Raw genomic sequence first — 72089 nt, forward strand, 5'->3', positions numbered from 1 at the left:
AGTTGTATTCCCCCTGTTGGATTCTACCATCATGAACTGTCCATCAACCCCAGCACATACGTGTGTGATCAAACAGGTTCTATGGCCCAGGCCTAAAGGCTAATGACTAACAAGTCACAGGTGGGTAACACTTAGCTGACAGCTAAACACACAAGCCCAGATCAGATCTCACAGATAGGCAGCAACACCACAATGATCCCTGGAGATTAGCCCCAATCAAGCACCAATTGCCAGAGGGACACATGCATTCCCATAGAGTTGGATACCACATGTAGCTAGGTACACTCAGCCAATGAGGACACAGCACACACAGCACACTCAGTGACCACGTGCCCCTCAGGCTGGACATCTGGACATGTACTCGCCTGCCCACATGGTGTCCATGCCAGATCAAGGCCCACCTGCATTCCTTTTCTGGAAATTGTATCTGTGACTTCTTGTCAATAGTTTACATATTTTACCAGGGGAAGAACATTTATGTGTTTATTACCCTCAAAGAGATGTATGAAGCATGGGTTATTTTGATGTTCTGTGGGAGACAGTCCTTAGACCCTGGTGATGTAAATGTTCTCCCAGCTGTAATGTATAAGTTAAAAAAAAGTTTCCTATTTGCCAGACTCCTCTTGTCTCTTGTTTTTTAGGTAAAGTCTCATTCAAGCAATAGCTGTTTGGGAGGAATACAGAAATGCCTACTATAAACTACACCTATTTGACCCAAGAAACAGGCTGCAGACACCAAATGGTTAGGACAAGTAAATACCAACTTTCTAAAGTTGCATTTTAAGAATTATGACTCAAAATCTGGCTTTATCATTAAAGGGGGTTTTACATTACAATTACCTAGACACCAAACATGTTTTTACCTGCTTCCAAACAACATTTATCACTGAATAAATGTAATAAATGTAATAAGGTAGCCCAATGTTATCCTATGGGAGAAGTACACCTCACAGTAGTGAAAAATGAACTTGTGATATTTTGTCTAGCACTAGCTAGGAGTTCTAAGGCCAACACAAACAAATTCAGGAACTAGGAGGAGAGAAGGCAAACATTATAGGGTAAGATCACCCTAAGACTGAGATGCCTGACAGGTATGGACTGGATCAAATAGCATTATGATTACTGATACTCTCAATAAGTAGCATCAACTTGTGCTTTCCAAGCTGATGAGAAAACACCACAAAGGAGTATGTGAAAACAAAAATATGTGGCTTGATAATGACTGTTATGTTGCACGTAAGCATTTGGGGAAGTCCTAAGGCAACCAATTAGTTTCCAAATGCACTCCTACATTTTCAAAAGGTTGTGAATGTAAAATATTCCAACTTGCTGAGCTTGTGTGACCTCTTTGCAAGGTCACATGAGTAACTCTTTGAATGCTATAATGGCTATCAATTTAGTTCCAGATTGCACGTTAAAAAGAGGGCAAAGAGCCCTGAAGACAATTGAAAACTCTTGCAGATGTATTTTCCTTCAAAACCTTTTTCTTTCAAAGGGAAATCATTTTAGTGATATTTCAATAGTATCTGTTATGTATTCAACAATCAAGAAGGTTATTCAATCTTTTAACAAAACAAATCTGAATGCATTTCGGACTTGGGGCCTGATTACAACTTTGGCGAAGGGGGTTAATCCGTCCCAAATGGAACTCATAATGCGGTGGGCGGGATATCCGTCACATTTGGTAAGGATGAACTGCCTCCGCCAAAGTTGTAATCAGGCCCTTGGTGTCCTTCATCAGGGAAATATCCAGTGCTTAGTTTGTGCTGGCTTTTTCCAGTGCTTAGCACCGTCACTTATTAGTAAACACATGTATTTATGAGAAACCACCATTTGGTAGTGTGGAGTGTGTTGTTTTAAGTAGCATTCAATACTGAAGCACTACACTATTTGGTATGTGCAAAAAACATGGAAAAGCTTTAACTTAACATGCAGTGAAATGGTGTTTGCAAGCTGCAGTGGACCAGTAAGTAATACCATAAACCCTGGCACCTAATCTTCTACAAATTAAGCACTGGGAATATCTACAATGTAAAGATATATATACTGATGACCTGAAACCTCGAAGAAGCAAATTGTTAAAACTCAAACATCTATCAGGTAGGATATGTGAAGAAAATAAATTACATTTATGATACAAATAAATAAAGGTATAATTCCACATGCCAAACATAAAAGTTGTGTCATCAGCATATATGTGAAATTGCTACAAGAAAAAAAGATTTCAGTTCACCATAATGTGTTTTTTGCTGTTGGTCAATCATGGTAACCTTGCACCATTGTTTCCCCAGGCATGCATGGCATACACAACTAAAGGTCAAACAAATGTATAACTTCTAAAAACTGCTTTAATGTAATCAAAACTCACTCCTGTCAACTGGTATCAGTTTAAAATCCTTTTCACTGTAACGCTGCTTTCCCCATCCCAAAAGACACCACGTGACTTCAGTATTTCTAAAAACAATCATGTAGTGCATGGATATGGTTAGTAATGATCCTAGCAAAATTAAACTAAAAATAATCATACTAAAATATGCTTGCGCCAATTAAAATTTGAATTCAAATTAAATTAAACTGTGAAACCCAAAAAAGTGAGAACATGAAACTTCAACACAACAAGAACAGCAAAGGAGTTATTTCAAAACATTAACAATATCATTGTAATCATGACACAGTCTTGCGAACTTTAAAAATAATGACCATAATAAGCCAACTTCTGTAGAAAGAGTAAAGAAACAATGCAAGTAATCACAGTAAATACATCAGAATCACCCTAATGTATTTACTACAATTAGTCAACTGGGGGTAACAGTCCATAGTGGACTAATAACGGTTCACTGTATAGTGTACTCAATCATGCTTTTTGTTTAGTTTTATTTTGTTTGGATCATTACTAACCATACTAAGCATGCACCACTGGATTGTTTTGCTAAGATTCTGTCAATGAAGTCTACTTGTCACAATAGCTTACGTGTTCAAAAAGATTTAGAAAGCGGAAGCTATGGTTTGCCTTGAAGAATTTCAATGGACTACGTTGAATGGACATTTTCTGTGAACTTGGAATCGGAGTTGTGGAAATCATGACATTTAAGGTTTCACCTCCATGATTTTTTCAGTATTGACCATTTTGGTGGGAAGTTTAGGGCTGCAGTGAGTTGACTTGCTTGGTATATCTGACCTTGTAGAGTAATCGCTAGCAACAGTTTCCATTCTTATTCAGTTGAAGATCTTTGAACTCAAGCAAGATTTCCAAGTCCAGATATAATTTGTTTTTAGCTTGACTGACCACCAATTTTAAATCAAACAATTATAGAGGGCACATAGGGGCCAGATGTAGGTACATTCCGAATTGCGACCCGCAAATTGCAAGTCAGAGCGACTCGCAATTTGTGAGTCGCAATTCGGAAAGTTGGATGGTGTCCCTGACACCATATGCGACTCGCAAGGGGGTCGCAAAGGCCCACCTCATGAAAAATCATGAGGTGGGTCGCAATTTGCGACCCCCTTGCGAGTGGCAGCCCTCACAGGGATGGTGGCCTGCTGCAGACATCAGACCACCATATCTGTGACTGCTTTTTAATAAAGCAGTTTTTTTTTTGTAATGCAGCCCGTTTTTCTTAAAGGAAAACGAGATGCAATACAAAAACGAAAAATCAGAGCAGGCAGTGGTCCATTGGACCACTGCCTGCTCTGAAAAAATGTTTGCAGTGCCATTCACAACGGGGAAGGGGTTCCATGGGGACCCCTTCCCTTTTGCGAATGGGTTACCACCCATTACAAAAGGGTGCAAACTGTGATTGGTTTGCGACCGCGTTCACAAAGCAATCCTGCATTGCACTGAGACTCGCAATTAGGAAGGTTACTGAATCGCAAAACGGGGTTTGTGCATTGCAAAGTGCTTTTTGCACGTCGCAAACAGTGAAATTCGCTGTTTGCGAAGTGCAAAAAGCTTTGTACATCTGGTCCATAGTTCCTAGTCAACCTCATTGAGTTCACCTTCACCCATTTTATTGTATTTTCCATTAGATAATACTGGACAACTGTTAGCAGTGCTTCCGCTGGTGTATTTTTTGGCTTTCCTAATATCTCTTGATTTCTACATCTTAATTTCTTGGTGTTTGTGCCATTTTAATTATTACGTTCTTTCCGTATTGTAGTGCCATGAGACTAGGGGCTCTACAGCCTTTGTGGTTCTGAGCAGACTTAATTGACATAACTTGCTGGGAGGTGTTCAGGTATGGTTATTAGCAGTTGTGATGTAATCAGAGTGCAGTGTGTGATCATATGTGGAGGAATAAAGACGCTAACCTAGAGCTGCATGTGTGCTGTGTTTTTTAATGTTCCCATGCTGGGGAGGACATACAACTGGTGATGAGGATGGGATAGGTTTCTCAAAGAAACAAGGCTGTGAATTTGCAACGACACAGCAAACTGCTTGTGTGTGCCAAATGCACTCAATTTGATGAGATACAGGTCGAAGTTGGCATATGTAGAATCAAAGCCCCACCCTGGCCCCTGTGTGGCCCTTGAAGAAGTTGAAGGCCCTTTGGTGGAGAGCATTCAAAAGGTCCACTAGAATCCATTGGTAAGCCTGAAAGAAGAAAGTCTATGTAGTGCCATCGCACAGAATCATTGATACAAAACAAAATGCTAAAGGAAGTGGCAGACCAAAAAACTGAACGCAACAGCAATCAAGTGCGATAAACTAAATTATTACTCTCCATCAAGAAAGAGGACGATGATCTACAACCACAGTTCAAGCGGGACAACCCAAATGTGAGCATGCGGCATGTGCTTGCAGAAGTTGCAACTCCTAGTGAACACCAGCCACCACCTGAACAGCATGTACTTTCAGTGGCTGTAGAAATAAGCACAAAGTGCAATGCAGCTGTGTTTCTGAAGCCACCACTGCCAGTCAGCACTGCCAAGAGACAGAATATTGGCACCAGAAGGATCGCATAGACCGAGATGCTAGATGAATTCATTGATGTTCTAAAAGAAGTAGATGATAAGAATATCATTACATATTAAAATGATCTTGCTGATGTCAGAGTTAAAGAAGTATTGAAGAAAATCTTACAGATTGATGTGCTATCGTACTGCCAGATCAAAGAAGCAAGTTCAAACTGATGCTGAATGTCGACAATGAAAGGTACATTTCTAATAAAGTGAGACAGCAAGCTGGTGAAACGATGGGTGAGTTTGTTGAAAGACTTTATGTGTTCATCAAATGCGGTAAGTTTAGTGAATTTAACAATGAAGAAGCTATAAGCTTTAGAGTCATTAATGGCTGTCTATCAGCCTTTTTCAGAAGATGCTTGTTGAGAGAGACACTTAATTTAGAAAGAATACTAATGGCTGCAAGAGCCGATGAAAGAGCTGACAGACAAGCTGAGATGAAAGCTGGAACCGCGAAAAATGAATCAGCGTTGGTCATGAAAAATAAACACATGTACCAGGTGCATGCAAGTTGACATCTTCAAAGAAGGAAAAGTTGTGTTTCCGATGAGGATTTTCATATCCACACCAAGGTAAATGTCCAGCCATGGTACAGAAATGCGAAGGCTGCAGAAAAGAAAACCACTTTATAATTGTTTGCAAAGCAAAGGAGAAACCAAATATGTCACACTGAGAAGAGAAAATGGATGCCAGAAAGTTCCAGAAGCATTCTCGCCATGCCCCCAAGACTAAATGCAACACCAGTTACGACAAGGAACCAGACCAAGTAAATCATTGTCAAGCTCGCCCAACAAAGGCTCTTCATTCTCAATAAACAAGCACCGGTGAAGAAGATGGATAAGGGATGATGAGATCATCCAAAGTATGCCAGGCACATGTTGGTTTAGCTGTGCTCAAGGAAGAACAAAAGACAAAGATAGATCATCAAACAAAACAAAAAGGTTCATTTGGACACTGCCCCAAGATTACAATAAAAGTTAACTGTCGTCCCATATCCTTCATCATAGACATTGGTGCGTTGATTAACATGCAAGTCTCCTGTGCCATGTCTCAACCCATCAAACATAAATGTTTACATGTGGGCTGCTTTTAAACCATTGCAAAGCCAAGGGTCCTCCACTGCAACCATGTTATACAAGTAGTATATGTGCGAGCGCCAGTTCACATACTTCAAGGAACTTCATCCAATGCATGCCTGTTCAGTTTTGCCACTGTTGCTGACATGGGACTAATCTCTCTCAATTAAAATCTACACACTCAGTTTGAGATCATGATTCAGTTTCTCTCATTGTTTTATGGCCTTGGAAGACTCAAAACAATGAAAGTGCAACTTCACATTAATGAGGACATTCGCCCTGTTGCCCAGCGCCACCTCAGAATTGTCTTTCATTTGTAAGAAGCTGTTGAGAAAGAACCTTAAAATGTTGTTGAAGCATAAAGTCATTGAGCACTCCACCGGTACTGCGCCATGTGTTTTGCCCATAGTGGTGATGCCAAAAAAGGACAGTTGAAGTGCAGTGCGCATCAGTGTTGATATGCACCAGGCCAGCAAAGAAAGTAAGAGAGAAAGCCAACCTGGTCAACACATAGCGAACATAGGGGGTCATTATGACCCTGGCGGAAGGCGGAGAACCGGCGGTAAGACCGCCAACAGGCTGGCGGTCTTACTTTGTGGAATTATGACCATGGCGGTTACCGCCATGGCCATCCGCCGGTTCTCCGTTCTGCCCGCCAGGCTGGAGACCTGGGTCTCCAGCCCGGCGGCCGTCACTATACCGCCGGCGGTATTTGGACCCGCCTTACCGCTGTGGATTTCCAGCGGTTTGAACCGCCATGAAATCCATGGTGGTAGGCACTATCAGTGTCAGGGAATTCCTTCCCTGGCACTGATAGGGGTCTCCCCCACCCCCTACCCCACCCCGACTCCCTCCCCTACCCCCCACCACCACCCCTGCCACCCCCCAAAGGTGGCAGGGCCCCCTCCCCACCCCGACCCCCAACATCACTTCACCCATACCCACACGACACGCACGCAGGCACCACCTACATTCTTACACGCACACACGCCGACATACATGCCTATATCCACACACACAGTCATACATGCACACCCACATTCAAACATACACGCACACATCCATACAGACATACCCACAGACATACACGCACTCATTCCCATACACACAACACTCCCGCAGGCATACACGCACTCACACACCCCCTCTACATACACAGACGCACACCCCCATGCACCCACACAACACACAACACCCCCCCCCCTACCGGACGATCGACTTACCTTGTCCGACGATCCTCCGGGAGGGGATGGGAGCCATGGGGGCAGCTCTGCCGACACCACACCGCCAACAGAACACCGCCACGGCGAATAACAGGACGTGATTCGCTGGGCGGTGTTCTGTTGCCGTGGCGGTGGAGGTGGAGCTACCTCCACTTCCCCGCCTCCCGCCAGTATGGCTGTTGGCGGCTCTCCGTCCGTAAAAGGACGGAGAGCTGCCAACGGTCATAATAGGCCGAGCGGCAAACCGCCACCACTGGCGGCCTTCCGCACGGCAGTCTCTCGGCGGTCTTTAAAAAAGACCGCTGAGGTCAAAATGACCCCCATAATCATGCAACTCAATGGTGCTAAAGTTCTCTCTTGTCTTGACCTAAACAAGGGAAACCACTAACTCGAGTTGAAAGAGGACTGCAAGTACATCACTACTTTTTTAACTCATGTCGGTTTGTTCAGCTTTAAAAGGTTGAGTTTTGGAGTGTCATCAGCTACTGAAGTATTTCAGGATGTCATCCGTCATATGATCCAGCCTATAACACATGCTTTTAACTACAGTGATGAGATACTTTTGTTTGGAGCAAGACGACAGGAGCATGACAAAGTTGTTACTCAAGTATGTCAATTGCTTGCTGATTCAGGTCTCACTCTGAGTGCAGGAAAGTGTGAGTTTTACAAGAACAATCTTAAATTCTTTGAGCACATATTCTCTGATTGGACAATGACTCCTGACCCAGATAAATAGCAAGCATTGTAAGCTACATGCCCCCACAAAATGTCACCATGCTGTGATCCTTCTTTGGCATGGCCTGTTATTGCTCAAGGTACCTTTGTGACTTTGCTACGGTGAGTCCACCATTGAGGGAGTGGAGGAAATGAAATGTCCCCTTTCAGTGGTCTCCTGAATGTGATCAGAGTTAAAAAAAAAAATGTTGTGATTGAAATTGTGACAGAGATGGCCTATTTTGATACTAAGTCACATACTGAGATCACTATGGATTTGAGCCTGGTGGGACTGGGGGCAATTCTTTCTCAGCATAATGGTCATCCAATGCTCAGAGACACATTGAGGCCTGTGCGTATTGAAGCCTGTCTAAAACAGAACATGCCTATTCCCAGCCAGAGAATCTGGTTGTAGTGTGGTGCTGCAAATATTTTCACGTTTCTATAAAGGAATGGTTTCCCTATCATTACAGACCTCTGAGTGCTACTCACTATTTTAGGGAACTAAAAAGCCAAGATGACCTCTTACAATGAAACGTGGGGATTGCAACTGCAACAATATGACTATATGACTGTACACAAGCTGGGTAAAGACCAGAACCCTTCTAATTGATTTTTATGAGTACCTCTGCACAGACACAGTTAAAAATCCAAAACAGATGAAGAGTTCACCAATTTCATTATGAGGTCCAGCATACCAGCAGCCTTATCCATCGAACAGATTATTGCTGCAACTAACTCTATTAGGAACATGCTTATTCTTAAAGACATAATTTCAACTCAACCGTGGAAGAATAGTGTTTGACCTCTCGCTGACAATATTGAATTTCAGAATTTCAAAACTATACAGGGTGAACTGTGACCAAAGAAGGCATTGTGTCAAGAGGCTTGAGAATAGTCATACCTGAAGGCCTAAGACAGCAAGTCATTGAACTAGACCATGAAGGACATTGCAGCATCCAAGCCACCAAGGAAGCCCAAAGGGACCAAGTGTGGTTCTCGTGCCCAGACAAGTGAGCTGAGAAGGAACTAAAAGAGTGCCATATTTGCAACTGCCTTTACCCTAAAGTGACACAACACTCACTGACAATGTCTGACCTTCCCACTCAAGCTTGGGAAAGAGTTGCAGTTGATTTCTTTGGACCCTTAGGAAATGGACAGCAATTCATGGTAGTAATTTATGAGTATTCACACTTCCCTTTAGTGGAGGGATTGCCATCAACCACCCATGACAAGTTCATCGAGTGACTGGATGATATTGTTGCAGAGTGGGGTATCCCCACAATTCTCAAATCTGACAATTGCATGCCATTTAGTAGCCAAGAATTCAAGGAGTTTCTCGTCAAACTAAATGTCAAGCATCAAAAGAATACACCTCTTTGGCCCCAAGCCAATAGCGTTGTTGAACGATTCATGAGTACCCTCAAGAGGGTAATTCAATGAGCATGGATGGAGTAAAAATCGAGCTGAGTCAAGCCCTGAGTCAAGACCTCCATGGTTTTCGCTCTACTCCTCACTCCACAACTGGTGAGAATCCTGCCTCATTGCTATTTAGGAGTGTCATCAGAACCAAATTGCTACACTGGACTGATCCTGAAATGCTGATAAGGTTTGTGTACTGGAGACTTCTTAAAAAAATGCAAGATGAAAACATGTCAATCGGCATCGACACAAGCTAAAGACGGACACTTAGGCCCTCATGTCAACATTGGCGGTAAAAGCCGCCTACCGCCACTGCGGCTACCATCCATTTGCCAAATTATTACCACAGCCGGATTTCTGTCACAAGAAGGGCGTGTTCGGGGGGTGGGCGAGACTCCTACCAGTGACAGGGAAGGCATTCTCTATCACTGGTAGGGCCTACTACCCTGGTTTTTGTGGCACTGCGAATGGCGGTATGTACTGCCAGCCTGTTGATGGTACTACTGCCAGATTATCACCTACCGCCGGTGTCATAATGACCCCCCTTCGTTTTCTGTTGATCCTCTGAGGGTGGGGAGGTTCAAGGGACACATGGTGAAAGCACATTGCCCCAGAAAGTCCATCACATTTTAAGCACCTACCTCAGCTTTGATCAGCTCCTGTAATTATGAATGAGGTGACAGTTCAGAGCAAGAATCAGAACCTGTACACCACCAGAGTCCATCTTAAATGCCTCATCCCACTCGATCTGGCCAACTAGTGCGAGGGCCTCAAAGACTTATTGAAGAGATATAACTCTTGCTTTTAACTTTTTATTTAACAAGAGGGTAGATGTAGTGCTGTGAGACTACAGGTGCTAGTACCCTTGCAGCTCTGGGTGTACTTAAGACAGTACGTAACTTACTGGGAGGTGTTAGGGTGTGGTTATTAACGGGTATGACGTAATATGTGCAGTATGTGATAGTATGCAGAGGAATAAAGACATCTGATCTAGAGCTCCACGTGTGGTGTGTTCTTTTTCACACTCCCGAGCTCAGGGGGGTTGCTACACCTATTACCTGTTTTGTAGCATGGTTTATCTTTGCATATGCTGCATTAATTTTCTCTGAAGAAGGATTTCCTGTTTCTGCCAGGCTATAAAGAGTGATTCAGGGATTGCTAAAAGAATCTGTTTAACAACTGTTGATCAAATTGGCTCAGTCACATCTCACATAAAGACTCTGGTCTCACTTACTACCACAAATTCTTATCCCCTACATTTGGTTGTCTAAGCCAGATCTGAACATACCTCTCACAATTACTTATTGAAGGCTCAGACTCTCAAATGGACCTTCAGGTGGGGGATCTAGGCCTTGGGCCAAATTCATAATTGTTTTGTGAGCAGGGCTAAATACAAAGCAAGTTATCTGTACAGAGAAATAAATCAAACCGTTCACCCTTTGTTTTGGACCTCCTTGTATCTCCTTTGTAGCTGCTGATCTATGTGAAATTTCTTTTTGCTCACCCACGCGATGCACCAATAACACATACGTGCTCTACTTCAGAGGGTCAAGTAAAAGTGGCACTACAGCATACGATAAGCACTTCAGTAAAGTTTTGTAGTTATCCAGAGTGTCTCACACGACTGAAAGAAAAAGACTGAAAATTTTTAATTCTTAAAACAATCTGCTATAAAATTTTGAGTAGCCACAATCCGTGCTGGACCTGTATACGGTTTTTATTTTAATCTCCTCAGAGAAAAATGGGTTCAGAATTGCATAGTATAATTTTAAATAAACTATGTTTACCATAGCTTAGTTAAAACTATTGTGTACTCTGTCATTCAAGCAGCTAATGTAGCACAACAGAATGCCTGGAATTAAGCGCCACACATTGAGGATGCATTTCGCAAAATAGAGCCGAAATGATTCCAGTTGCCATACCAACAAATACATATTTGTTTTCTGATGATGTTCTTCAGTATACCAATTTAGTGCTACAACACATAATCTTCTGAGTGTGATTGCTCGGATAGCAGCTCCCAAATGTATTCATCTAGTTTTAAAGCATGTGCCTCATTATTATATCTAGGCAGTTGTATATTAAAAGTCATGGAAAGTGCACTGACATCCTGAAGAGTGAAAATGGTTTCCTTGTGTTTTTGTTTAGTGTTTGAATTTAACAGGCAGCATACTCTGAAGTAGGAAGAAAGGGTTATCACCGCTGGGTCCTCCATAAAAAATAAACATGGTTCTGTTGATTTTATTCTTACCTTTCAAGTTAAAGGTTTCAGCCCTAGAAACCAACTACAAAGGATTTTTCTTCTAAGCTGTGAAAGGTTAGTGGTCGTGTTTGCGAAGTATTACACATGAAAGCACACTTCCTATTGAAGTGTTTATCACTGATTGTGTAAAATAACACTGCAGCACATCTTTGTCACTTCTGAAAATTCGCAATTTCTTTATTTTGCTTCACATCACAGCCTTATTCTTTAGCAACTGCATTTGTGTCATAGTTCTCTAATTCTCGTGTCTTAATATTTCACATAGTTTTGAGACACATGATAACGTGCATAATAAGATAACAGCACGTACTGACATTTCAACTACACAAATAGAAATAGTGCCAAAGTATGGGCCAATTTACTTTTACTTTCTTTTGTTTATACATAACTATTTTAGGCCTGGCCTGGCAGCACATCTGTCACAATAGGTTATAATTAACCTAAAAAAGTATTTAAGAAGCACTACGAGATGAGGTGTTTAGTTTCACCCACATGTTGGTAGCCAGAAGAAAGTTTTGATTGAAAGATATTATGTGCATCCACAAAATTTGCTTTGCCCCCCACACAGCTGTGATCATTTTGTGATAATTGTTGGTGTTTTTCTCTAGCAACAGCCCATGTGGGAGGGTGCAGACATTAATTTATACCTAAGGGTGTAGGTTTGTGTTTGAGAGCCCAGGGATGCACTAACCTACATGCATTTTTAAGTCCAGCTTGACAGCGGAACTGTCTCCTGACTTTAGTTGATCAACAAAAAAAGAGCCCTTCAGAGTCTTATGAGTTCAGTAAGTGGTGGGGCTGAATGAGTATGCTTCCACTAAAGAGACTGCTTGTTTTGCACTTTTTGGCTTGTGGCAAAGTTTATATCTGATACAGCAGGACTGAGCTGGTTATGGTGCAAGCCAATAATCAGGGCTAAAGGCCTAACCTGGTTATAGACACTCTACAGACAGGGATTTTGTTGTATGTAATCACACAGATTGCAGTAATAGGCAAGGTTGTTTCGCATTAGCCAACCACTCTGACATACCCCAAAGGTTTTCCTTGTGATGATTCTTATTATGTCCTGTTGTGAGGTTTTGTATTTTGTTTAGCAAATTGTATTTGTTTTAGATATTTGCAATTTTATAGTTGCATGCATGATGTTTGCCAGTTTATGTTCACTTGAAGAGGCTGGTGTTGGGAAAAATATGAAGCCGATGTTAAAGCCTCAAGGCATAATCTGCTCATTGAGAAAAGTCATGCCAGATTTCATAGGTTTGATCTATTTATCATAAATTTGGATGACAAAACCAGTTGACCTCATCTACATAGCTGGAAAAACCTGTGTTTAAACAATAGACTTTTCAAAGATAAATTGTTATCTCTCTGTTCTAGTGCCTGGAGCCAGGAATTTTGTTACACGGAATTTCACAGATTACCATAGTAGGCAAGGGTTTTTGGTGTTGGGTGATCTGCCTGAACAAACTGTGAGAATAGAAGATATACACTACAAAATTTCTCCTTATGCTGTCTTAGAAGAGATAAGACTTTGTTGTGCTAACTCTAATTTTTTATGCATTTGTACTTTTATGACTGTATGCTAGATGGTTATCTTGTGGAAAGCTTACGGTCAGTACAATGAGCATGAGTTGGTGATGGTGGCAAACCAATGATAAAAGCTATATGCCTGACTGTTTATTATGAAATGCAATCAAGGGAGCAGGGTTTACATATTGACTGTGAAAAGCATATATTAAAGTTAATAGGTATTTCTGGGTGGATTATTATTAATCTAAATTAAAGCATACAGATAGGTGTTTTGGTATATGTGGCCGTATTACAGTAAGTGCCCTAGGGCACAACAGGCATGTGTGCCCCTGGGGCACTTTGGTATTATAGGAGGGGCCGCAGACACTTGTGCGGCCTGTTCTGTAATACAGATAATGCTGGTGCACATGTAGCGTCAGCGCTATCTCAAGAAAGTTTTCTTTCATTTGCATAGGGGCGTGGCATATGCAAATGATGGGATCTCTTTAACTCTGCGCCTGAACCATATTATGGACACGGGCACAAAGGCAAACAAGCTGTCAGGTGGTGCAAATATGTCAGTGCGTTCCCTAATGGCATCCCTCTGGAGGTGGGGTCAAGGTGGTTGTACTGCCATTTGATGGAGTTTGTTTTGACCAATGACTTTGTGTTTCACCACTGCGCATATTAGTTGCTCAATGTTCACCAGTAGCACATGGTATGTTTTGTTCAGTTTAGCCGCCTATTGGCTTTGACATTGCATTAGCCATTACATTCTGTATTCTACCTATTGGCTTTGACATGCTGTATCCAGTCTAGCCGCCTATTGGCTTTGACATTGCATGCCTATTGACTTTGACATGATGTATTCAGTTTAGCTGCCTATTGACTTTGACATGCTATTAGATATTCTGCCTATTGGCTTTGACATGATATCACATATTACATTTTGTATTCAGCTCCGCTGCCTATTGGCTTTGACATGATATTATACATTGCATTTTGTATTCAGCTCAGCTGCCTATGGGCTTTGACATGATATTATACATTGCATTTTGTATTCAGCTTAGATGCCTATTGGCTTTGACATGACACTAGACATTGCATTTGATATTTAGGTTAGCTGCCTATTGCCTTTAACATGACATTGCATTTGATATTTAGGTTAGCTGCCCATTGCCTTTAACGTGGAGTTAGACATTGCAGTTGAGAATCCAAGCTGTATTTTTCCAAGCTGTGTTTTTGAACCAAGATGTTTTGTTCTCACAGTAGACTAGACATGATAAGAGAGAGTACATGGGTGTTGTTCTCTCTGCTTGAGCTTGGGAACAGGAGTAGTCTTGGAGACCTGGCCAGTCTCCAAAAGGCTTGCTCAGTTTCCCAGGTCTGAGAGGAGGGGGCACACCTTTGTAACGAATGTAACAGGCTGCAGAGGGTCAGATTCGAATCTGCCGGACCTCGTGCTGGAGCTTGGCGCAGGCTGCCAGCAATCCCGTGTGGGTAGATGAATCTCTCTTTCTCGCGGCTGACAGGGGTCATCAGCTTGCAGACCTTAGAAAGATGAAGCTGTAGATAGTTCCCACACGGTGAAGTATTTGTTTTGCTTTGCATTCAATATCTTATAAATATAACCTGCTGTGTATATTGCAAACTGATATATTTTGTTTGATTAACGCGGACTTGAAAGCTACTAATTCGTCATTCATAAATATTGTGGTTGGGGAAGAATTAACAACAATAAAAGTCTTCTTTGACCTCAGAAGTGCATTTCTGTTGTGTTATGTTAGTGCTTTAGAAACTAGATAAGAGGAAAGCACTACAATTGGTACCAGAAGTGGGGTCGGTCATTAAGAGGTGATTAAGAGGGTGTTGACGAGTTGGTAGATTTCTAAGTGCACACTTTAAAAGTGTAATTGTTTTTGTTGTTTGGAGAATTACAGAAATTGTTTTCTGTTTGGGGAATCACAGTAGCACGGCAGACCATGTCTGAGAATGCATGTATTGGTAAACTGCCTGATGGTGCTACGAAAAACTGTGAATTGTTTTCTGTTTGGGGAATTACAGAAGAAAATGCATGTGTAGCTAAAAGGCCTGATAATGCTTTGAGAAATAATTCCTGTTGTACATATGTAGAAAACGTGTCTTTTGGAAGTAATGATGACAGAAAGGTCTGGATACCTTTATCTGCTTACAGAGAAATGCAGGAGAAATGTAGGAAGTTGGAACATGAAAATAGGAATTTACGTGAGCAAATTAGCCCGACTGAAAGTTATAAAAGGGCTGTTTTTGAAGAATCTTTCTTGTCCCATTCCAGTAATGAGGGGGTTAAGACAGCTCCGAGCTGCACTGAGTTTCCGTGTGAGCCAGGGTTTTTGGCAGCCAAAATGCATTCCTTAACTGATAACACGGACGAGAGAGACCAGAATGTGATTTACGAGTTACCGTTGCAAAATGCACAAGTAAAACGAAAGATTTTAGAGCAAGAGCCGACTTTCATTAGCTTGTTTGATTTTTGGAAAAAGAATAGCCTTCATTTGAGTGAAATCCTAACACTTTTGTATATGGTCACTGTGAAAAATTATATGCAGCTGCGCGCTTGTGATTTGGCAAATGAAATAATGCAGACTTTAGGTTTTTGCGCAGTGCAAGAAGGAAATACTTATGTACATGTAATTCAAGAACAAGGGAAGAAAATAGTGCCCCTAGCTAGAATCATACAATGGATCTGGTACTTGCAAGACAGGGCTAGAGTACCACAGGTAAAAGAATTACCGGTGTAATTGTGTGCACCATTTGAATTCGTGTCCACTGAAGATAAAAAGCATGTTTGTTTTACTAATGATTCATTGACTGAAATGTTGTTTTCTGGCACCGTAGAAGGAACAGCGTTGTATAATGTGTGTCAGATTTTAAAGCAAGAGCTACGTGAGATGTGTCATTTTTATGCTGATTTTTGGTTCTTTGATAATGTTTTAGCCACATGGCTTGTACCTAACTGGTTCAATTACCTTGCAGATGTTAATGAGAAAAATTCAGAGAGAGAAGTGTTCACCCAGAATTTTGCCTTAGTGGGGATGGCTAAGTGGGTGCCCCAGAAATGTGAACAGCTGAGAGAAAAAGCCACTTACAGGTGGGCAGAGATGAGAGAGATGCACATTCCCCTAGATTTGATAAAAACTGTGCAGCACGCACAAAAGCAATCTGTCATGCAAGCAGTCACAGAGCAGTTGGGGAGAGGAAAGTTACCAGGACAGGAATGGCAAAGTGATCAGGTTTTAGGGAGAGTGATTGCTGCAAACTACCAAGGAAAAATCGAAATTATGCTGATACCTAGAAAAGAATCTGATTCATTGATACAAATTGGAGACAGAATGGCCCAAATTGACAAAAGTGCAGTGAATGGAGGTTTGTTAAAGAAGGAGTCTGCCCCAGCCCTTCTGACAGTGCAAGAAAAGGGAAGCTGTGGCGCAGCAGATAAAAACCTCAGTACTGATGTGTGGGCTGAAGCCCCAAGTGATCCTCCAGAACCTGCAGTGAATATAACAAAGGGCCTCAAAAACGTCCTGCTGATTATAAAACAGGGAAAGAAAGAGGAAGGGTGCAGTTTAAATGAAAAATGTTATTTGCAAGAAAAGTCATACTTGTTTCTTTTGCAGATCCTACCATGTTTCGCCACTGTCCCTGAGTGTGCTGTGTGGTCCCCCTTCCGGTGTGTGCGTGTGGGGTCGGGGAAGGGTCCGAATCCCCAACCTGAACCTGGCTGAGTAAAGTGCCAGCACCATGGATCCATTTTGCGCAAACTGCGCCTTCAGTTCAAGTTCAACTTGTTTGATTGCATTCTTCCACTGGAACTAAGCTGTGTTTTTTTTTTTTTTTCCCTTCTCGTATGGAACTCTGACTTTTGCTTATCTTCCAGCAAACCTTTCAGGTGGACCGTGCACCTTTACATGAGCAGAACTCATGCTACATCAAATTGCTAACACTGTTGAATTAGAGACTCATTCAGAGTATAAAAATTGCCCAGTCTTTTCTATGTAGATGTATCTGATGTGAAAGGTTATGAAATCAATGTGTTAATTCACTTCTATTGCTTTACAGGGATTGTTTTGATCATTCAAATCTGATGTTTTTTTTTTTTTTGTTTTTTTTTTAAACAAGAGATATGTGAAACAAAAATTCATTGGTCAAAGGGCGGAATGTACTGCCATTTGATGGAGTTTGTTTTGACCAATGACTTTGTGTTTCACCACTGCGCATATTAGTTGCTCAATGTTCACCAGTAGCACATGGTATGTTTTGTTCAGTTTAGCCGCCTATTGGCTTTGACATTGCATTAGCCATTACATTCTGTATTCTACCTATTGGCTTTGACATGCTGTATCCAGTCTAGCCGCCTATTGGCTTTGACATTGCATGCCTATTGACTTTGACATGATGTATTCAGTTTAGCTGCCTATTGACTTTGACATGCTATTAGATATTCTGCCTATTGGCTTTGACATGATATCACATATTACATTTTGTATTCAGCTCCGCTGCCTATTGGCTTTGACATGATATTATACATTGCATTTTGTATTCAGCTCAGCTGCCTATGGGCTTTGACATGATATTATACATTGCATTTTGTATTCAGCTTAGATGCCTATTGGCTTTGACATGACACTAGACATTGCATTTGATATTTAGGTTAGCTGCCTATTGCCTTTAACATGACATTGCATTTGATATTTAGGTTAGCTGCCCATTGCCTTTAACGTGGAGTTAGACATTGCAGTTGAGAATCCAAGCTGTATTTTTCCAAGCTGTGTTTTTGAACTAAGATGTTTTGTTCTCACAGTAGACTAGACATGATAAGAGAGAGTACATGGGTGTTGTTCTCTCTGCTTGAGCTTGGGAACAGGAGTAGTCTTGGAGACCTGGCCAGTCTCCAAAAGGCTTGCTCAGTTTCTCAGGTCTGAGAGGAGGGGGCACACCTTTGTAACGAATGTAACAGGCTGCAGAGGGTCAGATTCGAATCTGCCGGACCTCGTGCTGGAGCTTGGCGCAGGCTGCCAGCAATCCCGTGTGGGTAGATGAATCTCTCTTTCTCGCGGCTGACAGGGGTCATCAGCTTGCAGACCTTAGAAAGATGAAGCTGTAGATAGTTCCCACACGGTGAAGTATTTGTTTTGCTTTGCATTCAATATCTTATAAATATAACCTGCTGTGTATATTGCAAACTGATATATTTTGTTTGATTAACGCGGACTTGAAAGCTACTAATTCGTCATTCATAAATATTGTGGTTGGGGAAGAATTAACAACAATAAAAGTCTTCTTTGACCTCAGAAGTGCATTTCTGTTGTGTTATGTTAGTGCTTTAGAAACTAGATAAGAGGAAAGCACTACAGTGGTCCTCTGGACCACCAAGACATCCCCTTACAGGTGGTTGTAGCCACTCACTAACAATGTCTGATGGTTGCCTTGTGCTAAAGTTTTTGCTCAGTACGGTAGGCCTGAGTGGTTATGTTTCCAAGCAAATGATAACAGTTGTAGGCTTGACTGGTACGCAGTAAAATCTTGTACCTGATGCCATAGGTTTGGACTGCTGATTAGGAAAGGTTATTACAAAGGCAGTAGGCCTGTCTCATTTATTATGAAAAGTATATGGTAAAGCTGGTAGGCCTCTAACAGTGGATTATTATCACATTATGTGACAGACTGCAACACTGTGGCCCTCATTAGGACCTTGGTGGTGTATACCGCCTACCGCCATGGTGACGGATGTCAAAAGACCATCGCCGCGGCTACCAGCCATCAGCCGTATCATGACCACAGCCGGATTTCAGCCAGAAGAATGAGGCCATGCTGACGGATGGCGGTAAGGTGGCACAGCGCCACACCAGTAGACCACCACCGGCCTTATTCTGAGAATTAATACGGCCTGCCGGTGTTCTGCTGGTGGACGCAGCTGCTGGCAGCAGCGCCTCGTCCTGTCTCCTGCTGGAGGGCCCCCTGGATCCAGGTAACTGGGTGTTCCGACAGGGGGGGGGTGGGGGTGTTGTGTGTGGGTGTGTGTGTGTATGTGCATGCATGTATGTGGGTGTGTGTTGCGTGTTGTTTGTGTGTGCATGTTTGGGGGTGTGAGTGCATGTATGTTGAGTTGTGGGAATGCGTGTCTGCGTGTATGTATGTAAGTTTGTGTGGATGTGTGTGTGAATGGATGTAGGAATGTGTGGATGAATGTTGTAATGGGTGTGTATGTGTGTGAGCGTGTGTGAAGGGAGGGGTGTGTATGAAGGGGGGTCTGGAGAGGAAGGGGTGGGGGGATATCTGGGGAGGACGAGGAGGGTGGGGAAGACACCTATCAGTGCCAGAGAAGGGATTCCCTATCACTGATAGTGCCTACTGCCATGGTTTTAGTGGCAGTAAGGATGCCACAAAAACCATGCTGGTAGGCGGGGTCATAACCCCGAAGGCGGGCAAGTGACGATTGCTGGGCTGGAGATTGAAATCTCCAGCCCGCGGTCGTTACCGCCCTGGCAGTTGTTACCGCGTGGCAGTCAGTGTGGTACATTGGAGGTGTGCCTTCAGCCAAACCGCCAATGTCATAATATGGAGGAAAGTACCGCCAGCCTGTTGGCAGTACTTTCCTCCATATTACCGCTGAACGCCAGGGTCATAATGACCCCCAGTATTTGGTTACATGTAATCTCACAGATGCAATGTAGCTACCATACCACCTTGTTAGGTCCTATTGAGATGGATTGCATGGTGTTGTGCCATCTGTAACTTTGTGCTTATTCGTAATTTTATAAATGCGTGTCCGATGGTTTCCTGTTTAAGTGCACCTCAGCAGGCCTGGGCTCTAAGTAGCATGAAAACATTGGTAACGTATTGAGGCCTTATCCATTCAATGTGAAAGTTATGTCAGATCCTTTAGGTGTGATCTGTTTAAATTGAAATGTTACGACAAAAACATGAGTGGATTCTTATTACAATGTTCTAAATCCTGTAGCAGTATTTTAATACATGGAATCTCTGAGATTATTGTAGTAGGCAAGGGTTTGGTGTTGGTGGCCCACATAAAAAAAAACACTGGGATAGACGATTTGCACTATGATAATCATTTTTGGGCTCTATTAGCAGGGATTTTATGTTTTTTTGACAACTGTGTTTTGCAAATATTTCAATGTCGTTACAGACTAGCTGATGGTTGCTTTCCCGAAAAGTGTATAATCCACACAGTCGTTCTTAGTTGGTTATGGTGCAAGACAACAAACCAGAATGTTTATAATGAAAAGTTATGATAAAGGCTGCAAGGCCTGACACATTGATAAGGAAATGCATATGTTAAAGTCAAATGGCATTTAAGGGTAGATTGTTAGTACTCTGTACTAAAGCTACAAATAGATATTTTATTACATGGAAAATCACAGTTTACCATAGTAGGAAAACATTTTGTTGTTGCTTACTCTGTCTGGCAAACCATGGGTATAGAAAATGTGTACTGTCAGAACCCTTGTAAGTTCCACCTAGGAGTGATAGGGTTTTGCTTTACCAACTGTAATTTTGGATACTATTTAATTGTAAGACTATGTGACTGATATTTGCCTTGTGGGAAAGCTTACTCTCAATACAGGTGGCCTCAGATAGATATGGTGATAAGACATTGATAACAGTTACAGGCCTGATTGGTTGTTTAGGAAAATATTTCTGTTTACTATGAAAAGTGTTGATAATAGTATTAGGTCTCAAATATTGTTTGGGAAAAGTATCAGTAGATATTGAAGGGTGGATTGTTATTTTTGTATGTCAAGGCCTACAGAAAGGAATTTTGTTACATGAAATGTTACAGACATTTGTAAAGAATGATTTTGGTGCTTGGTACTGCCTCTAACAAACTTTAGGAGGAGAAGAGTTCCACTGTAATAATTTTTACTAGATATTACGCTTTGGATTAATTGATAGCATATACACTCAGCACAATTCCTGCTTATCTTGCTCTCAATAAGACTTTTATGGGTGAGTATAATTCTGATTTTATTACTTTGCTGACTGCTGATAAACTTGTAGTTCTTCTCATAGAGTTCACCATCAGTCTCATAAATATATATATATATACATATACATATATATATGTCTATATCTATCTATATATATATATGCATATATATATATATAACCTAGTGGTGGTCGCAGGTAGGAAGTTATAGTTAGGACCTAGTTTCCATAGACAGAGCATTTTTGTTTTGCCAGTAACTTTGGCGCCACTTGACGTATCTTCCCGTCAGTTTAGCTGCTGTTTTGAAAGTTTTGGGGTGATTCATCAAACGGGGGCCGAGAAAAAGGGGGGGTCCCAAAATTAATTTTTTAACATTTATTTTTCCATTGGTTCTTTTGACATGCCTATGCCTACAGCCAGGATGCTAGATGCTGTTCCGCAGATTACGCTTTCAGCCATTTGTTGTAAATTCGTTCAGTAGTTTTGAAGATATTCTTGAAAAATATAGAAATCTAGGGATGCAGATCCTCCGCTGATCCAACTGTCCCAGTGCTGATTGGCTGCCAACACTTCAACCAGGAAGTGTCACGGTTTTCAATGGGCTTACCGTCGAAGTTGAGGAGGGTTGGGGAACGACCCCGTTTCCGGCAGGTTCTGCTCTGGCCGAGGTAGGGGCGACCCCTTCCGGTACCCACTGTGCTGTTTGACAATAGCAAGCCACTACAGTCCGTGCCCTCCAGAAGGAGCCCCAGAGGAAAAACCCCAATAGGGTAAAAAACCTCCAATAGGAACTCCCTGAAACAGAAGGAGGACACCAAGGCGTTAGAGCTGAAGATCCGGGGTACAGGAAGACTGGAAACGAAGACAGGTCAGGAAATACTGGATTCACAGGAAGAAACCAGCCAGAGCGTGACTACTACCAAAGGAGTGTTGCAACGCAATGAACAAGCAGCTGAATTCCCCTTATATACCTCTAGACAGGAAGTAGGAAACAGGAAGTAGAAACACCACCATCTTGGATTGGGGAAAAGAGTATAATAGTGAATAAGGTACATGCGTCCAAACAAAGAGAAACAATGCATGCTGGGAAGAGAGGAAGTGGGCAGCATGCTGGGAAAGGGAAAAGGCAGGCATAAAAACACCACCGTGTGCAAGTATTCGGCTTTTGCCTGTAGACATTGGTAAGTGGTGAGCAGATGTTTAATTCATTTAGACTGAAATGTAAAGCGCACTAAATGCGCTATGCGCGGTCAGTCCTGAAACCCACTGGGGGTCTCAAGCCCTGCTGCGTCTGCCTTTGCGGAAGAACTTAAAGAAGGGGGCGCGGCGAGTGCCGCGACCCCTGACCAGGCTTCTTAATCTTCCCGCGGCTTGCGCAGGCCGTGGCATGAAAAGAATGCCGCGCTGCGGTGACCCGAGCCCGCGGCCGCCGTAGGGGCATCGGCGGCCGCGGCGTGACAGTATGCCCCCCCGAGGCCCCAGGTTTGTGAGGGAAGAGTCGAAAAAAGCGACGGACCAAAAGAGGGGCATGAACTGAAGGGGCATCCTCCCAGGAACACTCCCTCATAGGGTAACCTTTCCAATGAATAAGATATTGGAGGCGCCCATGGAAAAACCGAGAGTCACAGATTTCCTGGACCTCGTACTCGGGCACATTATCAACCAACAGAGGAGGGGGACAGGAGAATTGTCTGTGAAAAGGATCAGGAAGGTAAGGTTTAAGTTGAGAGACATGGAATACAGGGTGAATCTTCCACGTCCGGGGCAGGCGAAGACGCACAGACACTGGGTTAATCTTTTTGAGAATTAGGAAGGGACCATAAAAGCGGGGTTTTAATTTGTTCTGAGTGAGTCGGAGAGGTAGGAATCTAGAGGAGAGCCAGACTTTATCATGGACCTGATATGTAGGAGCCGCACAGCGTCTCCTATCTGCTATCCTTTTCATGCGGGAATTAGTGGCCACAAGGTTGGAATGGATAACACGTTGGACACCCCGTAGCTGTCGAACATAGGAGGAAATGGCAGGAAGATTGGAATTATCTCTCAGGGGAGTTGGAAAGGCCTTGGGATGGAAACCGTAGGAGCCATAGAAGGGAGAGACCTTCGAGGCGCTGTGTATGGAGTTGTTATAGGAGAATTCTGCAAGCGGTAAATAGGTAGCCCAATTACTCTGCGTAGCATTGCAGAAGCTACGTAAATATTGTTCGAGTCCTTGATTGAGTCGTTCCGTCTGTCCGTTGGTTTGAGGATGGAACCCAGATGATAAGGCCACTTTGATTCCCAATGTCTTACAGAATTGATTCCAGAATCGGGAGATATATTGAGGACCTCTATCCGATATAATGACCTGAGGTAATCCATGAAGCCGAAAGATTTCTTGTGTAAAGATTTGACCCAATTCTTTTGCCGTTGGTAACTTTCTTAAGGCCGTGAAGTGAGCCATCTTGGTGAAGGAGTCCACGGTTACCATTATTACGTGATTTCCCATTGAAGAGGGTAATGCGCACATGAAATCTGTGGAGATAGTGTGCCATGGACCTGGGGGAACTGGTAGTGGGCGAAGTAATCCTACTGGTTTGGTACGGGGTGTCTTGGCTTGAGCACATATAGGACAAGATGATACATATTCCTCAGTATCTGTCTTGAGAGTTGGCCACCAGAAGGAGCGAAGCAGAAGTTCTTGGGTAGCTTTCATTCCTCGATGACCTGCAATGGGGGAATCATGGCACATACGTAAGGCTTCAGTCTGTACTATTTTAGTGGGTAAAAACAGGGCCTTATCATGATAATAATAGCCTTGATCTATATGCAGTTGCGGACGCAACTTATTCAGCTCTGTCTCTTCTAGACGGGCATATTCGGACTTGACTTGGTCTAAAAAAGTCTGTACTACCCCAATGATCTTGTTATTGTCAAATAGGTTCTGTACAGTAGAATCGCTGCACTCAGGGTAACGTCGGGACAAGGCATCCGCCAGGATGTTCTGAGAACCAGGGATGTAAGTGATATAGAAGTCATATTGGCTGAAAAAGAAAGCCCATCGAGCCTGCCGGCTATTTTGACACTGAAAGTTTCTTAAGCACTGTAGATTTCTGTGGTCTGTCCGGGCTTCAAAAGGTTCCTTTGAGCCCATCAAAAAGTGTATCCATTCTGTGCATGCGGTCTTTAAGGCGAGTAATTCACGTTCTAACACGGAATAGTTCCGCTCTGAATCAGATAAAATATGTGACAGGTAGAATACAGGGTGTTCTAAATCATCATCGTCTTGTCTTTGCAGTAAGGCAGCCCCAATGGCTCTTTCTGAGGCATCTGCGACAACAATGAATTGTTTGCTGGTGTCTGGGTGTCGTAGAATAGGGGCTTGAATAAAGGCTTTCTTTAAATCCTGAAAGGCTAACTCTGCGTCTTGTGTCCAACAAAAGCCCTTCTTTAGATGATCTTTTTTAAGGGTTAGAGTAATGTAGCTGGTTCTCTGGGCAAAGTCTGCTATGAATTGTCGATAGAAGTTGGCTAATCCCAAAAAACACTGAGTCTCCTTGATGGAAGAAGGAGATGGCCAATTCAATATAGCTTGCACCTTGTCTGAATCCATGGCGACTCCAGTTTGGTTAATGCAATATCCCAAGTATTTTACTTCCGTCTGATCAAACTCGCACTTTTCAGGTTTGCAGAATAAATGGTGTTGTCGGAGTCTCTCTAAAACTTGGCGAACATGCTTAGAGTGTTCCTCTGGATGAACAGAAAAGATTAAAATGTCATCGAGATACACCACCACTGTTTGTTGCAAAAGATCAGAAAAGATAGAATCCATGAACTTTTGAAAAATGGAAGGGGCATTGGTGAGTCCGAATGGCATTACTCAATATTCGTAGTGACCAAAGGGTGTTCTAAAAGCGGTCTTCCACTCATCACCCTTTTTAATTTTTAGAAGATGGTAGGCTCCTCTGAGATCCAGCTTGGTGAATCACTTTGCCCCTCTGACTGCTTCTAGGATGTCCTTAATGAGGGGTAACGGGTACCGATCTTTAATAGTGATCTTGTTTAATCCTCTGAAATCAATACAGGGACGCAAATCTTTAGTCTTCTTAGGCACAAAGAAGAGAGGAGCCCCTGCAGGTGAAGAAGAGGGAGCAATCAACCCGCTTTGTAGGTTCTCATCAAGGTATTCTTTAAGAATCTGCTTCTCAGGTTCTGTGAGAGAGTACATTCGCCCGAAAGGAACCACTGTATCTGGTTCTAAAGGAATGGCGCAATCGTATTCTCTATGGGGTGGCAGTTCATGTTTTTCTGGCTTCTGGAATACATCGGCATATTCCTGATAATGCCTGGGAACTCCCTGTAGGACGTTAATAGAGCATCCCACCTTAGGGGGTGCTGCTAAGAGACCTTTTGGGGACCAATAATCCCCTGCGAGATAGCAGTGGTGTTGGCAAAAGTGAGAGGATAAAGAAATAGTTCTTGTTTCCCAGTTGATGTAAGGGTTGTGCCGTGTGAGCCATGGAATTCCCAGGATCATGACGTGGTGTGGTGATGAAATGAAATCAAACGAAAGATTTTCTTGGTGTTTCCCAAACTGTAGACAGAAGGTAGGGGTGGTATATTGTACAGGTCCTGAGGCCAAGAGTGATCCATCCACCGTGTGTACCTGTTCTGGTACTTCCTTAGGTATTTGTGCTATCTGTCGTTCTTTGGCCCAGGCTTCATCTAAATAGATGCCACTGGCTCCGCAGTCCAATAAGGCCAAGGTTCTTTCTTCCCGGCCATCAGTTAAATGAAGGATAACTGGTAAAAGAAAAAGAGCAGTTCCTTCCTCCCTGGAAGAACAAATGGAAGGTATTTCACGATATCCCGTCCTCACCCTTCTCACTGAGGACAGGAGTTGGTGTTTCCCAAAGACTTGGTTGGACGAATGGGGCAGGTACGAATTAGGTGACCAACTGCACCACAATATAGACAAAGCCCCTTCCTTCGTCTATGTTCTCTTTCACTAGCTGATAAAGGTCCTCGAGCCGTGTCAATTTGCATTGGCTCTTCCTCGGTAGTCCCCTTAGGTTCAGGACGGACTTCCTCGGTACGATGAGAGAAGGTGCGAGACGTCACTGAGTGAGATGGCAAATGACTCTTCTTTTTCTCCATTCTTCGTTCGTTCAACCGATATTCTATCGTCAGAGTCTGATCCATCAATCCTTTAAGGTTCTCTATTCTAGCAGAGTGCACCAGTTCGTCCTTAATGTCCTGAGACCTCTGCGGAACAGTGTCACCAAGGTATGTTCCACCCAGGATGTTTCTGCTGCTAATTGTCTGAAACGGGTGATGTATTGTAATACATCTTGATTCCCTTGTTGGATTTCGCAAAGTGCTTCTTCTGCTGAAGCCTCGAGTCCAGGGCGCTCAAACATCTGTTTAAAAGTAGTGATAAAGGTGGAATAATTAGATAGGCAAGGATCATTTCTTGTCACTAAAGGAGTGGCCCAAGCCAATGCTGGCCCCGATAAGGCGCTAATCAAATACCCCACCTTGGTCTTGTCTTGTACAAATAGCGAGGGGCGAAAGGCAAAATAAACCGTCAAGGCATCCAGGAATTCTTTTAATTTGTTGGGATCCCCGGAGAAACGAGGTGTAGTGGCAGCTACTGAGGGTACATCTGTGGTCCTGGATGCAAAGGCTTGTCGATAGACGGTATTTTCAGTACGTAGCTGTTGGAGTTCTTGAGCCTGTTGTTGTATCGTCATGAGCAGGGTCTGGCTCGTGGGTTCTGTATTTGCCTCTGGATTATCCATGGTTCCGGACTGCAACTGGATTTTTGGGTGTTGCAATCTGTCACGGTTTTCAATGGGCTTACCGTCGAAGTTGAGGAGGGTTGGGGAACGACCCCGGTTCCGGCAGGTTCTGCTCTGGCCGAGGTAGGGGCGACCCCTTCCGGTAGCCACGGTGCTGTTTGACAATAGCAAGCCACTACAGTCCGTGCCCTCCAGAAGGAGTCCGAGAGGAAAAACCCCAATAGGGTAAAAAACCTCCAACAGGAGGACACCAAGGCGTTAGAGCTGAAGATCCGGGGTACAGGAAGACTGGAAACGAAGACAGGTCAGGAAATACTGGATTCACAGGAAGAAACCAGCCAGAGCGTGACTACCACCAAAGGAGTGTTGCAACGCAATGAACAAGCAGCTGAATTCCCCTTATATACCTCTAGACAGGAAGTAGGAAACAGGAAGTAGAAACACCACCATCTTGGATTGGGGAAAAGAGTATAATAGTGAATAAGGTACATGCGTCCAAACAAAGAGAAACAATGCATGCTGGGAAGAGAGGAAGTGGGCAGCATGCTGGGAAAGGGAAAAGGCAGGCATAAAAACACCACCGTGTGCAAGTATTCGGCTTTTGCCTGTAGACATTGGTAAGTGGTGAGCAGATGTTTAATTCATTTAGACTGAAATGTAAAGCGCACTAAATGCGCAATGCGCGGTCAGGCCTGAAACCCACTCGGGGTCTCAAGCCCTGCTGCGTCGTCCTTTGCGGAAGAACTTAAAGAAGGGGGTGCGGCGAGTGCCGCGACCCCTGACCAGGCTTTTTGATCTTTCCGCGTCCTCTCCCGTGGCTCGCACACAGGCCGCGGCATGAAAAGAATGCTGCGCTGCGGCGACCCGAGCCCGCGGCCGCCGTAGGAGCAGCGGCGGGCGCGGCGTGACAGGAAGTGTAGGCAGCCATCTTGGGACTCGGCTTCAGCCAAGTCCCAGAAAAAAAGTAAAAAAATAAGAACAGGGGCCAGGGTAGAGTCACCTTGACCCCTTAGCTCTGGTACTGGCATCCCTGAGGGACCCTGCCAGGGTTAAAAGGCAATTAAAAAAAACACATCTTGGAAAAGTCCGTGGACCTGAATCTGCAGTTTTTTCCAAGATCTTTTTTAATAAAAGGTTGGTCTCCCGTCCCTTTTTTTTTATCAGCCCCCAGGTGGGCCAGGTCCCAGGAGCACTAGGGATGCACAGGGTCCCTATCCTAGGGCTACCATTAGCCCGGGGAGCCATGAGGGCAATGAGTAATTAGAATACAGGGGGGCTGCATGGCCACCTTGTGTCCCGGCGACTACCACCTGTAGAAGGGTGGGCCACTATGTAGTGTGCAAAGCTAGGCAGACTGTGCAGGGGGTCCACGCAACAGCATGTTGGTTCACAGGGGTAAAGACTAGATCACCTGATGCTCTAATTTTTAAGATACCTTTGTCAAGCGGTTAGGCCAGTCTTGGAGAAGTGCAAAGCATTTGTTGTACTCATGTATCAGTCTTGCAACTCACACACTCAAAGGAATAACTCAAGACCAATTAATACTTCAGATTTCTATAGAATTTTTAAGACCAAGATTATCAAAATTGGTTAAGTACTTTTTGCAATATCGATTTTAGAAGTTTAAAAAAATTGCCTTTTTGTGTGTAATTACGCACCAAAGGAATCAATGGAAAGTCAGCTTTAAAAATACATATAAAATCATATATTTGGTTTACTAAGTTCTTCTTGTGCAGGTTGGTTGAGGTCATCAGTGGGCACACTGTGCCAGCTGGAGAAGTTTGGGTGACTTCCGGTTCTGGAAGGAGCAATGGTGAAAGGTCTCTGGAGCTGATTCAATGCCACTGCGAGAGACCACTTTGAAAAGGACTGCACAGGTATGTTTAGAGGTGGTTCCTAGGGGTCCCCTTAGAGTGACGGGGTTGCAAGGGGTGAGGGACCCTCAGGACACTGCAGGTTCTTCATTGCAGGACGGAGGGTGGCAAGGTGCAGAGTGAATAGGTGAGCCAGAAGCTGTGCGCAAAAATGCCCTTCAGACAACCACCTCCCTAGGGCAAATTCCATTGTTTGTGTGGGGGAGGCCGACGACCTCCACTACAGCTCTGGGAACCATCACCTCCCCAGGCCATTTCTTGCTCTGAATGCAGGGGGGGGCAAGAGGCCCCCCTGTGGCCCCAGGGACTGCCACCTCCCTGGGGCACTTTTGTAAATTAAATGCAAGGGGGCCCATGGCCCCCTGTAGCCCAGGGACTGCCACCTTTCCGGGCAGTTTTCTAATTGAGTGTGGCGGGGGCTCTACCTTGCTGTGAGCAGAGGTTTCCTCTGTCTCCCTGCCCGCGGAGAGGCAGGCAGGTAGACAGAGGAAGCAATTGCGCTGACAGAGAGGGAGCTGTTTTAGCTTCTGTGACAGCGATGCTGGCTCTGGCAGAAGGTGGGGAAATAGTTGGGACTGTGGGGACCTTCAGGCTCCCCCAATGGTCCCCAACATTGTGACTGGGTGTCCTGGGGGGCTCCCAGGTCATAAGGCTAAGCCCTAGGGGATTGGGTCCCCGGGGCTTAGATCGGGCTGGGAAGGGAGGGCCTCCTGACATCCCCTTTACAAAAAGAAATAATAATAATTAGGACGTGCCCCAGGGGATGGGATCCCTGGGGCCAAGATAGGCCTGGGGAAGGGGGCCATGGGACCCCCCTTCACCCTTCGAAAAGTTTCATACTTTGGCTAGGGCCCAGGGATGGGGTCCCTGGGGCCAAGGCTGGCCTGGTGAGGGAGTCACCCCTTCCACAAAAAAATTAAATGTTTAGGGCAGGCTCCAGGGAATGGAGTCCCCAGGGCCGAGATTGGCCCATGTGACCTTTGAAGGCCCCTGGGACCACCACCTCCACAGGTTTTGCCTAGGAAATAAGAAGGGGGCTGTGCAGATTGCCCCAGGGACTCTACTTCCCCGGGGCACAGTTTTTCTAAAAGAAGGAGGGCCTCCAGGGCCACAGTCAGTCCCAAGGGCAAACACCTCCCCGGGTCACGGCTAATATATAAGTGGGAGGCGGCCGCGAAATGTGATTCGCAGGGCGTTTTTGTGGACCATCACCTCCTGGGGCTGGCCCTATGCAAAATGAAGGAGGGGGCTGTTCTTACCCCCTCCTGGAGCCATTAATGGCCACCACCCCCAAGGACCACCACCTCCCCCTCCTGGAGCTATTAATGGCCACCACCCCCAAGGACCACCACCTCCCAGGGCCTGCTCCCTATGTCCCAATGTGCCCACTTTCTAGTCATAGTAGTATGTTGTCACTTGGCGCGAACTATCACATCTCCCACCAATCGAGGGCAAACTGTAAGTCTTCTTCCAGTAGGCGGGAGTAGGTAAATTGCTCCCACTTGCTGGGAGTGGACTTTTCATCTGTTTTGAAAAACAGATGAAAGGGTTGCTCCCACATGCATTAAGCAGCATTTTTTGCTTCTCCCTGCGAGCAGGAGTAATGTTGGCTCCCGCTGGAGGTGGGGAGCCGGCAGGTACCGTAGGGTATCAAGGTAACTATAACTCATGCCCTTGTCATGCACAACAAATCAGCCTACATAATCCACCACTGATGACATCTTCTATAGTATAATTGATATTATCACTGCCACATTTGCAATTAAATTATTGATGAGAAAACTGTGCATGGGGGGGATGAGGTTATGGTTACCTTGGGGCATGAGTTGTAGTTACTTGAAATAACTCTAACTATAACAATTGATTTTCTATTGTTTTGTATGTGTAAATTCAGAACCTAACTAAAAAGTCCCTCTAAACTTTGTTTTTTCAGTGAATTATATATCACCAGTAGGTAGAGATAGTTATAGTTAGGACCTAGGCACCTAGTTTCCATAGGAAAAGCATTTTTGACTTGTCTATAACTTTGCTGCCTTTTGGCGAATATTCACAAAAGTTTCCCCAGAAAGTGTTCACTGTGTCTTATTATGCATGGTAGGTTTTGGGGTGAGTCGTGAAGCTGGGGCTGAGAAAAAAGGGGGTCAAAAAAGTGTGTTCCCCATGTTAATTCCCATAGGGCTTTTAGTCACAACTAGAGCCCCAACTGCTGAAACGAATTACACCAAATTTAGCAGGAAGCTGCATCTTGGACCCCGGATTCTGCTATTTGTTATTTGCATAAATCCGTTCAGCAGTTTTGGAGTTATTAAACGAAAAATAAAAATAGCTATCTGGGCAGATACTAACCATGATTGGCTGTCAGCACTTCAACTGGGAAGTGCTGGCAGCCGTCTTGAGCCCAAAATACCTGATAGTACCCCATTGAAATGCACTGTGTTGGGTGTGATGTTGGGTGTGCTGGGTACTCAGGGGGCATATTGAGCATATTCGGCTGAGCTGCCACCAAAATCATCTTTGTCATCATTGGCATCACTGCCTGCCTTCGTTGACTCAAGACAGTTGCTTTAATGCTGCATTAACTTACTTTCACAACCTGTCAAGGCCCCCTACAGCCCTGTCACCTGTTTTTCGAGTGCTACGGACTCTACTGCGACCCCCATGAACTCTTGTGCTTTTGCATGCTGGTGCTGAGAGGCGCTTTTTATTCAGTGTTTGGAGCTCGGAGTGTGATTTGTGACCTGTGATCTGTAACTGGTACAGCCGCAAAAGTGATGTACAAAAGGAAAAAAAGGGGAAAAGACAACTGAATTACCCCTGGCTATTCAGAAAGTATCTTGAACTTGCAATGAGGCCGGGAAAAGTAAGGAAGGAACCTGTTGCAGCCAGGAGGCTTAGTAACAGCAGCAGGTGAGGCCAGGGTGGAGTCCCAGCACCAAGTGCCGTAGCTCCTGTAGAGGTGTCATATATCCATCACCCCATCATGGCAACACCACCAGGATATAACTGCCACATTGCCACAATGCAGTACACTGAAATGACGTAACCCTCGCTGTTGGAGTACTTTAAAAAGAAACCTCTTGTAGAGGTGACGGAGGGCTGTGTGACGGGCAGCCATTCCCCCGACCTTGGACACTGGGGAGAACTCAGCGGAGAAGGCATCATCGGTGCCCTGCTTGTTGTAAATACGTGCTATAGTCCATAGCCCCAGGCGGCCCTACACCTCTGACAGCCCCGATTGTCCTGCAGCCCCATTGAGGTGGGATTAGGGGTAGAAGCAGTCTTGTGTAAACAGTCAACTATTGATCATTAAAATGGCGAATCACTACCAACAGCAATCCCTTGTTACAGTTTTTCAGACGCTATGGACTGGGACGCTCTGCCAGGCAGCTTGATTGGAAAATCAGGGCAGGGGCAGGGCTTACCTAGTTTGGTTTATTCATTGGATCAAGATCAGGCCTCCGGCTGCCCAATGGACTCAAAGTCCAACCGGTAATAATATTCCTATGCATCCCTTGAAACCACTGAGTGGGCTTGGTAGTGACAGATCCTGGGGGTGGATTGTAAAAGACAAGAGCTCAGTGATCAATCACTCCTGGATCTCTCCTGCCTTCATTCAAATGTTCTGGAAGATGTGAAAATTCAACCTAATCCATCCTTCTCCCCGCCAGTTGCCACTTGTAGCCCAGCTTGGTAGCAGCTCCTTCAAGCCTTTCAGTTCACAGTTTTGCCCCTGAACCACCACGCAAACAAGATGGATGATCAAGTTGACTTGTTGAACACATTAGCCACCTACGTAGTGGGGATCGACCATAAACTTGATTCCCTAAATCAGTTAATCGTTGGAGCACAATCAAGCTCCAATGCAGCTCAGGTAGTCTGTTGTTGTTCCCCAATGAATGACAGTTTGTCACCCCTACATTTTTGGCTACAGCTGTGATGGAGATCAAGAGGGTCTCGGAGAGGACAGTACCCCCTGCTAACCCTTCGAATTTTAGGCCTGTTGTAAAGGAAACTGGTTATAAAACCAAACACAAAATTATTGATGGCTAGTTTGCTGTGGCAACAACCAAGCCTGCCAGACGACTCTAAGGCTCCTGAGCGGATCAACCTGGAGGCCTTGGTTCAATCAATGACTGATTTGGCAAGTGCGGGCTATATCCCCCGGTTCGATCACAGATCTATGCCTATGAGTGAGACAGCAAAAGTATCATGTCCTGATATGGGTCCAGGGGTTTACCATGTTTTGAGCAAAAGGGAAAAATATTGCTTTGTAAGCAACAAAATAAAAGGAGGAGCGCTCAGTCCATTGTTCTAGCAGTTAAAAGGCATCAATCATCGCAACAAGACCTGTGTGAGTCACCTGCTATGAGTACTGTGATCTCCCTGCCTGGGGTCACCTGGGCTATGTCAGTCGGCTGCACTGAGATGTGCGAGCACGCTCAAGCAGTACAGGCAACTGTTCATGGGGAGAAGGATGGAGTGTCCCCTTAGGATCCAAAGGGGTCGGACAAGGAAGGATCAACAGCACCCCGGCCCGGCAATGATGTTCTGTACCTGGAGGATGCTGATTTTTTTTGAGTTGTAAGTGACTGATCCATTAGGCTTTTCCCACAGAGCATGGGTCGTCATCAAATGGCCATGTCAACACATAGTCAAAATCAAATAGTTGAGGCACGGGGATGAAGCAAGAATCAATAATGATCTCCCCTGGTCTGGGTGCCAACTCTTACTCAAAACTCCCCACTTGTTCTCCAAGAGGGATACCTGATCACACCTTTACAAAATTGCGCCTAATACCTGAATACCAATCAAAGGGTTTGCATGATATCTTAATTAGAGGAAATATCTTAAAACATTTTAAGGCTATTCCAGAATTGAATGCTATTGGTTCTGGGGATATTATATCAATCCAGTGTTTACCATAGATGGGTATGTGGTTGGGGGAGCTACCCTGATGACATTGACCACAGCTGACTTGCCACAGATAAAAAGGATGTCTTCAATTTCTGCGGCATTACAATCTCTCTGTATAGTTCTCCTGGCTATCCTGTGTTTCTGTCGGATGCCTCTAGCCCCAAATCAACAATAGCGTGGAAGCTGTTTTCAATTTTAAAGGGAGCCCAGAGCTCCTCCAGCTCCCCAAATATTGTAGGGATTTCTGATCTGTCACAAAGGCCAGTCGCATGAACATTCACGAGGGAGTGCCGCAGGGGGTGGGAGTAAAGGGCGGTCTCTGTGCTCCTGGAACAGCAACGGGTCGGCACATAAACTTGTATCCATGGATTTAATATATTTTTTCAATGATCATGACATTATTACCTTTCAGGAAAATTGGGCAGAGAACGAGAACCCACTGTTGGGGTTCCAGGATTTCTGGATATCCGCTCAATGTGAAAAGAAAAGTGGCAGAGCTAAGGGAGGGGTCTAACTATTTATGTTGCTGTCAAGCTTCTAGGGTACATTACGTAGCTGGGATGGGAGAAGAACTGGGTTTAGGGGATTAAGATTAACAAGGGGAATTTAATGCAAATATTTAGCATGATTAATGTTTACATAGCTCCGGGGGCAAGGGAGAAAAGAGGGAAGCTGACCCAGCTAATTCAGTTGATGGGTGACTTAGCAGGCGATTATCCACATGCCAATTTTTTGGTCATGGGGGACTTTAATACAAACTTATTTCAGGACCTGTCAGAAGCCCTGGAAGGGCCCCATCTTTGGGATAATTATTGTCTCTTGGATCAGATAAGACCTAGGGACTGTCCATACAGTGCCCTGGGAGAAAATATTGTCACACTCTTGAACAGCATGGGGGTCAAAGCCCCAAATGGCCCATTCCAGCAAGATGTACCACTGGGGTGGACGTGGTCAGATGGGCATTCTTACTTATAGCTAGATAGTAGTTATGAGATCAAGCTTTGACCGACTCACTAAGATACAGTGGGTGGGAGGCTGGGTGTGTTATGAGACCCTGAAGCGTGTTCGATGGAGCTCGTCTTTAGGAGCAATCATAAAGGAGGAGTGTGCCAATTTTTTTGCCCCGGATGATGATGACCATCGATCTTTTGTTGAGCAGTGGGACAAGTTTATTCTTTTTTTATCCTATAAATATCAGCGAGGCGTGCGCAATCCTGTTTACCATCCCTCCACTGTGACCCTTGAGGGGTCGTTTAATTTAAAGAAAGCTTGGAACAGAGGTGCCAGGGCACTCAGGAAGCAACTCTATTCTGAGGTACTGACTACTAAACTTAGAGGGGCTCAGAAAGAGTACAAGAAGGCAATTTTTTTAGAAAAACAGAGGTGTTCAAATGTGTTCTGGGAAAAACTTCTTAGTGTCTTAGTGCAAGCAAAGATTAGAAAACACTGAAGTTTTAGAGCCTAGTAAACGACCTGACAGGGATTCAGCAGACATCTGGCTTTGCCAACATTGAAGAGAAAGATTGGGTTATTTTCTTGACAAACCATTTTGCTGCTAGTGACCTGGAATGCACTGAGCAGGTTAGAGGTTGCAATAGGTCGGTTGTACCTCAGGATAACCAGTATTTGCAGGTGGTTGCCCATGAAGCCCCTGCCCTGGCTGTTTATTTTTTTTTCCCGACGGGTCTTTACCATATTATTGATAGGGCAACACGGGACCATGGACCCAATGGTATTCCCCAGGCAGTGTTCAAACAGGACGCCCCTTTTTGGGCGGACCATTTTGCAAGCTTGTTTGATCAATGTTTTTTTTCTTCAAGGATTCCCAATTAGTGGCGAGGTGCCATTATCCATCCAATTTATGAATGCGGCTCAAGGTCATATTCAGCCAACTTTAGGTTAAAAGCTATCCTCAATAATGATGCCAAGTATGACACTAGCCATATTCTAGAGGATCTTCAATCCTGGGCTGACAGAACGGTAAAATTCCCATTTCCCAAACAGTGTTTTTGTCCACTAGTGGTACGAATATCGACCTTGGTGATACATTGCTGCTTTGTTGATTTTAGGGCAGCATTTGATCGGGTACCCAGACACGCTCTTTGGACAAAACTGCAATTTTCGGGTATGCTTCCCTTGCTTTTGGAAGCTATTATTGAACTGCATACCACCACCTGTATTCGCATCATGCTAGGAGGCGGTTGTTCCGTCTCTAGGAAAATTCCAACATTTCGGAGGGTAAAGGAGGGTTGAGCCCTCGCTCCCTTACTGTTTAATTTATATATGTCTGACCTGTCATCTGCCCTCGATTCGGTCAATTCACACTCCCCCAAATTTGGGGGCCTTCGATTAAGCCATCTGCTGTATGCAGACGACCTGGCAATGCTTAGTTATAAAAGGGTTGGCCTTCAACGACTGCACAATAAACTGGCCTCGTATACAGCTGAGAATCACCTTGAGGTAAATCTGCTTAATACAAAAGTAGTCTCATTTGGCAGAAGAAGACAGTCAAGCATCAGTTGGTTTTAAAAGGCTAATAATCTGACCACTGACTCGTCATATAAATATCTGGGAGTGTACCTTGATGCCAGAGGCAGCTTTCTTGTCCAAAGGAAGGAGATGTAAGCTTGCCTTGCAGGTTGCCTTTGTTAAGTTATCTAGAACCTTGAGGGGGCCTACCTTGCTCCCCCTTTTGAAGGTTATGAGTGTAAAGATTATCCCCTCACTGTTTTATGGTCGAGAAGCAATGATGGATATTGGCACTGGGCTATTTAATTAGCTGGTCACTAGGATCTATAAGAGGGTCCTCCACCTACCGCAAATTGCATCGCTTGCGCAGGTGAGGTTGGAACTCGGGCTTTTGAACCAGCAAGCTGTGGGTACCGGAGTTTTCTTGAAACTCTGTCATAAATTGGGCAGGTGAAAGGCTGGCAGTTTAGAGTCAGCATTATGGTGGGAATTAAGTGTGCAGGAGAGTAAAGGATCATATCACCACTTTTTGGGTGGACTCTGGGCTCCCAATCTTCCACCGGCAGCATTTAAGCTGGGGATGAAAAAGAGTGTTCAACTCTGGTCTTATCATAGTGACAAGCTCTTTTAGCTAATCGGAAGTATGCCTGGTCAGTGATTAACTCATTCTGCCCAAGTCCTCCACTGGGCTATCCCTCTTGGACCTATGGCATCCATCTGAAAGAAAATTGTATGGCATTAAGGATGGTTGACTGGGGCTTCTTGAAACACGTTCCGTCTTGGCGCTTAGCACCAGGGTAGGGAGTCACATGTAGGAGTTTTTGGCTACAGCTGTGATGGAGATCAAGAGGTTCTCGGAGAGGACAGTAACCCCTGCTAACCCCTCGAATTTTAGGCCTGTTGTAAAGGAAACTGGTTATAAAACCAAACACAAAATTATTGATGGCTAGTTTGCTGTGGCAACAACCAAGCCTGCCAGACGACTCTAAGGCTCCTGAGCGGATCAACCTGGAGGCCTTGGTTCAATCAATGACTGATTTGGCAAGTGTGGGCTATATCCCCCGGTTCGATCACAGATCTATGCCTATGAGTGAGACAGGAAAAGTATCATGTCCTGATATGGGTCCAGGGGTTTACCATGTTTTGAGCAAAAGGGAAAAATATTGCTTTGTAAGCAACAAAATAAAAGGAGGAGCGCTCAGTCCATTGTTCTAGCAGTTAAAAGGCATCAATCATCGCAACAAGACCTGTGTGAGTCACCTGCTATGAGTACTGTGATCTCCCTGCCTGGGGTCACCTGGGCTATGTCAGTCGGCTGCACTGAGATGTGCGAGCACGCTCAAGCAGTACAGGCAACTGTTCATGGGGAGAAGGATGGAGTGTCCCCTTAGGATCCAAAGGGGTCGGACAAGGAAGGATCAACAGACCCCGGCCCGGCAATGATGTTCTGTACCTGGAGGATGCTGATTTTTTCTGAGTTGTAAGTGACTGATCCATTAGGCTTTTCCCACAGAGCATGGGTCGTCATCAAATGGCCATGTCAACACATAGTCAAAATCAAATAGTTGAGGCACGGGGATGAAGCAAGAATCAATAATGATCTCCCCTGGTCTGGGTGCCAACTCTTACTCAAAACTCCCCACTTGTTCTCCAAGAGGGATACCTGATCACACCTTTACAAAATTGCGCCTAATACCGGAATACCAATCAAAGGGTTTGCATGATATCTTAATTAGAGGAAATATCTTAAAACATTTTAAGGCTATTCCAGAATTGAATGCTATTGGTTCTGGGGATATTATATCAATCCAGTGTTTACCATAGATGGGTATGTGGTTGGGGGAGCTACCCTGATGACATTGACCTCAGCTGACTTGCCACAGATAAAAAGGATGTCTTCAATTTCTGCGGCATTACAATCTCTCTGTATAGTTCTCCTGGCTATCCTGTGTTTCTGTCGGATGCCTCTAGCCCCAAATCAACAATAGCGTGGAAGCTGTTTTCAATTTTAAAGGGAGCCCAGAGCTCCTCCAGCTCCCCAAATATTGTAGGGATTTCTGATCTGTCACAAAGGCCAGTCGCATGAACATTCACGAGGGAGTGCCGCAGGGGGTGGGAGTAAAGGGCGGTCTCTGTGCTCCTGGAACAGCAACGGGTCGGCACATAAACTTGTATCCATGGATTTAATATATTTTTTCAATGATCATGACATTATTACCTTTCAGGAAAATTGGGCAGAGAACGAGAACCCACTGTTGGGGTTCCAGGATTTCTGGATATCCGCTCAATGTGAAAAGAAAAGTGGCAGAGCTAAGGGAGGGGTCTAACTATTTATGTTGCTGTCAAGCTTCTAGGGTACATTACGTAGCTGGGATGGCAGAAGAACTGGGTTTAGGGGATTAAGATTAACAAGGGGAATTTAATGCAAATATTTAGCATGATTAATGTTTACATAGCTCCGGGGGCAAGGGAGAAAAGAGGGAAGCTGACCCAGCTAATTCAGTTGATGGGTGACTTAGCAGGCGATTATCCACATGCCAATTTTTTGGTCATGGGGGACTTTAATACAAACTTATTTCAGGACCTGTCAGAAGCCCTGGAAGGGCCCCATCTTTGGGATAATTATTGTCTCTTGGATCAGATAAGACCGAGGGACTGTCCATACAGTGCCCTGGGAGAAAATATTGTCACACTCTTGAACAGCATGGGGGTCAAAGCCCCAAATGGCCCATTCCAGCAAGATGTACCACTGGGGTGGACGTGGTCAGATGGGCATTCTTACTTATAGCTAGATAGTAGTTATGAGATCAAGCTTTGACCGACTCACTAAGATACAGTGGGTGGGAGGCTGGGTGTGTTATGAGACCCTGAAGCGTGTTCGATGGAGCTCGTCTTTAGGAGCAATCATAAAGGAGGAGTGTGCCAATTTTTTTGGCCCGGATGATGATGACCATCGATCTTTTGTTGAGCAGTGGGACAAGTTTATTCTTTTTTTATCCTATAAATATCAGCGAGGCGTGCGCAATCCTGTTTACCATCCCTCCACTGTGACCCTTGAGGGGTCGTTTAATTTAAAGAAAGCTTGGAACAGAGCTGCCAGGGCACTCAGGAAGCACCTCTATTCTGAGGTACTGACTACTAAACTTAGAGGGGCTCAGAAAGAGTACAAGAAGGCAATTTTTTTAGAAAAACAGAGGTGTTCAAATGTGTTCTGGGAAAAACTTCTTAGTGTCTTAGTGCAAGCAAAGATTAGAACCCACTGAAGTTTTAGAGCCTAGTAAACGACCTGACAGGGATTCAGCAGACATCTGGCTTTGCCAACATTGAAGAGAAAGATTGGGTTATTTTCTTGACAAACCATTTTGCTGCTAGTGACCTGGAATGCACTGAGCAGGTTAGAGGTTGCAATAGGTCGGTTGTACCTCAGGATAACCAGTATTTGCAGGTGGTTGCCCATGAAGCCCCTGCCCTGGCTGTTTATTTTTTTTTCCCGACGTGTCTTTACCATATTATTGATAGGGCAACACGGGACCATGGACCCAATGGTATTCCCCAGGCAGTGTTCAAACAGGACGCCCCTTTTTGGGCGGACCATTTTGCAAGCTTGTTTGATCAATGTTTTTTTTCTTCAAGGATTCCCAATTAGTGGCGAGGTGCCATTATCCATCCAATTTATGAATGCGGCTCAAGGTCATATTCAGCCAACTTTAGGTTAAAAGCTATCCTCAATAATGATGCCAAGTATGACACTAGCCATATTCTAGAGGATCTTCAATCCTGGGCTGACAGAACGGTAAAATTCCCATTTCCCAAACAGTGTTTTTGTCCACTAGTGGTACGAATATCGATCTTGGTGATACATTGCTGCTTTGTTGATTTTAGGGCAGCATTTGATCGGGTACCCAGACACGCTCTTTGGACAAAACTGCAATTTTCGGGTATGCTTCCCTTGCTTTTGGAAGCTATTATTGAACTGCATACCACCACCTGTATTCGCATCATGCTAGGAGGCGGTTGTTCCGTCTCTAGGAAAATTCCAACATTTCGGAGGGTAAAGGAGGGTTGAGCCCTCGCTCCCTTACTGTTTAATTTATATATGTCTGACCTGTCATCTGCCCTCGATTCGGTCAATTCACACTCCCCCAAATTTGGGGGCCTTCGATTAAGCCATCTGCTGTATGCAGACGACCTGGCAATGCTTAGTTATAAAAGGGTTGGCCTTCAACGACTGCACAATAAACTGGCCTCGTATACAGCTGAGAATCACCTTGAGGTAAATCTGCTTAATACAAAAGTAGTCTCATTTGGCAGAAGAAGACAGTCAAGCATCAGTTGGTTTTAAAAGGCTAATAATCTGACCACTGACTCGTCATATAAATATCTGGGAGTGTACCTTGATGCCAGAGGCAGCTTTCTTGTCCAAAGGAAGGAGATGTAAGCTTGCCTTGCAGGTTGCCTTTGTTAAGTTATCTAGAACCTTGAGTGGGCCTACCTTGCTCCCCCTTTTGAAGGTTATGAGTGTAAAGATTATCCCCTCACTGTTTTATGGTCGAGAAGCAATGATGGATATTGGCACTGGGCTATTTAATTAGCTGGTCACTAGGATCTATAAGAGGGTCCTCCACCTACCGCAAATTGCATCGCTTGCGCAGGTGAGGTTGGAACTCGGGCTTTTGAACCAGCAAGCTGTGGGTACCGGAGTTTTCTTGAAACTCTGTCATAAATTGGGCAGGTGAAAGGCTGGCAGTTTAGAGTCAGCATTATGGTGGGAATTAAGTGTGCAGGAGAGTAAAGGATCATATCACCACTTTTTGGGTGGACTCTGGGCTCCCAATCTTCCACCGGCAGCATTTAAGCTGGGGATGAAAAAGAGTGTTCAACTCTGGTCTTATCATAGTGACAAGCTCTTTTAGCTAATCGGAAGTATGCCTGGTCAGTGATTAACTCATTCTGCCCAAGTCCTCCACTGGGCTATCCCTCTTGGACCTATGGCATCCATCTGAAAGAAAATTGTATGGCATTAAGGATGGTTGACTGGGGCTTCTTGAAACACGTTCCGTCTTGGCGCTTAGCACCAGGGTAGGGAGTCACATGTAGGAGTTGTGGTATCAAGGAGGAATCCCTTGAACATGTGTTTTGCTTGTGCCCATCATTGCTTCAGGAGCAAAGAAGATTGCTGCAAACTAAGTGGAATGAACTGGGGGTCCACTTCTGTCGCCAGGCTGTAATAGCGCTAATGGACCCTAGGAATACAATGCTAAATGTTTTGGCAGTCCAATTTATCAAGACCGCCTTGGTCAAATTTCTTCGGGACACTGCGAGTGCGAGTTAATGGGCTCTTGCCCCGCTTCAGGCAGGCTAAATGGCACATTGCCTGAAATTTTATTTTGATTATCTGCACCTTGGGTTGTCAGTGGGTTAGTGAATTAGGGCACGCTTGCACTTTGAGGGCAGGGGGTTTATCATTTAATTGATGTACTGTTGAGTCCCTCGTGCTCATTGGTAACCCTTAGGATGTAATGTTAATGATTTTGTGGTGATGTTTTTTATTGCAATTTATAAGGACAATTATTTATTGGATTATCAATCGGCACTGGTTTTATTAATTGTGATGGATTTTAGTATCCAAACAGTAAAGATTACATACGTGTACTTCCAACAGGAGCAGCCAGTCAGGTGAGTCCCTTCTGTTCTGACTGCAGTCTCCTAGATTGTTCTGAAAAACAACTAGAGCGCTAACACTCTTGCTTATGCCAAAAGTGTAGCACACCTGAAGCCATTTTGACTGAATCAAATAGAGCACAAATATAGCGCAATGACAAACATATGCAAAACAAAAAATGTTGTTTCTTCTTTTTGCAGTTTTATATAGTGCAGTCAGGTGTACCACACTTTTGATGAAGAATGTTAGCAAGCTACCTGTTCATTAGAATACTGAGGGGTGGGCTAGGGCATGGATTATGATAATTGAGGGCAGGAGGGATGCAACAAGATGAGCATGCTGGGCAGGTGGGAGGGGCAGTGGCAGCACAATGAACCATGCAGGGCAGGGGAAAGTGGAACAGAGGCAACAAACAAATCCTGCAGGACAGGCAAGAGAGGATGTTGCAATATAAAACATCATTGAGAGCAGAAGGCAGAGGCAGTGGCACTGATACAAGAAGAGGAATGCTGAATAGTTGCGCGGGAGACCAGCATGGGGGAATGTCTGCTGTACCCCACGCAAATATAGGGACTAGGTACAATCAGTACAGGGGGTGAGATGGTCTGGGCTGACACCCAATCAACAGCTGAAAAGAAGATGGTGTCTGGGAATTGCAGCACAGGCATCAGTTTGAAATGGTAGAGCTGAGTGAGAGTTGGACTGTAGAAAATACCACTGCACTTGAATAGTAGAACAGAATGAGTTGATCTCATTCATTCCCCCCATAGGTGTGATTCACGCAGTGCTACAAAATCAAGAAATATTGTCTCCTTTAGATGCCACAAATTCCATAAAGAGACCTCTGAAGTCCCACTCCTGATTTAAGATACCATGAGCAGGATGAGCCACAGCTGAAATTATGTATGGGGGATTTTTTGCATTTACTAAATTAAAAATGCAGGTATTTGCAAAATGCAGTGACCAGTGGGTACACCGTGTGCAAGTTACAAAAGTGAGTGACTGACCCTAGTATTGAAATACTTCCTAAGAACTCAGATAAAGTCACTTCCTGTGTTAGGATGCTCACTATCTGATAGTGAAAGGGGGAAACAAAAAAAAGATGCAACAATGGCACCTGAAAATGAAGGTGAAATCACCCGATAAGAAGACAGCTGGGTCAGCTGCAACTACATCCTTCTCTAATCATGATACAACAAAGTTCCCAGCCCGTTAGGATTGCATGCTGTCCACAAATCGGGAATCCCACAATGAACTTCAACCAAAGATGGACAAAGTGGCTATTTCTGTGCATGTTATGTGCTGACATCACAAAATGTCTGACAGAGTGATAACCACAGTGGTGATCCTCAATTGAATACAGAGGAATACATTAAAACACATTGCTGAACACTGGATGTAGTCCGCTACTCACATTTAGAGCTGAAGACTCTAAAGAAAGTACTCACAAGCACAACATCTCGATCATAGGAGTGCCAAAATTGGATGCGGGGTCAAATGTAGAACTTTTCCATAAGGTTTAGCTGTAGAAAATTGTGGCCAGGACTGGGCTATCCAAATTATGTGCAATCAAAGAGCAATGGCCATACATCCAATATCTGGTGTCCTTTCCAGTGCAATCATACCCAAAATGCTATATCAGTGTGACCATAGTTGTGTACCAAAAGAATCAAGAAAAAAGGTCCTGTTCACTTTAGTTAGTGTGGCAGTACCGAGCTTCACAGATTACACAACTGCAGTTCAACAAAAGTGCAGGTACTTGATGGAAGTAAGAAGGAAAATGTCCGACTGCCACATCAAATAAAAGCTGCTCTTCCCAGCAAAACTCAGTTATCAGAAATGGGAAAATTCACTTCACAACCAATAGGTGGCAGTGTGAGATCACCTCAGCAAAGATGTGTATGCTCGGACACACCATCACATAATGAAGAATTGTCTGTCACCCCACCATAGAAAATATGTATTCAGATTGAAGAAGATCACCACACAGCAGATGCTAAAGCCAAAAGAAACAGCAATTGCATCAGATGAGATTTTGGAGTTTGTGGGTGAAATGATGATACTGATGACTTAATAGATATACTGTGGGATGGACCTGTGGTTACTCCGATGACATCAGATGGTGTTGTGATAAAGTATGGTAATATTAGGAATACCAGGTGCTGCATTCCAAAGATGAGGATTGACTCTTATTTGTCTCAATGAAAAACTAGGTGATGTTATCCCAGCCACCAAGTTGCCTTGATTATTTGGTTGGAACACAGATATCTTCTATGATGAGCAATCAGACTTATCTTAGACGCAATGTGCAAAGTATTTTTGCACACACACACAGTAACACAGTGAGAACACCACAAAGGTAATCCACACCAGTTTAGAAAAATAGCCAATATTTATCTGAGTAAAACAAGATCAAAACGACAAAAATCAGCAAACACAAGCAAAGATAGGAATTTTAAAAGATTAAGGCCCTCATTTTGACAATGGTGGTAAAAACCGCCTACCGCCACGGCGATGGCCATCAAATGACCATCGCCGTGTCTACCAGCCGTCCGGCGGTGTTCTGCTGACGGACACTACTGGTGGCAGACACTACTGGTGGCAGCAGCGTCCCATCCCGTCTCCTGCAGGAGGACCCCCTGACTACAGGTAAGTTGGGTCTCCAAAAGGGGAGGGGGCGGGGGTGTTATGTGTGTGTGGGTGTGTGTTCGTATGTTTGTGTGTGTGGATGCGGGTGTATGTTGTGTGTTGGAAGAGAGTGTGCATGTATGAAGGCGTAGGTGCTTGTATGTTGTGTTTTGTGACTGTATGTCTGCGTTTATGTTTGAACGTGTGTGCAGGTGTATGTGAGGGGATGTATACATGCGTGGATGTTTGTGGGCAAGGGTGTGTGTATGTGTGTGTGTGTGCTTTGGAGTGGCAGGAGGGTGGGGGGACTAACTGGAGAGGGAGGTGGAGGGGAGAACCATATCAGTGACAGGGAAAGAATTCCCTGTCACTGATGGTGCCTACCACCATGGTTTTCGTGGTGGTAAGGAAGCCACGAAAACCAGGGTGTTAGGCGGGGTCATAATCCCGTGGGCGTAACAGTGACGGCCACTGGGCTGGAGATAGATATCTCTAGCCCAGCGCTGTTACCGCCATGGCGGTCGGAGTGGTACATTGGCGGGTTACCACCATATTACTGCTATCATGACATCTTGGGGGAGTGGTCTCCAACAGTCCAACACCACTCGCGATGAAGTGTGGGCAGATACAGGAGTCACACGGACCCCAGTTACAGTACCTTGGAAAACGATGAGGAAACTAAGGCATTGTATGTTGTCAGGGAGATGAGGCGTCGCTTGACCTGGAGCAGCATTGGCTCCTTACTGCCACTGGGGAGGTGAAGTGTTGGTTCTTTACTGCTAAGCAGGGGAGATGAGGCATTGGTTCCTTACGGTTGCATCGGTTCGTTATGGCAAGGTGGGGTCGATGGGACCAGCAGGTCAAGACGTGAGGTATCAATATTGTGGTGTTACGATCGCACCACGGGGCCACAAGTGCTATGGCGGAGTTGAATGCCATGAATGCTGGTGAACGGCGCTCTGGAATCACAGTGTGCAGGGACTTTGAAGGAGCTGTTGCGGCACTGGACTTGCATTGGAAGTCGCAGTCACTGCACTCCACAAGGGACCCAGCTCCGGTGCAGGCAGCAGCACGGAGTCAGATAGCAGTGCCGGTTCTGAAGTCCCTCTGGAGTCGATGTGCTTAGTTCTTCTGGAAAAAGAACAGATGATGGACGGAATGCTGGACAATGCAGACATTCACCCCCAGTCACAAAGATCTGGGTTTAATCCATCTTTTTTTGCTCACCACGCCACCCCAGTTTGGACCGAGCCATATGCAAATCAGCCCCACCCTGTTCCTCATGGGAACAGTCCAGCCCTAACTACCAAACCAGGTCCTCCCTGGACCAGAAACAAGTATCCTAGGATGGGTTTCAGGACATCACCCTTCATCAGCTAGACTAGCTTGAATACAGTGGAGCAGTGAGCAAGGGACCCACGTCTGGGCATACCCTTCCCACTTGGGGCACAAATGCAAAAAGAGCAGATGATGGAGTGAATGCTGAACAATCCAGACATTCACCCCAGTCACAAAGATCTGGGATTAATCCATCATTTTTTTGTTCACCACACCAGTGTGGAACCAGCTATATGCAAATCAGTCTCGACCCTGTTCCTCATGGAAACAGTCCAGCGAAGCCAGGTCCTCCCTGGACCGGAAACAAGCATCCTAGGACCGATTTCAGGGTATCACCCTTCATCAGCTAGTCTAGCATGAATCCTAGCCTGGCAGTTCGGGCTGGACTGTTACCATGGGGAACAGGGTCAAGAATAATTTGCATATGGCTGTGTCCAAACTGGAATGGCATGGTGAGCAAAAAAACTGATGGACTAAACCCATATCTGTGACTGGGGTGAATGTTTGATTTGATCTACATTCCGTCCATCAACTGTTCTTTTTGTAATTGTTGCCCCAATTGGGAAGGGTATGCCCAGACATGGGTCCCGTGCTCACTATGCCACCAGATTTAAGCTAGCCTGGCTGAAGAGGGGTGATACCCCGAAAGTGGTCCCAGGATGCTTGTTTGTGGTACAGGGAGGACCTGGCCTGGCAGTTCGGGCTGAACTGTTCCAATGGGGAATAGAGACTGATTTGCATATGGCTCGGTCCAAACTGGAATGGCATGGTGAGCAAAAAAACTGATGGCCTAAACCCAGATCTGTGTCTGGGGTGAATGTTTGATTTGATTTAGTTTCTTCTGGTTGCACGGAAGCTCACTTCCCAGGGCCTAGGTTCTGGATTTGAAACCACTTGTCAAGTCAGGACTCTCAGCAAGAGAGTACAGGGACTGGCAGGTGAAGCCTTTGATTGCCCTGAAGCTCAGTTCAAGCCCTTGCAGAATCTTGGAAAGCAGCATGTAGAAAGCAAAGTCCAGTCCTTTCACTCCCAGGACAGAAGCGGCAAGCTGCAGGCCAGAACAACAAAGCAAGAGGCAGAACTGCTTCAGGGCTCCAATAACATCCAGCTCTTCTTCCTGTTAGAATGTCCTCAGTTCAGAAGTGTTCTATCTATTTGGTGTCAGAGGTCAAATACTTATAGCCATTTCTGTCTTTGAAGTAGGCTAACTTCAAAGAGAAGTCTTTGTAGTGCGCAAGACCCTGCATTTCCCTGCCCTGGCCCCAGACACACTCCGGGGGGCTGGGAACAGCTTTGTGTGAGTCCAGGCAAAGCCCTATTCAGGAGCAAGTGTCAGCTCCTCCCACCATTCTTGCTCAGTAAGACCCAGCAGTCTGGTGATGGGCCATCAGGATATGCAGGGCAGACCTCAGGTCCCTTTGTGTGACTGTCTAGAGTGAATACACAAACAGTCTAATTGTCTTCTTCACCCAGACGTGGATTCAGCAGACAGACAGAGACACACAAAGGTTAAGCAAGAAAATTACCACTTTTTTAACCTGCATTTCAAAAACCAACTTCACCAAAAGTTTTATTTTTAAATTGTGAGTTTGAAGACCCCCAAAGTCCAATCTCTATCTGCTCCCAATGGGAAATTACAAAATAGTTCAAGGAAATCTCTGTTACCCTATGGGAGAGATAGGCATTGCAACAGTGAAAATGAATTTAGCAGTATTTCACTATCAGGACATGTAAAACACACCAGTACATGTTCTACCTTTTAAATACATTGCACCCTGCCCATTGAGCTGCCTTTGACCCACTTCAAGAGTGACTTACATGTAGTAAAAGGTAATGTTTGGGCCTGGCAAGTAGGTGCACTTGATGAACGAAACTACAGGTCAAAAGTACCCAGGCAGACACTGCAGTGGCAGGTCTAAAACATGTTTACAGGGCTACTCATGTGGGTGGCACAATCAGTGCTGCAGGCCCATCAGTAGCATTTGACATACAATCCCTGGGCACAATTAGTGCACTTTACTAGGGACTTACTAGTAAATCAAATTAGCCAATCATGGATAAACTAATCACCAATACATTTTAGACTGGGAGCACTTCAGCACTGGTCAATAGTGGTACAGTGCCCAGAGTCCTAAAGCCAGCAAAACTGAAACTAAGCACAGGATCAAAAACAAGAGGTCGGAGACAAAATGTTTGGGGATAACCCTGCTAAAAGGCCCATTTCCAACAGGATTTAATAGTGAATTTTGTCTGGATGACCTTGATGAGATGTGCATTCAGCAGGATGGGTGTAGAAGCAATGGAGGAATACAAAATACCACTGGGATAGTTCCTGGCACATGGGCAATTGATTAGGACAGTTTGACATGACTTGAATAAGGGGAAAATGAAAGTAGACACCAATTTGAATGTGCATGCTTTGCTGATAATGGAAAAGGTAGGAAAGGGACACATAATGACATAGTATAATCTACTACTGGATACTAACACTAAATCATTTTAAGCCATATAAAACACATGGGCAGTGAACTTAGAGAGGGCATGGGTGATGCTGAACCAGGTAGAGAATCAACCTTTGTGGTCATTGTATCTTGAAATAATGGATTCAAATGGATCCATTTGAGTTACCATCATCAGTTACCTTGCACAACACAGACTGCAAAGGATGTTTGGTTCATGATTCGGCCACTGCCCCAGTGTCGCACCCCAGTGGTAAATTAAATTCGTAGGGTCTGGAGTTGCCTCCCCAAATCCTCCTATTGTACTGCGATTCTTGAGGCCATTGAGGAAGTAACTGAGAACTTCCTTGCTCTGTCACCATGCATTTCCCTTCTAGGGCTTTTATTGAACTTGGGCAAATCACAGTTTTTTAGTAGTGCATACACCTGACTCCAAGGGGGAGGGACATAAGGCATTATCCAAGTGGGAAGAAGTGCTAAGCGAATTTCTAAGTAAATCTGATGATCAGTTCTCTTAAACTGAATACATGTGCATAAGACCTGTGTGACTAATACAAGGAAAGAGTTTGGGTGAGATGACTGGTCAGATGGTTAGCATTTATATTTGGCCACATGTATCAAACGAGGGACCTGGATGGTCTACTGGACGCAAATACATAAGGGGAGAGCTGAAAGTGGGGGTATGGTTTAACCTAATGATCCAATTTTTATTTTTATTTTTTTTATTTACATTTTTTATTAAAGGTATAAAGCAATACAAATATATAGAGATTATTTTTTCACAGCTTTTTCTTTTTCACATTAAATGTTTCTGTAATAGATATATACACGTTTACAATCTGACAGCAATTTCTGGCCAAGTAAGTGAGATATTATAAGCACGTTCAAAATGATAATCTTACAGCAGAAGAACGATGGATAGGGGTGTCTTATGAATTAAGAGTGATGGAAGATAGAGAGAAAAGAGGGAGGGGGTTTGAGGGAGGGGGAAGGGTTGCTTGGTGTGAGGGCTAGTAGATATATATAGATGAGGGGGAGTTATTGTCCCCATGTCAACCGTAATTCCCCGTCCGTCGTGGATTATCAGTCGAGGGCGGTCAGTATAGGGTTTGGTCCTTTTCTTTTTGTGATATAGAATAACATGAGGGTAAGGGTTCCTGCCTCTATTGGGGGGTAATGTCGAGGAGGGATTGTATAGAAGAGGGAGTGATGAGGCCGTCCATAGCGGCTTGTTCATTATGACAAAGTCCTTTTTAAATTATGAGTTCTTCTTGCGTGTATTGGTTTCCTGGAATAGGTTATGGGGAGGGACTGGGAGAAGATGTCTGCTTATTCAATCCAGAGTCTAATGCGGTTATCTAAGTGGGACAACTGGAAAGTGGAAGAAGGAAAGAGAGAGTGAGGTGAGCAGCCACATAAGAGAGGGGAAGGATTGGGGGGGGAGGTATAGGGAGGTAAAGTGTTATGTGTTATGAGGGGGTCATTATTTCTCTTAAACCGTTGGTCATTGGCCCTCCGCCAGCTGCTTTATGGCTTTATCAAAAATGGACGCCAGACTTCCTCAAATTGCGCTGTTTGGTCCTGTAGGTTATAGATCACTCGTTCATGGGTGGCTGTTTGATACATGGCAGTCATCCATTCTGTCGGCGTGGGGGCAGTACTAGCCCTCCAATGCCGGAGCACACATATTTTGGCCGTGGCAAGTGCAGTGTGTAATAACCTTTTTTGGGCACGTGTCAGGGAGGGATACAGGAGTATGTCATGCAGGAGAATAAGTGGTGGAGGGGTCGGATTTGGAATCTGGATAACATCCAGCAGGGCATGGCGTACTGCATCCCATAAGGGCTGTATCGCCGGACAATGACATAGGATGTGGAGTAGATCGCAGTGGGGTTCTATACATCTCCAACATTTTGCGTGCGTTAGCAGTCCTGCCCTGAAAAGTTTAACGGGGGTCCAGTACCAATCTTGTAGAACTTTAAATAGGCAGAATTTCAGGCGGGCTTCGCGTACTCCCCTTTGAAGGGCTTCTAGTATGTCTGACCATTCTTCTTCCGTGTAGGTTAACCCAAGTCTATCCTGCCATTTTAAACGTAGACGTTCTAGGAGGGGTTGTGAGTAGAGATGATTTGTTAGCTCGGCATAAAGGCCCGCCATAACGCCTTTGTGTCTGCCCCATTTCTGAAGATGAGTAACAATGGGTGAGGTTTTACACGTCCATGGGGGAGCCCCTAGCATGCTGTGCATACAATGTTTAAGCTGCAAGTATCTCCATTCTTGATTACTATGGATGCCGAACTCCTCCTGGAGGGAGGCGAAGGTTTGTAATTTATTTCCGTCTATTATATGGGATATATTATGGATTCCTGCCTCGGACCATTGGGGCCACATGAGGGGGCTCCCTCCTATTTTTATGTTTTTGTTCCCCGCTATAGGGGCCTGGGTGTGTAGGGAGGGATGTACGCCCAGCAGGCGATGGGCTCTGCGCCATGCTGTGTCGGTGGCTTTGAGAATGGGGTTAGACGGGGAAGGGTGGTCGGTGTATACCCCTCCCATCGTATGCTGACCTCTTAGGAGTCTCTCTGTGATCACCCATTGTGGTGGGTCTGGCGTATCTGGAAGAGTGTGTACTAACTGTGAAAGTTGTAGAGCTAGTGAGTATTGTTCTATCGAGGGTAGGCCTAAGCCTCCATAGGGACGTCGAGCTAGGATAATTGCAGGCTTCAGTCTTGGGCGTAGGGAGCCCCACACAAAGGTCCTCATGGATGCGTCGATCGAACGGAGTATAGGGAGGGGTACCTGTAGGGGGAGCATGCCCAGCACGTATGTGAAGCGTGGTAATGTAGTCATTCTAACTGCCTGTGTCCTACCCCACATAGGCAGGCCCAATAGTGACCATTTAGCAAAATCCTTTTTCACTTTTGATATTAGGGGATCTAGGTTATCCCTAACTATATGTTCCAGGCCTCGGTTGATATACGTTCCTAGGTATTTGAGGCGGGTTGGCGTCCATTGGAATGGCAGACCATACACTGCTGCTCTCGTCGTTATGCGGGATAGAGGTAGTGCTTCACTTTTGTCCCAATTTACCCGGTATCCAGATAGAGGTGCGAATTCCTCTATTGTGGAAAGCAGTGTGGGTAGGGAAGTTTCTAGATCGGTCAGGGTTAATAGGATATCATCTGCATAGAGATAAATTTTGGATAAACCCCCGGTTATTTGGATACCTTTTATCTGTTGGGAGTTCCGTATAGTAGCTGCCAAGGGTTCCATGGCCAATAGGAAAAGGAGTGGCGAGAGGGGACAGCCCTGACAAGTGCCTCTTCCAATGGGGAAGGGGTCTGATAAGAAACCCCCGCAGTTAACCTGTGCTGTGGGATGGTCATATAATAAACGTACTTTAGAGATGAATTGTTCCCCTAGGCCAAAGTGTTTCATGATGGTGAATAAATAGGGCCATTCGATGCGGTTGAATGCTTTCTCTGCATCTAAAGATAACGCAAGGGCCTTGTCAGGCATATTTAGAGCTTCCAGCAGTGTATGATAGAGAATGCGCATGTGGTTTCTGGAGGTGCGGCCGGGCACAAATCCCACTTGGGTGTTATGGATCAAAGATGGTATCACTTTGCGCAGGCGTGCTGCTAGGATGCTGGCTAGGAGTTTGACGTCTCCATTCAGGAGGGAAATGGGGCGATAGCTGCCGCAAAGGAGGGGATCTTTCCCTGGTTTAGGCAGAACGACAATTGTAGCCCTGCTGGATAAAGCTCCTAAGGAGCCTTCCTGACATGCTTCGGTTAGTGCTCCATGTACTGCATTGATTGCCTCTTCCCCGGCCCATTTATAAAATTCCGCAGCGAATCCGTCCTCTCCTGGAGATTTATGGTAAGGGAGGTTTGTTACAACTTGTGTTATCTCTTCTCTGCTTATATCACCATCTAGGAGGGCTCTGCCTGCTTCCGACAAGCAAGGCAGATTGGCCGTACTAAGAAATGTCTCTATCTGTGTCTGATCAGACGGCGTTTCCGACATATAAAGGTGCCGGTAGTACTTAGCAAACTCATTCACGATATCTTGTGGATGAGTTAACACTGCCCCAGATGAGGATGTTATGGCTGAAATGGCGGAAGCTGGCTCTTCTTGTCAGAGCTGGGCCGCTAGAAGGCGTCCTGCTTTCTCTCCTTGTTCGTTGTGACGGTCTCGCAATTTTTGTAGCGCGAATTCTGCCTGGGACATGAAGAGTTCATTGTGTGCTATTCTGGCTTGTTCTAAGGAGCGGCGTAGCCTAGGGGACGGTTGGGCGGTATACTGTTTAGTGAGATTCTGAATTGTGGTCTCTAGGATGGTTTGGCGGGCTATTCTATCTTTGTTGGCCAATGCTGCGTCTCGCATCATATTGCCTCTCAGTGTCGCCTTTGCCGCTGCCCATAAGATCCTTTTGGAGGTCACAGTACCTACGTTCTCTGTCATATATGTAGATGCGCGTGCTCTTAATTGCTCCTTCCCTTGGGGGGAGCGGTATCTGCGTACAGCGAGGCGCCACGGTTTTCGGCCCGGAGGGGACAGGCCTACCTGAATCAAAGTCAGTACTGGGGAGTGGTCTGAAAGGCCACTGTCTAGGATGCTGGAATCCAGCAATCCGGGGATTACAGTGTGTGACACCAGAAAGTAGTCCAAGCGTGATTGGGTGCCATGGACGGCCGATAAAAAAGTGTATTCCTTATCTTTCGGGTGTTGTATTCTCCAACAGTCCACTAGGCCGACGTCCGTCGTTATGTCTGTTAGGAGTGCTCTGTCGTGATTGTTGCCTATATCAATGGGGCCTGTTCTGTCCAGTATTGCGTCTTGGGCAAGGTTCCAGTCTCCCCCGATTATATATCGGGCAGTCCCGATTTCTGTCAAGAGGCGGTTTAGTTGTAGGAAGAATGCGCGTTTTGAACCGGTTGGTGCATAGATGGAGCCCACGCATAAAAAAGTATTCCCTATTTTTAGTTTAACGAATGTGTATCTTTCTTCTACATCGCTCCATGTTTTAATGATTGTAATCGGAAGAGATTTTCGTATTAATATCGCCACCCCACACTTGCGGGGTGTGCTGCTCCCAGGTTCTTGGTTCTCTTGGCAGCAGCTATGAACGACCCTCCCTACCCAGTCCCGTTTAAGCTTATCGGATTCCAAAGTGTCAAGGTGGGTCTCCTGTATTAAGGCAATGTCTGCTTTTTTGGATTGAAGGTAGGATAATATTTTTTTCCGTTTAACATAGCTTGTCATGCCATGTACATTCCAAGAGAGGATACGCAGTGGTCGTGTCACTTGAGGAGCTCTTCTCGGCATTTTTGAACAAGTGTGTCGGGTCGTACTTGTTCCAATGTCAACCCTAGCGGGGGAGCGAAGTGACAGCTGTCTCTTTTGTTCAAGTAAGAGTGGTTTTTGTTATAATATGATGGGTTATGGGAGGAGGGGGTGCAGCTGGCGGGGGTCGAAAATGCACTCTAGGGAAGAGAAGAAGAGAGAAAAGGTAAAGATTGGAGAGGGGAGGGAAGAGCGGAGTGGGTGGGGGAAAAGGAAGATAAGAGAAAGGGAAAAGGAAAAAAGGAAGAAAGGGAAGGCTGGAGGTCCTGCCTCCTTAGCTAGTTCTGTTGACGGCGGGTCCGGCTCTTTGGGCTCGCGTGTCGTCGGGGTGGTCCCTATTGGGAGGGCAGAGGGGGGGGCCGGGAGGCGGAAGGCAGTTGATAGTCGGCTATCTGCATGTTAATGGCAATGAGATGCGTAGGGATCTTGATTGTGTAACAAGGGTCAGGGGGCAAGTCTAATACTAATTGCCGGTGGGTTGTGATGGTTGTCATGTTTAGTCGTTTATGTGACTGGAATATGTATTTTTTAGGAGTAGGGAGGGTGGGGGGGTAATGAATTATCATATGGCTGGGTGGTATTGTCGTAGATTATTATTAGCTGTTTGTGAGGGGTGACAGTAGGTTGGGGGGGTGGGAGGGAAGGGTAGAAAAAGTTTGTACAGGGTGGGGCTTGGTGCATATTACATGATTTCTGGTGTTTCTGGGGATGGGGAGGGCAAGGGTGTACGGGTATGATGTGATGGGGGGGGATCCTGTGGTGGTATTGTCGGGCAGGGCATAGTTTATAGAGTGGAGAGGATATTCAATTAGTGGAAGGTTGGAGCGGGAAGGGAGTAGAAGCAGCAGAGGGGCAAACGGAGTTATGTAACGTTAGTACCTATGTGGATAGAGATGCAGAGAGTTATAGGTACGCAGTATACCCCGGGTCCCTCTCCCTCTAACATCACATTTTAATCTACTTCAACATTTCTATAACCTATTCATTCTTATTAACATTATACATCCTTATGACTATTGTTACCTTGTTATGTTATAAACTGTTGATCTGGGTGTCGGCCTATGTATCGTACGGTAAGCAGTGATTGCAACAAAGTTCTGTGATGTGTGAAAGCATTGTGTTGTCCACCCCCTTACTGGCGTCCTGTCAAGTATTATTACATCATAATACTGTTATAGGGTGGGTAGTAGTCGGGTATCGACGGTTTAGTAGTGTGGTGCGTACTACCCTCATAGTCGTCCTTCCTAGAGGGAGTTCACAGATGTCCATGATAAATGATCTACGGACGGTTGAGGACATCCCAGGAGGGGTATTTAACTTATTTGTGTTGCAATACCTTAGTGTGTGGGGCCCAGTGTAATTGTGCTATGTTATATTGTGTCTTCCTGTGTAGTTTTAGTTTGTGGTGTTAACAGGGGTATTGATATACAATGGGTTACATTGTATTACATGTGTCTCAAAGGATAGATTGATATATCCTTTTGTGTCCTGATCGCGGCCCCTGGAGTATCAATGAGGATTGTTACTTTCGGTCTCAGCATTGTTCTTATTTATTGTGTGCTGGGATAGGGTTAGCTAGTGTTGTGATGCTTGCTACTATAGAGTATTCTGTATTATGGTAAGAACATGTCACTCTCTACAACAGTTGTTCTTTATATGATACCCTTTGTGTTTCATTGTAAAACCTGGTCTAGGCTCTTATGTAGTCCGCAAGAGGGGGGAGAGTCTAGTCCTTACGTTGGTGTGCGTGTTCTGTCATACACTCCGGGCAAGTGACAGTTTTTACCCATTGTAAGGCCTTATATCGGGTTACAGTGTACATGTGCTTTTGGAATGTCAGGTGTAGACGGCTATATTAACGATCTTAAACAATTATGAAATTATGAAAAAGACACTCATATATATGAACTGATTAGGTACTCATCCGTCCACTGAGTCGAGAGCTACTGCGATTGTCTTGGTTTCAGGCAAAGGTCTTTCTTGTGTGCAGTATCATGTCTTCCACTCAAGGGGGCACAGTCGTTGGTTTCAATGGGGAACGAGATGTGTCCCTTTCCGAAAGCTGGGTGTGGGTTCCCACTGCGTGCAACACTTGGCCCCTATCATCATGAGATCTGACCATTCTCTCTATGTCTCTGCCTCTTTGTCCGACTTCAGTGTCACACAGGGCCATGTCCGTCTTTTCCTGTCCTGGGGGTAAGTTTCCGATCCCTTCATTGTCGCCTCCGTTGCCATATGAATCATTTGTGCTGGTAGAGTTCATTGGTTGGGGTTGGAAGGAGTCTAGAAAGAGCTGCAGTTCTTCGGGGTTGTAGAAGTCCTTAGACACTCCGTTTTTAGTGACCCACATTCTTGCGGGATCAAAGAGGCCGTATTTTATTTCCAGTTGACGCAGTCGGGGTCGCAGAGCTAGGAAGGCCTTTCTGCGGTCGTTGGTTTCCTTAGAGTAGTCAGCGGTTATGCAGATGTCATGCTGATCCATTCGGAAAAGTCCATGTTTGCGTGCCGCTTGAAGTATTTGGCGGGTCTGGTTGTGCCGTAGTAGGCATGCGATGATTGGTCTGGGTCTTGAGGGGTTGCCGAAGCGCTTTGGTCCTACTCTATGCGCCCGTTGGAATTCTATCGGTGGGTCGAAATCCAATGAGGTCAGTTTTGGGAGGGCGGAACTCAGGAAGGACTGCATGTCCGCGCCTTCTTCATTTTCGGGATCCGGTGTAAGCGGATATTATCTCTCCAGCTCCTATCCTCCATGTCCGTTAGCTTGCTCCTCAGGTAGAGGAGGTCTTGGTCTCGGTCCCGGGACATGGTGGTCTGCGCCTCTACTAATCCCATGCGTTGTTCCAGTCCTGTCACTCTGGATTGGAAGCTTGCAATTTTAGCTCGCATGGATTTGGTCTCTAGCGTTAGTGAAGTTATAGAGGCGTCCATCCCCTCTATGCGGCGACTGACAGTGGTAATTTCCTGTAATATCCGGTCCATTGTTGTGGGATGGCTCTTATCTACCATTGTGGTGGACTCAGTTGGAGGAGACGATGTTTGAGGCTGGTTGTGGCCGAGGCTAGGCGTTTAGGTTGAAGTGCTTCCGAAAATAATAGTTGTCGTGCGGGTTTACTGGCGGATTTTTGATTCAGTTTGTTACCGGGCATCGCCTCAGCAGTCCGCCCGGATCCTCTACTTAGTATACTGTTTTCCCTCCTCGAGATCCAGTTGGGACATGGGCTTTCTGTGTCTGTTGGTTCTTGTTTCTGTTCTATCCTTCCTCTTTGTTTTTTTTTTGTTGTTTGTTTGTCTTGACTTCTTGCCCTCCTATGTACGTTTTCTCTTATTCGTTGTTCATCGTTTTCTTCTTTTGTCTTTTCCCCCTTTGGCTGCTAAGGCGGTGTGCAACGACCTGTCTTTGTTTTCGGTTCAGGGAGGAGGTTATATCATTGTTAGTTCCGCTGTGGTGGAACTAGTGTGGGGGTTGTCATAGCCCAGAGTATTTGTAAAGGTTTAGTCACTATTCCCTATGCCTGACTCTCTTGTGATTGTTGTTACGTACAGAGAGCGATGGGGGAATGTGGCCTCCTCCGAGTCTTTCGCCTGTCGTCTAGTCTGGTCGGGGGGTTGCACGTGGCTGTGTTCTTGTGGGGAGAGGTGTATATACGAGGATTGAATGCGATATGCGTGCTTGTCGTCGTCTCTCTGCCCCTCGTCTGTTTCTCTGCCCTTTTTTTTCTGCTTTACGCTTTCCTCTCGTCCCCTCCACTCCCCCTCTTTCGATCTCTCTACCTCCTCCTCTATCTTCTCCTGTTCGTTCAATGTTGTTTACAGTTTATGGGGGGGGAAGGGGTAATTGGGTTTGGTGTCTCTGTGGGGGGGGAGAGATCCGATAGCCCAGTGGTTTTCAGTTTTATGGAGAGCGGTGGGTGAGTGGCGGGGGAAGGGGAGAGATCGTACCTCCACCTCCGTTGATCTGTACTTTTTCTCTCTTCCAACGTCCCAGCTCTTCTGCAGGGCCTTCGTGTAGTATACCCTGACGCCTCGGCGTATCTCCCCGTTGAAGTCCTGGAGATCTAGGTATCCTGTGTGGGCTGCTCCTCGCAGTCCCGCGGCTTGTCAGTCCGTTCCACGGTCGCCGTTGTCGCACCATCTGGGGCACAACAGTTGTCGGAGCAGGTGTCGCCGTGCATGGCGTGTTCTCCTGCCGTCTCAGCGCCCCCGCCGCCCCCCGTATTCGCTGCGACACGGAGCTCTCGTTCTAGGCGGCCATCTTTCTTCGTGGCCCAGCCACGCCCCCCTAATGATCCAATTTTAGTAATTTATGTGATGGGAGGACAAAAAGTCAAATATATGCAGGACGTTTGGGTGCACATGACACTGCCTTCCTATATTTTTTCACCACTCACAAAATGTCCCCTATATCCAGAACTGCCATGGCATATGAAGTTAGGCAACACCACTCTGCAATGTGTGTTTTGATTGACTCTTTCTCTTTATGATGCTGAATATCTATTCTGGATGCTTGGGGACTACTTGGGCTGTTTCGTTTCCTGTTTAATGTACTGTATTGAGGTAAAACTCAATAATGTTTGTATAAAAAAGGGATCCATGGCATTGGACTGAGACTCCATCACTTGTTCCCCCTGGAAGCCATAATCAGTTTCTGAATTGCACCTAACACCCACAAAACACATACGATAATGATGTTAGCAGTTAAGAAAATGGCGGGACTGAGAAAGTGTAATCATGTTCCAGATAATAAAAAGAGGCATCCTTGTTTTCAATACCTTATGCCTAATGCACAGAGTTTTTTTTTTACGCCAGAAATTCTTGTCTAAGGGACATGTTTTGTAAAAGAACTAGGTCAGGGTTTTCAAATCAAATTCTCATTTGCTGTTACTTGTGCTCAGGCCTAAACTATGGAACAATCTGCTTAGTCTGCTGTATAGCATATAGAAGTATCTTTCATTCTGGAAAGCTCTTAAGACGTCTTTCATGTTAAAATAAAGGGCCTGATTTAGAGTTTGGCAGATGGGTTACTCTGTCACAAACGTGACAGATATCCTGCCCTCCTTATTACACTTCCCGAAGGATATCATGGGATCATAGTACTGCAGAGGGGATATCCATCATGTTTGTGACAGAGTAGCCCCATCCTCCAAATTCTAAATCCGGCCCATAGTTTGTAGAAGGGGATGTCCTCAATTGTTTCACTACTATTGATCTTTGTGTTTTTAGAAACAAAGTGCACTTTGAAGTAAACATTCACCTTATAAGTAATGAGTGAATATAATTAAGCTCCTAGGCTTGGCTTCTGCATTTGAAAGAAAAGCTGAATGTGAATGAAATCAACCACAAGCAAATTGCAACTTGTTGAAATTGTAGAAACAAGACAGCCTGAAACACTCAACCAAACCTGCTTCTGCTTCAGCCCCATTTTCAATCTTATACAGATTTTTTTGTATTACCATATATTAAAATACTGTGGAGGGTAACCGGTTTCAGTCTTATCAGATGTTCTTCAAGTCTACTCAGTCATCATCCTTAACCCCAGACCACATCTCTGAGAGAGTGACAATATGTGATGATTTGCATCAGACTTTTTGATGTCTACAATAGCTTCCTGGATGACACTCCATTACTATATACACAAATTCATGTAACATCTTGTCCAACGCATACTATCCCACTCTGCATTGCGGAACACACTAAAGTCTGTGCACCAGGTGTAGAGTTAGCTAGCGCAATGTATCACACCAATTGGACTGCTCTCACTGCTGGTGTGAATCTGTGCCTACACAGGTAACAACCCATTAGGGAAAGAAAGACCAGGTGTTTGAATCCACTAGTCCACTTTTCACAGTGCAGGTAGGTCTGTGGCCTGCTTTTGAAAGGGCAGGGAAAGACTACCCAGTGGGTGGGTATGATGAGTGACAACACCTGCCTGCTAGGGGATCTCTGGGGATTCCTGAGATATCAATTCCCACCTTTCAAGGAGGACCATCTGGGTGTACTAAATATGCAAAGTCTCCATGTTGAGGCCAACCAGTGAGACCCCTGAAAGTTCCTTTGCACCTGTGTTTGTAATATACTGCAGCACAGAGGCAAAACCTTTCCTCATTTGCATAGGGTCATATCCAATATGAAGGAGCAGTCCCTTCCAATCAGGCCAGAGGAGATGTAGTACGGACATGATTTGTATTACTGGAGTGCTGCAGTATCATCTGCACTTCTTTTTGAAATGCAAAAGCACCAGAAAGCCACATGGATTTTGAATACAACTGGGATAAGTGAAAAATATCTTATTTTCTTGCCTTGTTGGGTTAGGGTATGGGGTCAAACAGTACAGCTTGAAAGAGTAGAATTCCTGCTTAAAAGCACTTTGGTGTGGTGCATCTTGGAGTATTGACTTTCCTTATAATTAAACATGTTGTCATCTTGATAAGGACTATAGCCATGAGTGTGGATTATGAGTCCACTTATAACTACAAATCTAGAGTTTCAGTGCACCTAACCATTTCCTGAGTGTACTCATGCTTTAAACTAACTTCTCTGAGAATACTTCACTATCATTTCTGGTTTAATGCAAAGTGCTCTGGTGTCTGTGTGAAAAAAAGGTTCATGTTATTCAAAAATATTTAATAACTAAAATAAATACACACAATAATTATTGCACATGTAGCCTATTGTACTGGGAACATTATCACCATGAGACAAAGTGAAAAGAGAAAAAACGAGGAGGCGCACGTAAATTCACAGGGGCTGGGAAAGGAGTGCACTTCACTTTGTGGGGGTATGGAACATAACTAGATGAAATTGGGTATGGAAAGGCTTAGTAGATGAGGAGAGCGAAGGGAGACAAGTCCATGCTGACCAAGATTGACAATTTATGGACACGCAGAAGAACATGACCTACTGTGTCCTCATCAATAAGCCACTACTAAGCCTGTAGACAAAAATCATTTTTAATGATTCCAGTTGTCATCCTAACATATAGAATTATAAATGGGTAACTGTGAATTTTAGAAGTATTTTTCTCCAAGGTATTCTAGGTGACATCACATAGACAATGAGAGCAATGCTTAAGTGGTCTATAATTTTACTCAGACCATGCCAGAGTGCCGCTCACTCATGTGGTTCCAACTGTGGGGATATTGCTGAACCTCTAATCCCACCGAGGTAGGGAATGAAATCAGGTAACATCAGGCCTAATGCACCCATTGCCTCCTGGGGAAAAGGAGGATGGGATAAAACAAGAAAAGATGTACTCGATTCACTGGCCTTCTCAGCTCCCATGCAACCCAGCCTATAAGGATCTAAAGTATTTGGGCCCCTTTAGTGTTGATGCAAGTGTGGAGCACTAGAAATAACAAGAAGCACAATTTACCAACAATTCTCAGCTCATAAAGTAGTTTACAAATGATGTACAGTTACAGTTTTCATAATGAATATAGCATAGGAGAGGAGGAACAATTTCAACAGTAATCTGGAGTACAGAGGCGTAGCTTGGTCAGTAAGATTGGGAGGGATAAGCTTCAGATTTTCCAACAATCACGCTGGCATATTATGTCAAAATACATTATGCGGCAATCAGTTCACATGAGAGAGACTAAAGGGGCAGTAGAAAGGGAGACAAATGTGAAATGGTAGGGGTACCAAGTGAGAGAAAACACAATGGGGGTCATTCTAACCCTGGCGGTAAAAACCGCCAGGGCGAATGACCGCGGTAGCACCGCCAACAGGCTGGCGGTGCACCGCTGGGCAGTCTCCCGCCAGGAACAGGATGGCGGTAGGGGGTGCCGCGGGGCCACTGGAGGCCCCTGCAGTGCCCATGCCAATGGCATGGGCACTGCAGGGGCCCCCGTAAGAGGGCCCCAAAAAGAATTTCAGTGTCTGCCTAGCAGACACTGAAATTCGCGACGGGTGCTACTGCACCCGTCGCACTCCAGCAACTCCGCCGGCTCCATTCGGAGCCGGCTTCATCGTTGCTGGGTCTTTCCCGCTGTGCTGGCGGGCGGCCTTTTGGCGGTAGCCCGCCAGCACAGCGGGAAAGCCAGAATGGCCGCCGCGGTCTTGTGACCGCGGTGCGGTCATTTGACGGTAACTGCATGGCGGGCGGCGGCCGCCGCCCGCCGCGGTTATAATCAGGCCCAATATTTTCTAAAATAACCAATGTTTTTAAAGACTTTCAAAGCAGAGAGGTAGAGAGTGTGTGTATGTTTTTGTCTGTGCATGTAAAAAATCCTTGTGAAATCCGACAGACACTACACCATACCAGACTGAATGCATCTATACCCAATTATTTTCCCAAAAATATTTAGTTATGGGGGGGTTAACACCTCCAACACCCCACTGAAGATAATCCCCTGCTGTAGTTTTCTGACACTTCCGAGAAGGTCATAACATACAAAGTTCAGATCAAAACTCAAATGCAAGTTTGTGCTCTAGAAGCTTCGCCAGTACTCAAAACAACAAGTTAAGGAATACTGTAGAAAAATCCCTCAGTTCAAGAATAATGAACTTCAGAACACTCCCAAGAAAAGAGTCAGGAGTGATGAGTGTTTTTGGGTCCGAGGGACTCATACATTGTTCAATTTCCAAAAATGTACTTACGTCTTCACAAAAACTTAGCCTTTGAATATTTTAACTAAACTATGGATTAGAGTACACTAACCTGATGATCAAGTACTTAGCCTTGTCTTAGTACTTTAACTGGAATCTGAAAGAAGACAGAAGGGTCTGGTGCAAGAAGTCAAGAAGAGCTGGAAATGTAGCCAAAAGTGTAGACACTTGAAGGTTCGTAGGAGTCAGGATCACAGGTTCAGCAGGAAGGTTTGGAAGACTAGAACACTGAAGGTTCCTGGCAACTTGGTAGGTGAGTGCAGGGAAGATGCTCACGTCGGACTGGAACAAGGCCAAGGTCAGATTCAGGTTCAGATATGACATCTTGCAGGTGGAAGTGGCAGCAGGAAACAACAGATTAGCGGAACCCAGAAGCATCATAGTCAACTCATTGCCAGGAAACACATGGTGCGACGGCAGTTGCAAGGTCAAACAAACTAGCAACAATACAGAAGGTTCAATGGTGCAAGAACGCCGGGAAGGGAGATTATGAGTTGCACAAACCAGAAAGGTACCAGAAGGGAAGGAATACATTATCCCGGTGTGTAAAACCTACAGCACAAAGGGCACAAGAGGATGTTGTGATAGTGGGCTTTTCGACACAGAGCATCCTAGAATTCCTTCTGTTCTGTCATCCACCGTTACTATATCATGGCAGCGCATTACTAGATTGTGAATCCAGTCATTCACTCTAATAGGTCTCTATGAAACCCAAGCATAACAAATATTTTTTCTCTTCTGATTACCTTAAATATATCAATTTACTTCTCAGCCCTCAAAATATATTCATCCATTGTTCAAGGCAAGCACTTGATTATGATTCGCATTGGGTAATCGTACAGTAAAAGTTATGGAAAATGCACCAACATCCTGATGATATTTTTCTTATTTTTTTTGTTCAATATTTGATCTTAACAAGTGCCAAGCTTTGTACTACGAAGAAAGTGATATGCTGGTGTTATTCTTTGAAGCTAAAGATATAAGCCCTTCAAACCAACTACAACTATTTTTTAATTCTGAGCAGTGAAAGGTCAGTAGTTCACTTTGCGAAGTATTAGCCTTGAAAGCACACTTCATATTAAAGTGTGTCTCACTGATTGCATAGATACTACTACACAACATATTTGTCAATTCTGTAAATTTGCGAGTTGCTTATTCTGCTTTATATCTATTAAGAACTGCACTTGTGCAATATGACTTGAATTCGAGTGCCTTAATATTCTATATCGGGTTTGTGAAACAGGATAACCCGGATAATGAAATAACGGTATGTACTTATTTGGCAATTTACTTCAACTACTTACATTTTCTTTCATTTTTGCAGTTTTTATAGCCTGTACCATGCCCCTACCGATGCCCTAATGCTGAACGTAAGAATACTAGGGGCCAGATGTAGCAAAATAACATTTTGCGACTTGCAAATTGCGAGTACTAGCGACTCGCAATTTGCAACTCGCAAAATGTTATGCAGAAAGGTGTCTCAGACACCTTCTGCGAGTCGGTATGGGGTCGCAAAGACCCACCTCATTAATATTAATGAGGTGGGTCGCAAATTGCGGCCCCATACCGAGTCTAGGCACTCGCAAACATGGAGGCCTGCTGTCGTCAGCAGACCTCCATGTTCGTGACTGCTTTCAATAAAGCAGTTTTTTTTTTTTTAAGTGTAGCCCGTTTTCCTTAAAGGAAAACGAGCTGCACTTAAAAAAAAAAAAAAAACCTTTAGTTTCAGTTTTTTTTCAGGGCAGGTAGTGGTCCCTTGGACCACTACCTACCCTGAAAAAATATTTGTGGGTCCATTCACAAAGGGGAAGGGGTCCCATGGGGACCCCTTCCAATTTGCGAGTGGGTTACCATCCACTAGAAGTGGATGGTAACTGCGACACCATGCGGTCGCAAATGGTATTGCATACCACTCAGAATCGCAAATAGGAAGGGAACACCCCTTACTATTTGCGATTCTGAAATGCATATTGCGAGTCGGTCCCGACTCGCAATATGCATTTCTGCATAGCAAAGAGGCATTTGCGCCTCGCAAACGGCGATTTTCGCCGTTTGCGAGGCGCAAATCCTTTGCTACATCTGGCCCCTAGTATTATAATGTATATGCAACGGGCAAATACAGTAAAAGATATTCACTAATAGTTTTCAAAAGAGCATTTAATGAGCTAAAATCTGTTCGTCAGAGCTTGGGGCTGACAGGAGCACAGGGAATATGTGAGGACTGAGGTTCAGTTTTTCAAAAATGGCTTAAAAATCTTTCAAACATTTACTTCTTCCACAAGTTGGTCATCTTTGCAAATCAAGATGCCTTATCTCAGACCCAAAGCTACAGATGAGACCCCAAATCTCCAAACATAAGCATCCTTCCAAATTCTCCTAAGAAAATTGAAACAGTCAATCATCATTAAAAATGCAGACCTGTTTTTCAGGAGGTTGTTCTCTTATACCTAGATGATTTCAATGTGCCCTTGCCCACCACAGGCCATCCTTCATGCTCCAGCATACGCTCTTTGAAGCCCCCCAAAAAATGTGTTCAAATCGCACACAGTAAAAGGGATCTCTTAGTGGTAGGACCTGCCAACAATACCGCTTGACAAGATGTTCTGAATATCAGATCCGCCTGAAAAGTCCAAACACCCATGTGTATCTGTATCTTGCATTCTAGTAATAATAAAGGACTTGATGGCAGCTCAACTCAAGCGAGGTGCTGCCTGTTCACCTCGCTGAGTGCTGCAATGAGCATTAAATTATTGTGACTTGTGTTGCTTAGTGGTTTTCTGCAGCTGGAATTTTACATAAGGCCACAACGCACTCAACACAGGATGAAGCATACAGTCCTTTGAAGGAGACAGTAAAGCATTTTTCTTGCTTCCTCCCTCATTGAGGGGTGATCGAGGAGTTGACGGCGCGTCAAGAACCACACCCTCTGACCGGGGCTTGAATGACCCAATTTGGGCACTTGCCCAGGGGGGAACACTGCAGGAGCAGATGATCGGAGTGTTAATCATCTCTGAATATAGAGACCGCTGCACACTCAGGAAACCGGCTGGGTTGAATGCATTCCTGGGACGATGCTCGATCAACAGCACAAATCAAGATGGTAACTATATCTCAAATTGTAGCACTGACACTGGCTTGCAATGGCTGTGAAAAACACCACTGCACACTAACACAGAAATGATATGAGTAGGTCCAATTCTTTCCACCCACAAACCTGACTCATGAAGGACTGTTGAGTCCAGAAACTCAGGGTCATCTAGACAGCACAACTTGCACAAAATGTTCTCTGTTGATTTGAGATATTGTTAGCGATATCTGTCAGATGAATGACAAGATAATCATAGGAATGGGGACGGTGTTGTCCTGAACAATAGATGAAGAAATGTATCCGTAAAGATAGAATTCAAAACAGCATGTCAAGGCTTGGCTACCTAAGATGGCTCTCACAGGATAACTTGGCTCCAGGCTCCATGCCAGCTATCCTGCCACATTCTGCATGCTGTTTCCTCCAATCGGCCTCCCCTCATCCCTTGGCAAGGGGCAGAACTGTTGGACACTCAGTATCCCGCTGAAGGGCCGTATTGGGGCCTTCATGGTGCTACAGGAGACGTGAAATCTACTGGCAGCCGGAGAAGAGTTGCTGAGCAGGGCTACGATTGGATGAGGAGGCTCGGTGGATCACATCCATCTGAGCCCTCATATCACAACAGTTGGACTCTGGAGGAGGGCCGAGGTACGGTAGAGCCCAGAGGAACTGAGCCCTGGGTGCTTGACTGGTTGTATGGTGTGGCCCGTGCACGGTGATACTGTGGGCATGGCTGCACTCAGTGCATCTCTCCGACATTATTGTTATGCCCTGGGCACAAATGGGTGGCCTGGTCATTGAGACACGGTGGCCTGCTGTGCAGCTTCAGGTCTGCCTGAGGAGGTGAGATCTTTGAAGGACTACATCCTGATTGCACACCTGTCGGGTGTTCCCCACCGTATCCAAGCAGGAGGAGCTGCAACTAGCCCTCTCTCTCTTCTCTCTTCCCCCTGCTGTTACTCACTGAAGATCTGTGAAGCTGAGAGGACTAGCGTCTGGTGCTTGGGCACAAGTCCCCGTCAGACTGCACGTGCCACCTCCCAGGACCAGGATGGCTGGCGGGTCTGGACTGACCAGGGTTGCTTGGACCAGCATGTGTCCCAGCCTTAAAACTATCACTCTGGCTAGAGACAAGATACCTCAGCAGGGTACTATGGAGAAGTTTACCCAAGCGACCAAAAAGATATTGGGAGTGGCACCGGCTTGCAATGGCTGCAATGATTCCAGGCTCTACTGGACTAGAAACTACAATGATCATGGCCGCATTTGCTCAATCCCACGCCTCTGAATGTGTGGGGCGGAGGACTGGTGGACTGCAGTGCCCAGAGACCTGTGTGGCAGGAGCCGCTATCACCATCTTGGCTTGGCACCATCGGGTGTATATATTCAAACATTGAAACCCACTGCACAATATGCCTCTGATTGTGCGGTGGGGCTCGGAGGATCAGTGGACTACAGGTCCCAGAGATCTGTGCGGCAGGATCCGCTGTCACCACTTTGTCTTGACACCATCAGACGCATTTATTTAAACTTTGAAACCAGCTGTGTGGGACAAGCACAGGCTGTGCTTGGACCACACGGGGGTGGTCAATGTGCAGGCCTGTTTGCACGTATCAGAGACTGGAAGAAGCTGGACAGGGCCTCCCCTCTTTTGCCCAGTGCAGGATTTCCATAGACTGCACTAGGGGGCAGGAGGCCATGCTTGATAGGTGTCTAAAAAGTGCAGTTGGGGTTATTGAGGGTCACATTCTGCAGGCAGAGCGCAGGTTGTTTTTAACCCTTCCTCTAGCAACATCTATTAGCTTCAATTTGTCCTTCGAAGAGTCTTGACAGGTGCCTGCATGCTTACTACATACAAATCTGACAGGAGCCGCAGAACTTACTTTTAGTCACTCTAGCGGCCTTAATCAAACTAATTCCATTATTATTATTGCACCAATTACTGATGAAGTGGGGGTGGAGTGTGTGTCAGTGGGAAAAAGAAGGCCCCACCAGGACAAAGGAAGAAGACAGACCAGGGTGAAAACCTAAGAGACCGTGCACATTGAATCTTGGCTCACAGTCGAACTGGCAGACTGAGATGCATCAGCAAAATAAAGGCATAACAAGTGCTATAGCTCAAATAAATATGCCATTGAGTTAGGAATTAAAGACATTTCTGATGGAACAGTTTAATTTGATTTCTGTATGACTGGGGAAAATTGTGGTCAAATTGAATAGAATGGGAATATTGGGTTAAGCACATTAGGTAATGAGCAGTGATGGCACTTATCTTTACATTGCAACTGCTGTCAAAGAATCATGGCATTTGCAAAACCCTCCGAATCCAAACAAACAAATAACATGCTGAGCTGTGGATCTGCTAGTTAAAGAGAGCATCTTAAGCAAGATGATGAGATGTCTTCATCTAGTAACACCGTGAGGCTGTCAGGTAACAATGCTAGGCTATGTGCTGACCCAACACATAGCGATACAGCCACTAGAATTGCACTTGGCACTCATGACCCTAAGAGGTCTGAGGCAAATGGAAGTCTGCCATTTAACAAAGGGGCAAGGTTGATGATTTTTCTCCATTTGCCACCTGAGTGCACACCATATATATTGATCCTTAAAAACGTTCCAGTTCTGGCCCCAGGCATGGTTGAAGATTTCTACTGTCTTAAAGCAATGAATTAGCTAACTTGCCATGTGGGGAGTTTTATTAATTTCCAGACAGAGATAAAAATGGTTAGCAGAACATCTTGGGTAGGTACAGGATTTAAAGAGGTAGCAGGACACTGTGTAATAATAAGCTTTAAATCACCGCTTCTATAGAAATTTCTCTTAATGGTTTAATTTGGAAATGATTCCATCATTCAGCAGATTACATCCAACCAGTTCTGTTGGGCTATTTTTATAAGCAGAGGCCCAGAATACAGGTAGATTTTTTCCTCTTGCTAAATCATTTGCATGCCCCTAGTCACTTTGGATGACTCGGACGGACGCCAATATAATGTGCCCCCGTTATTGGGAAAATTCACAGGGAAATAACACATCACCAAGACGGGCCTGTAGATTGGAGTGTCTCAGTTTGGTAAAGCCAATTCTTCCTTTATTAATATGATTTATGAAAGTGGGTTGTTAAAATCAGGGAGTGGTCTGAAGGACTAGCGGTGTGGCTTTATTAACCCCCTCTTGCATTGAGTTCCCAAGAAGCTAAGAATGTTTTCCTGGAACTTGGCAGGTAATAAGTCTGAGTTAGATTGTGAGAGTTGAGAAAAATTTGTAGACAGCTTTGATGTCTGTATTTTCCAAGAGTCATGGTCGACTGATTTGGTTCATAGGGTTGGCTTTACTAAAATTAGCACTGAATCAACCTCCTTTCCAAAAGGATGGCCCACAGAAGGTCTCTTATATGGGTCAGTACTGCCTTACATTATACTGCAAAAATATTAAATGTTAATTCTAGATATATATTGGCAGCTGAATTACACAACCCATGAAAGTTAAAGGCTGTTCTGGTGAATAACGTTTACAATAGATTTGTCTAATAGCATCAGGAATCACCCACAATTGCAGTTTTGGATAATTTGTTGGATACAATTGACCTTTATGATCTCCTCCTGGTGGAAGGAGACTTTAATACCACTTACAAGCCATCAGAGTTCGTGACCATGGCCACAGAGGAAGAAAATCCGGTGTGGGGGTATCCTGGGTTAGAGGCTGCCATCCTGGCTAGGCAAAGTAAAGTTGCATTCCAAGATTCCCTGATGACACTTAAGCATGGCCTTTATTGACAAATTAGATAGCAATCATAACACTTTAGTCATAGATCTGGAGATAGACTATTTGCAGCACACAACTGGAGCTGCTTTGATGACAACTACACCTCACCCCATTGTCACTACTAACAGTAAGAGGAGGGTTAAATGGCCTGCGATTGAGAGTTGTGCTGAGGCTATGGCTACCATCTATAGGGAGGTGGTAAATGCTCTCTTTGAGTTAAGGGATTGCAGGGATGACATACACTATTTTGCAACTATTTTTTGCAAATTACTGGAAAATCTTACGCCCCCTTTTTATTATGTAGCAGACTGTAAGGGAAAGGGCAATTATTTGTGTAAAAACAAAAATGAATGGTGCAATGACTCCTGTAAGGACGCCAGGAAGGAAATGATGGAAGCATTGAAATCTGGGTGCAGAACATTGATAACCTACAAAAGAAAGCTTTATGTAAAGGTGCAAAGGGATGCTAAGAGGGAATGGGAAGATTCACAATGGGGAGAATTGTTGCAGGTGGCCAATATAAGGAGGGCAAATTGTTTTGGCATTGTGTGGCTAAAGGTACCAGGAAGCATGTTATTGAAAAAGACCACTATACACAACCACAAGTAAGGGAAAGGCACTTCAGTTCTCTATACGCTGATTTGAATCATGCAAATAAGGGGATGATGGGGATTTAAGGCCAAGGTGACCTTGGTTCCCGGGAACCCTATGTTGCTTTCAGCTTTGAGGACACTAACCGGGCCCTTCTTACTTTACAAAGTGGCAAAGCACCAGGCCTGGACAAAATTCCAGGTGTATTGTACCTTGCTGAAAGAGGGGTCTGGTGTGTTATCTTGAATCAATGCTTTAATGCTATCCTGGCAGGCTCACAAATTCTAGACACATGGCTTGGAACAGAGGTAGTCCCTATTTATGAAAAGGATAACAAATCTAATCCCACAAATTATAGGCCCATAAATCTATAGATGTTACCCAAAATTTGTTTAGTAGACATGTGTTAGGCAAGTTACTGGTTTAAATAGAAGAAAATTGTTTCCTTCCACCTGTTCCGGCAGGATTTAGAGAAAGCACTGGTACTATTGATCAATTGTTCAGATTCCTGCTTATACTATAGAAATATGTGTTAATTAAAAGACTGCATGTGTATGTGGTGTTTGTGGATCTATGGGCAGTTTTCATTCTCATCCCAAGATGGAAATTGTGGGAGACATTGGGGCCCATATTTATACTTTTTGACGCAAAACTGCGCTACCGCAGTTTTGCGCCCAAAAAATTTGCGCCGGCTAACGCCATTCTGAAGCACCATGCGGGCGCCGTATTTATTGAATGGCGTTAGCCGGCGTTAGCCGACCGGCGCTGCCTGGTGTGCGTGAAAAAAAAACACGTACACCAGGCAGCGCCGGCGTAGGGAAAAATGGCGTTTGGGCGTCCAAAAATGGTGCAAGTCAGGCTGAGGCAAAAAAATCGTCTTAACCCGATTTGCGCCATTTTTTTACGACGCCCATCCCCCATTGAAATGACTCCTGTCTTAGCAAAGACAGGAGTCATGCCCCCTTGCCCAATGGCCATGCCCAGGGGACTTCTGTCCCCTGGGCATGGCCATTGGGCATAGTGGCATGTAGAGGGGCACAAATCAGGCCCCCCTATGCCACAAAAAGAAATTTAAAAAAATACTTACCTGGACTTATCTTAATGTCCCTGGGGTGGGTCCCTCCATCCTTGGGTGTCCTCCTGGGGTGGGCAAGGGTGGCAGGGGGTGTCCCTGGGGGCAGGGGAGGGCACCTCTGGGCTCATTCTGAGCCCACAGGTCCCTTAACGCCTGCCCTGACCCAGACGCTAAAATCCAGCGCAAATGCGGGTTTTTTAGACCCGCCCACTCCCGGGCGTAATTTTTGCCCGGGAGTATAAATCTGACGCAATAGCATCGGAGTCATTTTTTAAGACGGGAACGCCTACCTTGCATATCATTAACGCAAGGAAGGTGTTCACGCAAAAAAATGACGCTAATTCCATGAACTTTGGCGCTAGACGCGTCTAACGCCAAAGTATAAATATGGTGTTAGTTTTGCGTCGAATTTGCGTCGAAAATAACGACGCAAATTTGGCGCAAACGGAGTATAAATATGCCCCTGCATCTGTTGGATGTCCTAAATTATCTTTTGCAGGTTAACATAAAACTACACCATATGAACTATGAGCAGATCAGATGGGGCCAGAATGGGGAGCTCACCGACCATATCAGAGTAGAGAGCGAAGTCAGGCAAGGGTGTGTAATGGCTCCATCTCTTTTAAAGAAGACCCCCTAAGCCAACTGGTAATCCAGTAGTATCACTGATGTTCACTGATGACACTCCATTAATATCAAGGACACAGGGGGGTCTCCAAAATCTCCTGAATAGATTTTCTGAGGCGTGCACTATTTGGGTTTAGAAATTAACATCAATAAAACTAATTTCATGGCATTTCCAAATCTTTTAATGGTAAGGTAATGCTGGATGGAATGTAACTTGATTATTTAGGGGTATGGCTTGCACAGTTATTAGCATGGTCTCTGCAGCTTGCCAAAAGCCAGCTTTCCTTCCAACAAATTTGTTTTGTTTCACTTAGAAGATGGAAAACATGCAGATTAGAACCAGCTAGACAGATTGTTGAAATCTTTTGGGCAAAAGGGGTTAGTTCTGCGCTTTTTGGTGAAGAGCTTTGAGGAACTCTACATTGGGAGCACTGGAAAGAGTTGAGATCAGCTTCATGAGGTCAGTTGTAGATCTACCTCAGAATACACACCTTACCCCCTTACAGCTAGATCTTGGCTTGCGTAATATTGCTCATGTTGCGGCTCTGCAACCCCTGGTTTATTTGTTGCGAGTATGGGCTATTAAAACGCCACTACTACTGCAAGAGTTATTGACTAACATTTTAGAGTTCAGTTACAGCAATTGCATCCCCTGGTTGAAATAGTGAGATCTTGGGTATGGGTGATTTGTGAATTAGCCCCTTTAATACCAGTGA

The sequence above is a fragment of the Pleurodeles waltl genome, chromosome 2_1 (genome assembly GCF_031143425.1).
Source record: "Pleurodeles waltl isolate 20211129_DDA chromosome 2_1, aPleWal1.hap1.20221129, whole genome shotgun sequence".
Lineage (NCBI taxonomy): Eukaryota > Metazoa > Chordata > Amphibia > Caudata > Salamandridae > Pleurodeles > Pleurodeles waltl.